General features: G+C 40.0%; 1 protein-coding gene across 6 annotated transcripts; it reads right to left on the bottom strand.

The window, feature by feature from the left end:
- Window positions 1–14,464: 14,464 nt before the first annotated feature.
- GUCY1A1 (guanylate cyclase 1 soluble subunit alpha 1) lies at window positions 14,465–59,372 on the bottom strand. 6 transcript variants are annotated; one of them, XM_084625547.1, is made up of 10 exons: window positions 59,248–59,372; window positions 58,747–58,834; window positions 34,747–35,166; window positions 28,999–29,060; window positions 27,315–27,373; window positions 25,274–25,983; window positions 23,076–23,561; window positions 22,359–22,502; window positions 19,861–20,015; window positions 14,465–15,481 (listed from the first exon to the last, which is right to left on the bottom strand). In XM_084625547.1, exons 3-10 carry the CDS (start codon window positions 34,999–35,001, stop codon window positions 15,280–15,282), a joined length of 2,073 nt encoding a protein of 690 aa, XP_084481673.1. In that variant the 5' UTR covers window positions 35,002–35,166; window positions 58,747–58,834; window positions 59,248–59,372; the 3' UTR covers window positions 14,465–15,279. The 6 variants fall into 6 exon arrangements, with proteins under 6 accessions (XP_084481673.1, XP_084481672.1, XP_084481675.1 ...); XM_084625546.1 differs by having other exon boundaries at window positions 58,747–58,820; XM_084625549.1 differs by lacking the exon at window positions 58,747–58,834 and having other exon boundaries at window positions 23,076–23,182; window positions 23,270–23,561.
- Between the last annotated feature and the right edge of the window lie 667 nt (window positions 59,373–60,039).

The following is a 60,039-nucleotide window of genomic DNA, read 5'->3' as shown; positions in this document are numbered from 1 at the left end:
GCCCTTCTACTGATTGGCTTCTTGAGCTCATGAATGGTAAATATTTAACAAGTGTAGTTTCTCTTGCTTGGGTCCTCCCCACAGAATACATTATTAATGCCAGCATACGTGTGCATGAGAGAAATAGAGAGATATGAGAAACAGAATGCATAAGGGCCTGACCGGATTTAAAGAGCTTAAGGACATGTGTTTGGGATGGCTGCATTACTCAGGAGTAGGGCTACAGTTTTGCCACAGAGGTGGGGGAACAGAAATCGTGAATTTGAATAAGGTCAGTGAAGTCTTGGAAAGGGCTGTAAAAACACATTTGATTAGGCCCCCAAAGGAGGTGGTGTTGCAGCCTGGCACATGGGGCGCAGCTGCACCAAGTGGCAGACACCTTGAGCAGGGAGCTGTTTTTCTCCCCACACTTCTGCTGTGAAATTTACTAAAATTTTCCATGGCAGGAGTGATAATGCCATGTATGAGTTAATGCCCATACATCTTTTATGCCAGCTCACACAGTGATGTACTCTGTGTGTGCCACATGTTATAGGAAAAAAGTATATTGTTAACATAAACACCAAGAAACAGAACCCTCATCCTAAATGTTTCCTAATGTTCTTCACCGGGCATCATCTGTCACATAGTTCTGATTGTATCAGAAAGATCTTTTAACCACTTATGTTTCTAGATAGGAGACAGTTGGACTGACCTGGCCTGACTGGCTGAGTCAGAAGAATAGCACTGCATTTGTGTTTAGTGTCCTAACAGCTGACACATTATAATAAGAAAAGATACCAAGTGAGACAAATGTGCACATTAGTTTGAATGCCTTTTGTAACGATCAAGAGGTAATTTTGGCAAAGTTGACTTAAATTTAGCCAAAAATGTAAATTTTGTAAAACTGATGTCTTCAAAAAACTGATGTCTTCAAAAACGATAGACCAATAGAAATGTTTCTGCAATTGTTTTAAATTCCAGTGAAAACCCTTAAAAAACTCTTCAGTGTTTGAAAACCAAATATTGCAGCACTAAGAACCTGAAGGAGAAACTGATTATAAATACAAAGTAATAAGCTTCCACTGATTTTCCTATTTCAAGCCAAGTGAAATGCAAAAGATAAACAGCATCAGTGAATAAATAGCAGGTTGCATTTTTAAAATTCTTTCTCTTTTAATAGTCACATGATTCAACAATACATGATTTAATAAGTTGACAGTTTTCCTTTAATTGGCACATGGAAAGAAAAAGTTAAGGAATAGCAGTAACGTTGGAGTTTTGGATACCTGATGGAGGACAACATGCAGGCAGAGTTGATGGTGATGACTGATTGTAGAGCCTAGAAGCCCAGACATGGACTAGAACCCCATTGTGGTTGGCACTGTACAAATAAAGAACAAAAAAGCACTTGGAAATGCAGAATAATGCAGCACTTGGAAAAGTCAGAATATTTCAAACTAGGTTAAAAGGCTCACTTAGATTTAAACACCTCTTATATCTTTAACCTTTATTGTAATGTACAAAATTAAACAGCAGCATGAAACAAAAAAGTACAGAAAGGTCTATTCAAACTAGAAGAGACATTAATGCAATGCCAGAATCTATCTGACAAAGAAGATAATTTAAAGACCTGTGAAGTTTTGGGACAATAGCCAGACCAGATTCCAAAATGAGACTTCTTATAAATGTAATTTATACAAATATAAAATAATGTATGCTTTGAAAAGACTTTTTAAACCATCTGTCTAAAGGAAGTTAAAAAAATAGAAATGGGACAGTGAAAAACAGGATGCTCCTTAATCAAGGAATGCTTTTTCAGCAAAAGGAATAATTGCTGTTTTGTTATACTACTTACCCACAAGCCCTGGAGGCTTTTATGATTACAGTCAAATTAAGGTTAAATAGACTCTCCTCTTGGCAGAAGGATACCAGTTGGGAGAGGATCCAAACAACCAGTCATGGGAGCAAGATTGCTAACCGAGTAAAATCTCTGATGGTTGATATGGAAGAGAAGGGAAAAAAATCAAGTATGAAATTTACAAACCCATTCCTTCCTCATTTCAACCATCACTAGGCTAATAAAAGAACTCTGGGGACAAATCATAAGGTAATGTAATTCTTTGTAGTTCTGTTAACTTCAAGTGCCCTACATCAGCTAAAGATCTGGCCCTTTCTGCTCGAAACAGAGAATCTGGGGAGTTTACTTCTGTTTTTTTTTTTAAATAATGCATTATAAATACATCTAAGATATAGCAGGCTTATTGTAGGTGTTATACCATACCAGTATTATACTGTATACATGCTGACCCACTCCAACAGCCCTCAGGTTGAACTTCTTGGGTGAAATCCTGGCCCATTGAAGTCTATAGGAGTTTTGCCATTAACTTCAGTGGAGCCAAGATTTCACCCCTTGTCTTTTTCTATGTAAGTACTATGGTCAAAGTTCAGAAGTCAGTAAAATTAAATAAGGGTAAAACACAATGACATTTATACCCAGAGACATATGTGTGCTTTAAGTTTTGGAATCAAATGTATAGTATAATGAATAATACAGATGACTGGTTTATTGGTCTGAAGATTAAAGAAAGAGCAAAACAGCATGGGATCTTTGCTTGTTAGAACACCAAACTTGGTGCAGTACTCAAAATTTGTGCTTGAAATACAAAATATTTAAATTATCAAGGCAATGTTAATTCTATTTGCTGGATCCAGTGCATCAAAAGCAAAATAAGATGCTAACAAAATGTTATTGCTCAAGACAGGTTTACATTTCTGAGAGAAATTCACAAATTGTAAAGCATTACTTTTTAGTTGCCATTTTTCTTTGGACATTAGAAAAACAGATCTGATACTAGACTACTCTATTCCATTATTGTGACTGGTGAAGTAGCTCTGTTGTGACAAATTATAGGTTATTATCTCTGCTGTCACTGGAACACTGTGTGTTATCATACGACTGAAATATTTTTAGTGATTTTTAAAAAGTTTAAGTATTTTATAATATGCTATTTTTATTTGAAAATAATATTGTCTTAAACACAAAGGGGCATTGCTTCCTTAAGTGGCAACAGCTCCACTTATGTCAATGAAGTTTTGCCACTCCCAGTAGTGAACTTAGCTCACAGGGTCAGTTTTTCAAAAGCAATCTTTAAAACTGGAGTCTTAATTTTCTGGATCAAACACATTTTGCACGATTTTTTTTTAACCTCTAAATTGCTGCATACACAGAAACAGACACGGGAGAGCAAATCACATTTCTACACCCAAATCAGGGTGTTGGTCCTTACATACTAGATTTAGGTGAGTATATAAAGGACTCAGTCCTACAGACATATATATTAGTAACTTTATTCATGAGAGGATGCCTTCTGAAGTCACCTATGTTTATTATGTATGCAGGTGTTTGCAGGATTAGACCCACAGGGAGCTGTTGTAATATATAGGCAAAGTGTATATAAAAAAAGCGAAAACCAGGAAAATTATTGAGGCCTCTTTGAAAATTTGGCCTACTGGAATATGAGGATGGGCATATAGGATCAGAACAGTGGTCTGTCTAGCCCAGTATCTTGTCTCTGTCAGTCCCCAGGAGCAGGTGCCTCAGAAAAAGTGCAAGATACCCTGTAGTAGGTAGTTATGGAATGATCTGCCCCCAGGGGAAGCGTCTTCTGAAACCCAGGGAATTTGAAGTTGGTTTATGGACAAAAACATGAGGGTTTATCTGTTTTCTAAAATAAATGTTTATTCTTCTTTAGATGTTCACATTAACCATACAAATGTCTAATTTCCAGACATACTGTATATAACTTGTAAAATGCACATGACTAGAAACAGACAAAAATCCATGGTCAAATAAATCATCTTCTTTATATCACTTTTTCATGCCAGTCAGGCAATGGATAATGCACATGGCTAATAAAGAAATAAAATATACCTGTGGGCAATGTAAAGGAGGCACAAAATGTTTATATACTGGAAAAGCAACAAAAATGGGGTAGAACTATTCACTTCACATCACATCTGGAGGAGCTCAAACTCCTGGCTAAGAGTTACTGGAAGTGGGAAGTGCCTCCGAATTATTGTCATCCCATTCCCCTAGACCTTTGGTTTTACCAGATTTCCAGGCTAAAAACTCGGTTGAGTTTTTAAGGACCAGCCATACAGCATGGGAATGCAGAGGGAGCATAGCGGCTGCCACTACACCTCAGAAACGGTACAGCGTGTGCTCTTTCCCACGCATTGCATACCCCTTTGGGAGTAGTCCTTGAACTTATGGAGTGTAAGAAATAATGGATGGCCTCTGTGCAGTGGTGTGAGGGGATGTGAATGGAAGACACTAGCTGGTCCATAACATTTACACGTATTTCAATGTGTTTTTGTTGCTACAAAAGCATTATAAAATGCAGCAAATTTTAATAAGCTACATGTTTATTCTGGACTTTGCTCTTGCTCTTAAAAACTTCAATAAAAATTCAGCCTTATATGGTACTGTTGGAGTTAGTTTGTTGAGGGTTGTGTTACTTTACCAACAGCAAACCTGCTTTGGCTGTTTCCAAATCACAGTGGGCTGAGCCTTGACATTTGGATTGTCCTAACATATTTCTAAGGGCCTGCAAATATACATTAATTTTGTTAAGATTGGCTCAGAAAGGTTCAGCATTTGTACTGCAGCAAGATGTCATTTAAATTCTGGTTTTTATACTGTTATTGACAAGCTGCAGTGAAAGATGAATTTGATGATAAAGAAAAGTTCCAGATCCCATGCTTCCTTGTACTGGAATAACCCAGTTATGCAAAAGATGGGAAACTGTGAGCTTTCTTTTAAATCTTCCCTCAATGGGGAGTGTCGCAGATCCTCAAATGTATTTAGGTGCCTAGCTCCCATTGAAATGCATGAGTTGTGTACTTAAATACCTTTGAGGATCTGTCTAGTGTTATTTTGACAGGCCAAAGAAGAGCAGTGATAACTCAGAGCCCAATCCACAGCCCACTGAAGTCAATGGAAAGACTCCTATTGACTTCTGTGGGCTTTGGATCAGGCTCTCAGTGGGCACTAACTTAGGAACACAAGAATGGCCATACTGGGTCAGACCAATGGTCTATCTAGCCCAGAATCCTGTCTTCTGACAATGGCCACTGCCAGATACTTCAGAAGGAATGGACAGACTAGGGCAATTATTGAGTGATCCATCCCCTGTTGTCCAGTTCCAGTGTCTGGCAATTGGAGGCTTAGCAATCTTGGCTAATAGCCACTGATGGACCATGAACTTGCACTGCATTCCCTTGCAGCTTTGGTTGGGCAGAGAGAATCTGGTAGCAAGTGGCTAATCCCCTGTATTTAACCTGCCACCGCCTCCCCGCAGAGGCTGAATTTTATTGAGGATATTCCCCAGGGCTAAGGGGCATTTTCTATCCCATGCTTCATGTGGAGAGGGAGCATTTTGACCTAAGTGTTTGTAAAATAACTTAAGTTTGAATAAAGTTGGAATACTTAAGTTTGAATAAAGCTACTGAACAAATGTTTGTTTGCTTGTGTAGTAACACTGACTGGGAAACTTGTAACCTCACAACAATCAGAAAACAACTAAACAATTCCAGTAGAAGTTCTAAAGACAGCAGCACAATGAAGATAGTATTGAAACGATGAAGTCATTTCCACTTAGAATACGTAATTGCTGGCTTAATTAGAAGAGCTGCTTTACTGTCAGCATCAAAAACTTCTAAGGCACATGGGACTCACAGGTTTAAAAGGTTGTTTATGTTGGTTTAGATTGCTTCTTAGTTTATTATTTCTTTGACTGGATGTCTAGCCTCATGTTCCCCCATAACTGCATATGTAACATTCAGATCAGGAATTTGTGCTCAGAAGAATACACATTTTAAACTGTTGTGTCTGCAAATTGCAGGAGTTTCAGAACAACTGATATTTTATCGCCCATATATTCAGCTTCAACATTCCTGCACTGCTGAGTAACTACAAATAGTGGGTTATATTCTCCCCTCTGCTCTGGTTTCTAACATTCCATTAGTTTGCAGGGTTTTTTGTTTGTTTTTGTTTTGTTTTTTGACTGCCACTGCCCATTGAGTGGAGGTTTTCAGAGAACTGTCCACAATGACTCCAAGATCTCTTTCTTGAGCAGTAACAACTCATTGAGACCCCATCATTGTGTATGTATAGTTGGGATTTTCTCCCCGGTTGTGCATTACTTTCCACTTATCAACATTGAATTTCATCTGCAGTTAGCGTTGCATTTACCTATCTTGAGTATTTTTGTATTGTCTGCAAATTTAGTCACCTCACTGTTCACCCCTTTTCCCAGATCATTTATGAATACATTGAACAGTACTGGGCCCAGTGCAGATCCTTGGGGGTATCTCACTATTTCCCTCTCTCCACTGCGAAAACTGACCATTTATTCTTACCAATGAATTCTACTACCACACGTCCATCTTTTGGAAGGACCTCAGACTGAGATAGGCAGTGCTGCCCAAGGTGCCAGTGATAGCAAGAGCTCCATCCCAACTAGGTGTCTACAGCAGCTGAGCAAATTTCTTTGCTGCCCTATCAGCAAGTCATTTATCCTCAGGCAGAGGCAGCACAATAATATGAGGCAGGGATGAGCAGACAAGGTAGGGCTGAGAACAAGGACTCTAAACTTGGCTATGACACCAACACTCTTCATGGCCTCATCAAGTCACTTAAACTTTCTGCCTTCATTATTCCTAGCTATAAAAATAATACTTACCTTATTCAGAAGGGAGCTGTGACAGTTAATGTCTGTAAAAGAGCTAAATGTGTGAAAATTCACTAGAGGGCGCACCTAATGCCCAAGTAGCTGGGGTCTAGGGTTAGCCAGTCATTTGCACAATTACGCCTTATTAAAACTAAGGCCAACTCTACATACTTTCAAGCAGCTTGACTACATGGCTGAGAGGGTGCGTCCTGAGAAAACAGGGCTTGAGAGTAGCATGCTTGCATACTATGACTGGCAAATCACCACAGGAGTTACTGCTACTCCCAGCACTCCCCTTCCACAGCTTTTACACAACAATGAGTGGGCATGAAAAAAGACAGCACAACATGGTAAATAGCCGTTCAATGGGGTGGAGGGAGGGTAGGAGAAGTACAGGCAGGTCAAGATTCAAGAGTAATGTGCCCTTTCCTTCTTATGGATCTCTGCTTTCTGTGGGAAATGCTGCCCTTGCAAGCTGTGTCTTGGTCCTGAATCAGAGCCTCAGTGCTGCTGCTGCCATTTGAGAGAATGCACTGGAAAGGGATGTGAGAAACGACTGCAGTTCTACAGAGGTATGAATGCCCCTTCTGTGTGATTTATGAAGGAGGAAGCAGATCTGGCTCAGGGGTTGAACTATCTCTGTATTTCATTGTTTTCTCAGTTTCTGCATGTTTTTTGTTCACTTTGTTTTTACACAATAGTTTGGGAAAGAAAGAAAGAAAGAAAGAAAGAAAGAAAGAAAGAAAGAAAGAAAGAAAGAAAGAAAGAAAAACTAATTGTACTTTCTTTGGCACCAGTGGTGAGAAAAATTCCTCCAACTATCTCACTGAGATCATGTCAGGTCTTGATGGAAACATAGTTATTAATGGAATTATTTTGACTCACCTTTTCCATGACATATTTCAAATGACATTGTTAGATTCCTAGGGTCTGATTCTCATTTACACTAAGTTCCCTTTATACTGCTCTGGCAGAGCAAAAGGGCCTTTCAGTGAGCATAAATGTGAATTACACCTGATCAGTATAAAGGGGTCTTAGTTTAAATGGGAATCAATCCCATAAAATCTTCTGGATCTAATAAAAAGTTAATTCATCTATCTAATGCAAAAGGTTCTTGACAACATTGTAATCTATTATGTATTTATATTGCTGTCATCACATGGTATCTGAGCATGCCATTGTATCTGAGTGTATACAATGGCACAGAAGTCATCAGCCTGGAAACAATTGCATTTCATTTATTTGCTTGCAAAAAATGTTATGGTAGTTAAGCTGTATCTTGCTTTTGTAAATGCAAAGAAGGTGCTTATTGGCATTCTCATTTTTTCCCTGTCAGATCTAATTTAACTAGAGAGATTAGTTTTAAAATATACAATTTTGCATTTGTACTTAGGTGCTAATTCAACAAAGAATTTAAGTACTTAGTTTGAGTGGGACTTCAGCACATGCTTAAGTCCTTGAATCAGGAAAGTATATAAGCACATAAATTTATGCATGTGTTGCAATCCAGTTGACTTCAGTGAGATTCACACATACTGCTTAAAGTGAAGCATAAGCTTAAGCATTTTTCCTGAATAGGGACACTCCTCTGAACTGGGGCATTAGTGGGTACAGGAAAGTGTTGGCATTTTGAGATGAAAGGTCATTGAGGTCAGTGGTTTACACCACTGCTGACGAACTGGTTCAACATGTTTAAAATTAATGATGAAATAGTCAGAAGTAAAAAAAAAAGAAGTTATTTTCATTTAATTTAATATACTATCTTTGGTTTAAGGCAAAATTATACCCACTTGCCATAATACCCTTGGGAAGGGGTGAGAGCAGTCAGGAAACTCCATGCTGTACATCCTATGGCGTTACAGACTTGTACTAAATCTGGCCTTGAGAATGGCCATCCTCCAAACACAGCATTTCCTTTCTTCCATGACCAAAAAGGAACTCACTCCCTGTAAAGGTATTTGTAGTTGCTACTGACTCCTGTCCTTTCCACACTGTGGAAAAGAACTCAGATTTGGAAAAAATAGTTTCTTAAGAAACAAGCAACTTTATGTTTTACCATTCAGACCATCCTAGGAATGGACAGATTCCGACTGACTTCAATATTCATTGGATCACTGCCTATTGTGGGCCTCCCAAAGAATCAGAACTATTGTTCCTCAAGACTTAGAGATATCCTCACAGGACTCTTAAGTCTTTGCTGGATATTACTTTTGATCAAGAGGATAAAATCTGTATATAAAAACAATACTGTTGTGACCTTCATTGTTCAAAGTTCTTGGGTTCCTGCAGCACTGCTATTTTTCCTCTCTTATCTTTCTTGTTTTGTAACAGAGCGATTTCTAAAGCTCTTGAAATGGAATTGTCTCACCTTGGCCATGAGCAATCCTGTTCAAGATGGTGTTTATGGAAAATCTGTATTAATATATACTTTTTTCAAACTTTGTTCTTAATTTCTGCATTTTGCAAGTACTTTTTTCAAGGCTCTGTAGGTGCTAGCTCTGTCCAGCTGTCCTCAACCATTGGCTCTCATCACAAAACTAAAGGATGGAAAGGAATATGCTTTAAAAGTTCATACACACAGTTATGGTCAGAAGAGTGACTATGTAAAAATGGCACTTTACACAAACATATCTGCTTCCTGTATGTACTCAGAAGGAAAGGATGTTCCAGTGGTTTGTGTACTAGCCTATGCCTTGGATGATCTGGGCTTGAGTCCCTCATCGGCCACAGATTTCCTCTGTGAGCTTGGGCTAGTCCCTGTACCTCATTTCCCCATCTGTAAAATGGGGATAATAATATTTGTGTACCTCACAGAGTGTTTTGTGAATAAATATATTAAAGACCATGTGGTGTTCATACTAGGATCTTTTGGAATTCAGCTCTATATAAATTAATAGAGAAAGGACTAGTTATCCTGGGAGATCCAGCTTACCCTCTACTTCCTTGACAATGAAGCCATTCACGTCCGCTTGGACAGAAGGAAAGAACCATTTAACTACCTCCTCACTAGTTGCAGAATGACAGTAGAGTGTGTATTTTGCCTTTTGAAAGGGAGATGATGTTGTTTGTGGAATAGGTTGGAAGCAGAAAAAAAAATCCCAAAGATTATAGCAGCATGTTGTATTTTGCACAACATTTGTGAGACTAAGAGAGAAAACCTTAATGACAGGTGGCAGCCTGAGGTACAGAAACTCACTCAGTGGTTTGAGCTGCCAGCGATGTGTTTAATATGAAATGCAAACAGCCAGGGCAGTATTGTCAGGTATTCCTATTGCTCTTATTTTGAATCTCAGGCCTGAAACTGGTGGCTGTACATCCAGCTGTTAACCCTGGAGGGGGGTAGAAGTTGTTTGTGTAGTTCAGTGTCTGTTGGCAACGAAGTGCAACATTGCAGCGATCCCTATTGTACCTTGTCTCTTCGCCTACCTATGTTTGTAAAACCTTCTGAATTCATGCAAATTTAATTTTTTTCTGAGTAAAATGAACTGTCACCTCGTTATGAATGCAATTTTAAAGGTTTTTATTATTAAATATTATGTAACAAACAGAAATAAACCATCAACTGACATGAAAATGAAAAAACAGCTTTTAATTAAGAAACAAAACAATCTTATTATCTAACTGCGAAGAACCTATTTATTACACCAGCAGTGAAACAAAACAGTAAAGTGTAACAGTACAGTACAAGGCACAACGCAAGATGCAGGAGGACTTAAAATTACAGGCAAGTATACCTCTTCTGGTTCATGGCCTTCTGGCATGGAGTGCAGAGACTTGAATTTACCAAGGGTGAGAGAGGGTTCAAAAGAGCTGGGATCCTAGGTGCCACTGTTCTTGCTGCCCTGATTAGCGTGGGGAATGGCCTCTAGGAGCAGTGCTGCGGGGGTACAGGGAGGAGGAGATGCTGTTATTTCCAGCAACCTGTATTGTCCAAGGGCTGCATAACATGGCTACGTGCTGGTTTGCAGTACTGCATTGCCTGCCTCCCCTAACAGCAACATGTGCTACAACAGGGCACTTCGGCTTTATATGGCCTCCAGGAGTCGCCTCTGCACCTCCCTTTTTCCGTGCTGTCTCTGGCCATGGCAATATTTTCCCTAGCAACTGCTATGCTGTCCTTTGCCATTGCAACGATCTCCATGGAAAGCTCCTTATCAGATTCCCTTTCTCAATCGTCAGATACTGACTCCACCTCTCTACATTTTTCTATTTGTTCTTTCTGTAGTGATGGCTGCAAACGTTTCATCAAAGTTTTCCATTTTCTCCCCCTCAGGTTTGCTGGCTGTACAGCCATTGATAAGGGCCTGGGATGGGGTGTACAAACTCCACACTGGAGAGGAAGGGTTAAGAGCCACTCTGAGCCCAGACAACTCTGCCCTGCCACACCTGCAATGCATGCACAGGCTGGAAGATGAGCTTTAAAAGGGAGCAAAGTAGCTCACTTGCAGGCAGCCAGCAGAGGTTAGCAGACTTGCACTGTGGGAGGCTCAGCTGCCAGACCCACTGACTATGGATGGCCTATGGACTATGGATGGCCTACCTGACCTGCTGAGGGACTCAATTGCCTACCTTTGGGCCCTGTATTGGAAGCTGGGGGAGAGGGTGCATCTGGGTTCACCTACCAAACCCATCATGGGGCTGGAGGCAAAAAGACTATCTCTAATACTAGAAACTTGGGACTAGGAAGAGCCCATGTCTCAAGAGTCCCGACTCTGGGACTTTCGCTGGGTGAAGCCTGAAGCCCCTTGCTGGGCAGCAGAACTAGCATTTGTTGGACTTTTCACATACCCCAGAAGGGTTGGACACAACTTATGGCCCAGGCAGAGTGCCGAGTCACAGAAAGGGAGAGACTGCAGCATGGCCAGAGCAGCTGTCAACAGGAGGCACAAAGACAGAAGATGTCCTGTCACACCCTTGCTTAGCCACGAGGCAGCATCTGTGGGGAGCAGGCCCCCTTCATGGGGCCCTGTCTTTTGAGGGTCTGGCCAGTGCTGTGGGGGTAATAAAAATGCCAGATGATTATTGTTCATGTTCTAGGGAGGCTGTGATAGCATTTTTTTTTAATACTAGGTGACTAAGAGGCAGAGAATGGCCCTATTCAAAAGGCAAAAGATCAGGGAGATACACAGTGAAGTTATTCACCAAGATGCTCCCCCCAGAAGTATTACCAGAGTGGAAGGGAGTCCCAAGCTATGCCGGTGGGAATGGTTGTGTAGATATTTCTCAATCTCTGAACAAAACCTGAGCAACTTCTCAGCTTGAGATTTTTGCTTTATCTCCCCTGCAGACAAGTTGAAAGTATAAAGAAAAATAGATAGGTTTCTGCAATGACTGAATGCTTCAGGAACTGTTACCCATCAGCAAAAATGAGTGTTACAGGGCATTTACTGGGTAGCCATTCTTTGTGGCTTTATGGGCATGAAATGCCCATGTCCACCTCATGAAAAGTGAGACCATGAACCAAATTTCTCTTCCTGTAATCACTGTCTGAATAAACTTTTACGTTTCACATGAAATAATGTTTTCCTTACTCGAATCTGGTGCAGACGGGCATGGTGGCTGCATCATGCTGCCTGCCCTGCTTCTGGAAGTGGCTAACAGGGTTTGGGAGTGGGGGCAGCATTCTCCAGGCAGGACAGCTGAGGGAAAGAGAAAGGAAAATAGGGGACATAGTATATGTACCTTCTGAAAACAGTCAGCAGCCAGGGCATTAACATGAAACACAGGCTGACTTCCCCCAGAGCAGCTGCCATTTTGGAAAGATGTATGAGGTAGGGGTGGCAGGCAGTGAATGGACGGTGTGGGCAGAGGGAGGGAAGTGGGACCTTGGATTCGGAAAAGGTTCTAGCTCACATCTGCCTACAATGGCTGTGGCCAGGGCGCACCCAGAACAGAAGATAGAATGGCAGGATAGCATAATAATAAATAGAAATGTAAATAGTAAATTTATTTTAAAACAATAATACAAAATTTATATGCTGAAGCTCCCTCTATGGGATCAGCCCCCTCAGCCCCAATCTGGGTTACTACCTGGTAATCAGGGTTGGTTGCTACAGAGCAGGAACTGAGCTCGATTCTACCTGGCCATTGTCAGGGTCCTGAGTCCTGCACAGATCCTGGCTTTCTGGGGAGATCTTTTCACTGGCCTCCTCAGATTCATCCCTCAATGAGTCTTGCTGGTCATCCTAGTGGTGGTAGGGGGAGGGGAGAAAGGCAGCCAGCAGACTCCACAAGCTGCCTAGGTTGGGTGGGCTTGTAGTTATATAAAATCCTGTCCAGCTCCTCAAAAATGGACAAGTTACATGTCCCCCACTGGAGTTTCTCAGTTCTCCGTCATTTCAGTGGAGGTGCTCCAGAGCGGTCTGCTCTTTATCCAGCACTGTTCCGCATTCTGGTCATGGTCCCTCATGGACATCTGCCTAGCAATGGCTACAGAACGGTCTTTATTCCAGTGGCTGCCACAAGAGCTCCCTGCACTGACACCTCCCCAGATGGCGATGAGACAGGATATTGGTGAAGCTGCTCAAGGCATGTTGTAGGTCTTCGGTAGTAAACTGGAATCCAGGGGAGAATGGACAAAATCTGACTGTGTGCCAGTTCATAAATGAGGGAGGGGACATCTGGTCAACTTGACCCCAGAGCAGGGGAGGGCACAAAGGTAAACAGACAGGTCAGTAATGGTCACCCCCAAAGGAGTGTGGGATAGCCATTACAGACTGTGAAAGTATTTTGCCACAGCATTGTGTGCACATGAACAATAGGCTGGACTAGCTTGCTTCGCAGCAAAATTAGTTCACTTTGAATGAGCACTCCAGAGTTTGCAATAAATGTAGAGTCAGTGCGCTAAAAATGAATTGCGTCATGTGTATGCAAGTGTTTTCAAAGCAGATTAACTCGAAAAACTGTGGATTAACCTTCTCCTCCCCCCGACATGTGGACACGTCCTTGGTGTCACTTTTAAAACCAGCAGGACTATACAGCTGCAGAATCTTAATGGTGTCACTTAGCATACACACATGATCCCAGAAATACCCACACACAACTCTTTTCCAAAAATCAGAAGGGGAGTTGGAAAGTAAAGAAGTCACTTTATGAGATCTGCCAACATCCTGGATAGCTCAGCAGTGATTAACCGTGTTGTTTTCTGGGGCAGGATTTCTAGTACCTGGGCAGACTCGAAGCCCACTGATATTTTCTGTTGGATCAGCCCTAGAGGACAACTGAAATGCTTTTTAAATCAGTAAGTAAATACACAAGAACGTTTACGAGTTCAGATATCAGTGTCTCTCTTGCAAGGAACTGATGTTATCACAAATACCCTAAGTCAGTGCAAGGTATGCCAGTCCCAATCTACTATAGGGGCCAAGTTGTGTGTCTCAGGAGAGTGACTGTGCAAAGTTATTAACTTGCAGTAGAAATAGAATCCTGAAGTCAAGTCTCAATAGCTAAAGAAACCTCTGTTTACTTTTAAAACATATGTATTAGTAATATGAAGGCTGCAGATGTGTACTCGTATATTTCAAAGCATTTGTCTTCACCTTTAGGTCTCAGTGACAAATTTTAAAGTGAGTGAACTGTACATATTTCAGAGTCCATTTCACCTCTACATTATTTCTAGCTGAAGTATAAGATCATATGTTCAAAGCAATATGTTTGTATCCTACACACGATACAGTCCGCTTGGAATTTCCTTTCTATGTAAACACTCTACATTATGTACTATTACTTCCCTCAAAAGAATTAAAAATTAATTGACAACAAAAAGAAAACATTTATTGCTATGATACATAGTATCAGAGGGAAATAATTTTTAAAATAGGGTTTAAAAACTCCAAAAACTAAAATCTTATTTGATTACAGAGGCTTTAGTGTATGATTATACAATATTTGAATAGTCTATAAATATTTATTTTATGCACAAAGAAATCAAAGTTCAGGGAACAGTAAGCATCCATATTCCACTGTATATACTGGCATTAGTTACAAGTAGCAACCTGATCCATCAAGGTGCTGAGTGCCTTCAATTACTGTTGACTTCAGCTCCCTCTAGGAGATGGGCAGCACCACATAGGACTGTAAAGATGCAATGGAAGATGCAAAGATGCAATGGAAGGAGTTATTTCAGTAATGGGTGTTTCCTTTTTCATATGGAGCAACTAAGAAAACTGCATTTTAATAGTCATTGGTATGCACCAGCGAACCAAACTGCATCTGACTGCATCATTTGTACACAACATTTTTTGATACACCGTACGTACAACATGTTTGGAATTTTCAGGACAGGTAGAGTTGAAATGGTCGTTATGTAGCACAGATTACCACGGGGGGAAAAAGTACTCTTAAACAGTGTTTTAAATAATGAAGTTGAAATATTATTTTAGTGACTATATATCTTCTGGAAAGTAAAAATAAAAAGTAGTATCTGACATACTTCCTGAAATTTTAATACTGGCTTTCAGGTATTAACAATCTAAAGTGCTTTCATGTTTCATACTTTTTTAAACTCTCAATTTATACAAAATTAAAATATTTATAAAATTCTTTTGTAAATGTGTGAATGTACAATTTAGTCTACCCCCGTTGCCTTGCCCAAGAAATTTGCATTACCATCTTCAAATGCTCTCTTTTGAAACCAAGGCTTTGAATTTGTTCCTTGAAGATAAGCGTCCAGAAAGTAACAAATACCAGGAATATCACTGGGAAAGTTTGGAGGAAGTTCTTCTCTTGAGCGAGGTGTGAACACAAAATCTGGATATTCTTTTAGCAGCCTATGAGACAATTAAAATGACTTGATTAAATATGAAATCAAACACTAACTGCTACTGCTAGTGACAACATTCTTCTTTTTACATATCTTGTAAATTGGAGCAGAATTTGTTCCAGTATCTATATGTTATTTTAAAATATTGTCTTGCTTATTTAGCATAACCTTTGCTCATTGATTGACATGCGGGTACATGAGATACTCAAACAGGAACATAGTCTCTCCTTTTTTGTCCATACAAGGCATGTTTGTATTTCTCCTTGTTCTGAATGTACATGATAGATTTGTTGTTAACATTTCAAGAGACTATTTAGCATTAAATAATAAATCAAATTATTATATAAACCTGGCACCAGAAGTCATCTTTCAACCAATGAGATGCTGAAGGATTTCTCAAGTAAAATATTTAGACCTAATATTAAATATAACCTTTATGCTATTTTACACAAACTTCCACTAAAGCCAGTCATCTCCTCTGGCATCTGAATTACAAACAAAAAGTTTACTTCTACATTTTAGAGATAATTATTGACACAACATATGTGAAGTTTTAATACACCTTTGTGTGTAAACTATTAAAAGGCTGCAAGAATACATGTAATCAACAACTTACGATAGTGCTGAAATGATAGGGAAAGGAATTCTCCATCTAAGCCAAATCCCTGCCATCACAACAAGCCTGACTGAAGGTCTTACTGAAGGTCAACAGATTTGGGCTCCTTTGCACCAAGGAAGATAGCAAATTCCATAATTAAGTGTCCTGCATTGAGAATGTCCTTCCCAATGAAGTTGGAGAGACTAGGTGGGTGAATCATAGAATCATAGAACATCAGGGTTGGAAGGGACCTCAGGAGGTCATCTAGTCCAACCCCCTGCTCAAAGCAGGACCAACACCAACTAAATCATCCCAGCCAGGGCTTTGTCAAGCATGACCTTAAAAACTTCTAAGGAAGGAGATTCCACCACCTCCCTAGGTAACGCATTCCAGTGTTTCACCACCCCCTCAGTGAAAAAGTTTTTCTTAATATCCAGCCTAAATCTCCCCCACTGCAACTTGAGACCATTACTCCTTGTTCTGTCATCTGCTACCACTGAGAACAGTCTAGAGCCATCCTCTTTGGAACTCCCTTTCAGGTAGTTGAAAGCAGCTATCAAATCCCCCCTCATTCTTCTCTTCCGCAAACTAAACATCCCCAGTTCCCTCAGCTTCTCCTCATAAGTCATGTGTTCCAGTCCCCTAATCATTTTTGTTGCCCTTCGCTGGACTCTTTCCAATTTTTCCACATCCTTCTTGAAGTGTGGGGCCCAAAACTGGACACAGTACTCCAGATGAGGCCTCACCAGTGTCCAACAGAGGGGAACAATCACGTCCCTCCATCTGCTGGCAATGCCCCTACTTATACATTCCAAAATGCCATTGGACTTCTTGGCAACAAAGGCACACTGTTGACTCATATCCAGCTTCTTGTCCACTGTAACCCCTAGGTCCTTTTCTGCAGAACTGCTGCCGAGCCATTCGGTCCCTAGTCTGTAGCAGTGCATTGGATTCTTCTGTCCTAAGTGCAGGACTCTGCACTTCTCCTTGTTGAACCTCATCAGGATTCTTTTGGCCCAATCCTCCAATTTGTCTAGGTCCCTCTGTATCCTATCCCTATCCTCCAGCATATCTACCTCTCCTCCCCGTTTAGTGTCATCTGCAAACTTGCTGAGGGTGCAATCCACACCATCCTCCAGATCATTTATGAAGATATTGAACAAAACCAGCCTCAGGACCGACCCTTGGGGCACTCCACTTGATACCGGCTGCCAACTAGACATGGAGCCATTGATCACTACCCGTTGAGCCCGACAATCTAGCCAGCTTTCTATCCACCTTATAGTGCATTCATCCAGCCCATACTTCTTTAACTTGCTGGCAAGAATACTGTGGGAGACCGTGTCAAAAGCTTTGCTAAAGTCAAGGAACAACATGTCCACTGCTTTCCCTTTATCCACAGAGCCAGTTATCTCGTCATAGAAGGCAATTAGATTAGTCAAGCATGACTTGCCCTTGGTGAATCCATGCTGACTGTTCCTGATCACTTTCCTCTCCTCTAAGTGCTTCAGAATTGATTCCTTGAGGACCTGCTCCATGATTTTTCCAGGGACTGAGGTGAGGCTGACTGGCCTGTATTTCCCAGGATCTCCTTCTTCCCTTTTTTAAAGATGGGCACTACATTAGCCTTTTTCCAGTCGTCCGGGACCTCACCCGATCGCCATGAGTTTTCAAAGATAATGGCCAATGGCTCTGCAATCACATTCGCCAACTCCTTTAGCACTCTCGGATGCAACGCATCTGGCCCCATGGACTTGTGCACGTCCAGCTTTTCTAAATAATCCTGAACCACTTCTTTCTCCACAGAGGGCTGGTCACCTCCTCCCCATGCTGTGCTGCCTAGTGCAGCAGTCTGGGAGCTGGCCTTGTTTGTGAAGACAGAGGCAAAAAAAGCATTGAGTACATTAGCTTTTTCCACATCCTCTGTCACTAGGTTGCCTCCCTCATTCAGTAAGGGGCCCACACTTTCCTTGACTTTCTTCTTGTTGCTAACATACCTGAAGAAACCCTTCTTGTTACTCTTAACATCTCTTGTTAGCTGCAACTCCAGGTGTGATTTGGCCTTCCTGATTTCACTCCTGCATGCCCGAGCAATATTTTTATACTCATCCCTGGTCATTTGTCCAATCTTCCACTTCTTGTAAGCTTCTTTTTTGTGTTTAAGATCAGCAAGGATTTCACTTCTGAAGTTGGTCCAATAAAAGATATTACCTCACCCACTTTGGCTCTCTAGTATCCTGGGACCAACACAGATACAACAACACTGCATACTTCCCAATGAAGTATACATCAAGGAACTATCAGCTCAAACTTTCCAGCTGATCTCAACTGCCAGGTAAAACAGGACAAGAGAGATGGACTTGGATACTTAGGGTCCAACTCATACGGACTCTATAGATCAAAACTGGCACCTTGAATTGAACCCAGAAATGAAGTGGAAGCCAGCACAGTCTGTGAAACACAAGTAAAATATGGTCTATGTGCAAAACACTACTAAGAAAGCAAGAAGACATAATCTGCACTAGTTGAAGTTTCCAGGTGTTCTTCAGGTGTAACCGTAAGTAAAGTATATTGCACTAATCCAATCTAGAAGTGACACAGACATGAATAATGGTGTTGAGGACTACATCTGATATGTGACTACATCCTCACAACTTCTTTGCCATGTGCATATAGAAAAAAAAGCATTCTTGGCCACCAAGGTTATCTTGACACTCTGAAGAAGCTAGGGATCTAATAGACCTCCACTGTGAGCTACAGGAACAAAAGGCAGGGTACCTCCTTAATAGAAGGAACAAATATCACTTCCCTGTTGTCACTGGTTTCTTCCCCCACCCAACGTCATCACCTCAGACTTTATCTGAATTCATTTTTCAACCAGCCCATTATTATTCAAGCCGTGATCTTGGCCAGATGCTGGAAAAGCCAACAGATTATATCGATCTGGGGATGTGAAATAAAGACTTAGAGCTGTGTATCATCAGCAAATTCAAACAAACCGCATTATTTCCCCTAGTGGCCTCAAATATACATTCAACAGGAGGCGTGACAGAACAGGATCCTTCTGTATCTCACAAGGGAGAGCTCTCTATCTGACTGATTGAATAATCTCCTAACCCTGTATTCTGGGTCCTCCCTGTGAGAAAACAGCAGAGCAACTTAACTGCAACTCTGTGTCTCTCCAGTAGTGTCCACAGAACTGTCAACAATGCCTTGGGGTCAATGGCATCAACGAAATTTTTATAAATCAGATGTCACTAGAGTTGCTTTGCTACAATCTACTCAGTTATCTTTCTTAAACAAGGAATATTCAAGATCTGGTGATAGTAGCCATGCTTGTCAATGTCTAGAGATGTTTTCTTAAGAGCCTACCAACTGTTCAGTTAGGCTGTTATTTTCGAAGGTGCCTAAGTGAGTTAGCTCCCATTGAAAATCACTTAGCTCAATGAAGACCAGATACCAGGAGATGAAGAAAAAGTAAAAGATACAAAGCTTCAAGGTTAGTAGCAAAATGTATTTAAGTTATCAAGACTTTTTATTGTTCTAAATAGGGCGGGGAGAAAATACATATTAGCTACTCAGCCTCACTCCACACTTTGCTTGTGGCTGTCCAGCTCTTGAGTAAAAATAATCAAGGTACAATCATGAGCAGTAAGGTCAATGGATAAAATAGGAAAGCAAACAATATTTTGAAAAGAAAATGAGGGAAACAATTGTGAAAGTACTAAAGAAACAGTCACTAGTTTTAGATTATTTTTTTGGTAACTATATGCTGTAAATTACTGTACCTGTAAGTTGTTGGACTGACATTTATTTTCCTAGGTATACTGCAAGACTCAAACTTGTTGGCAAGAGTTACATTGTTTCCAAAGAGACAATAACGTGGCATTTTAACCCCAACAACTCCAGCAAAGACGGATCCAGAATGGAGGCCAATACGCATCTTTAAATAAAATACATAAAACAATATTTGTTAGCTAAAATAGTTTAATCTATTGAAATCAGTTCATTTTATTGGTTCATCCTTAATTAGAATGATCATGAGGTGGGGGTCATCTCCTTTAGATGCACGTATTCCGTTTTCATTAGACGGAAGTAAACCTGCTCAGGGAGAGACTAAACTGCTTAATTTTACTGCCATAAATATTAAACAGACATTCATTTGCTTATATAACTGTGATCAAGTTGGTCTCTACAGCCCTAAATTGATCTAGAAATGACATCAGGAGACACAATAACTCTCAGTTTACCTTCCTGGGTATTTAGAGGGAAGGGGAATTATACAGTGGAAAGATGGGCTGGTGACATGATTAAATAAATGTAAGAAGCATTGGGTTTTGTCTTAAGGTCAGAGTTTGAGCTCTAAAGAAGGAAAATGATGACACATGTACACCACAGTTCCAGTGGTAGAAGTGGGCATACCTAGAGTAAAGCCTGGTTCTAAGACATGGGAATTGAGTAATTGATCAAACAAGCCGGCTATCGAATGCATAGGTCGGTTGGAGTGTGCAGGAGTCTCTTCTTCTGTAATTAGTATTAGGGTTTGCATATTTTGCTTATTTGATATTGTTTTTTGTGTTCCTTCTGTTTTATTTGTTCTCCCTTTAAAGGACCTCTTAGATGAACGATTCTCTCGCACTTAGAGCGGGTCTCTCCAGAACAGTGGTTTGGCAGAGTGGTGGAACACTGTGGAGGAGCTTGCACTGCTACTACCTGTGCTAGACCATTCTTTTGCATCTCTACAACTCTCAATTCTACACCTTTAACAAGAGCTGAACTGACGTTCTGTACAGTTTTAAATAGAAAAGCAGAGCTCTCTGCAACAAAAACAACATCCACCACACAACAGAGCCCACGGATGTCTGACACTAATGGACACTAATATAGCAGGCTAGCTTAAAATAAGAAATGTGCACTCAGGCATCTTTTTTAGAAAATGTATTTAAAAAATGGAATAATAAAGCTGAGACACAGTGCACAAAACAGCCAATAATTCTATTAAGAGATCAGAAATGGAGGAAGCTTCACTTTCATTTATAAAAAGCTTCCATTTGATGCTTGTAACTTCTTATGCAATACACATTATTTTCTGCAACTCTTAAATGAATTTTATAAGTTTAATAGTATCTGTCTTTCAAAACTATGACGTCAGCATTTGTGATGGAAATTGTGAAGTTCTTCATTAAATATTGTTAAAATGTTTCCAGCATCTTTCTAATTACATTTTATTTTTTTAATCTGTTGTGACTTATAATAAATAATGGGACATGTTTATAACAGTAGGGTGGCGTTCTTGCTGATAAAATGTGGAGTACATAGCCATCTCAAAATAACTTTTCTTGGACTTCTATCTGAGCCACAAGAATTATTTTAACCCATAAAAGAGGAACTGGATTTAAAAACAAATGAATAAAGATGCAAGGAAATGTACTAAATAATAATAATAATAATGTCTGGGGTCCCAGAGGCCTATAGACTTAATAAAAACAGGATCCAATCCAAATCTCACTGAATTCAATAGAAAGACTTCTCTTGACATATGTATTTTGGATTAGTGCCATATTTAGTACTTCCTGGTGAAACTGATAAAATGTTTAGTTGACCATTCTTTTAATGCAAACATGCACAGGAGTAAATTTGTTCATACTAGTCCCATTTTTTTTAATGAGATGTAAACCCATGCCTAAAATTAAGCACATGCTTTGTTAAATTGGAGCCTTACTTTGTTGTAACCCCACCATAGCTGACTGAAGTTTTGCCCAAGTTAATGTTAATGGTTTAACACAAAACTGGGATGGAAAAAACTGTCATGTTTTAGACACTCTTGCAATAAGGATTATTGTTGTCCTTTTGGTGATTCATATTCACCCACTGCCTCAAAATAGTCCCTTCCAAATGTAATTTTCTCACTGATTTCATTTGAGAGAGACAGGTTTAGTCTCCTAAATAAAGTACCATAGCAGAATATTGCACATCCATGGCAACTTTATTGCTGCTGAAACACTGAACAACAGTACACTAATGTTCTGCAAATGATTTCAGAGAATTTCAGCCCTCCTAATGGATTTTTACATTTTTGGTTTAATCTTTCCTTCCTTATAGAACCCTAATCCCTAAGAGAATTAAAACTCTGGTCCTCTTGTCAGATCATTCCCACACTCTCCCTGTTTGTTCCAAGTTATTAAATGTTATGTAGGTGACATTTCATTGATGACAAAATAATAAACATTTCCACCCCAGCAAAAAAAATCTATACATGAATATGTTTCTAATATATTTGCCTGACCTTGATAGGCTCTCCATGGGGAGACATCACCTCATCTGACAGCTCCATCATCTTCAGTGCCATCAATGCTATTTGAACAGCGTGTGTCTCGCTTTCTTTGTGTAAACCTCCAGCCACGCAATAAGCATCTCCAATGGTCTCCACCTAAACATATACATTTGTCTCTTACTGTCTATGCAGTCTGAGATGAAGAAGACATATGGCATAGTTTTAAATGCTCTCAATAGGCCACACCCTGCAGTTCTTACTAAGACAAAACTGCCACTGGATTCAATTGGAGTTTTATCTGAGGAAAGAAACTGAGTCCTAAAAGATAATTGGATCAAGTCCTGCAAAGAGCAGTTGCAAAGACTGCCTTGCACTGGTGCTGGCAATTGCTTTATTATGCTAAAATACTTACCCCCTGCTGTGGGACTCTGGCACCTACTTTGATCAAATGCTTACCCCCGATTCACCTGAGAGTGTACCTGAGAGCAGAACTTTAACCTAAGGCCCCTAACTTTCAGCAAATTTCCCACATGTTTGCACAATCAGCTGACTTTGTAGACAATCTCTGTTTCATTTTGTGACCTGTCAAACTATTATAGTTAAGGTCTGTGTCAAAATAATTTTTCAAATCCTATTATTCTCTATACCAGCTTAGTCTCCCTTTCCTTCCTTCCCCCCCCTCCTACTCTGACCCCCAAGATTGCCATAGAAATGCAATAAATTCTCTACCTTGTAGACATCTAGCTCTCCGCACTGGTAATCAAAGCGAGTATAGAGCTCATTAAGCATGGTGATAACCTGCATAGGTGAGCACTGGGCACAGATGGCAGTGAATCCTACAATGTCAGAGAAAAGCATTGTGACATTATTAAATTTCTTGGCTTGCACAACTTGTCCCTGCCACAGCTGCTGAGCAACCTCACCAGGAAAAATTGAGCACAAAAGATCTACTGTCTTCTTCTTCTCCTCTTCCAGAGCTTGGTGGGCCTTCTCAAGAGTAGCTTTAAGCTTTCCTAATCTCTTCTTTAGTCCATCTTGAGCTCTGGCTTGTTCTCCTATCAAAACAACATCCCTCAGTGCATTATGAATTGGAATATCAGAAAGGTATAATCCACGTCCTGTAAAATCTTCTAATCTGTCCACACAGGGAGATCCCAAGAACAAGATGGCACCGGATTCAAAAATATAGATCATTTGGCCTTTAAGATCCATTACCTGAGACAGTAAAAGAAAGAAGAGTCGTCCACAGCTATGGCAATAATTCAGGAAGGGGAAGAATTAGGGCAGACAGGCTGTATCACACAAAGAACGGTTTGGTCCTATGGCCTTGTATTTTTTAAAAATGATTAAAGGGAAACATATGGTGCTGAAGTTCCCTTAAAGCCATCCAGTGGACCCAGGCAATTATCAGAACTACTGTTGGACTCCTAGGTGCCAGGGTAAAGCAGTACTTACTGATAAAATGCCTATGTCTGATATGGCATCAGTAAGTGTCAGTGTATACTGGGGAGAAACCAATAGCCAAGAGCATAATTTTGTGCATTTTTGGTGTGCATTTGTTGATCAGAAATCTATAGATCTGAGTTAACAACTACATTATCTGTTTCATGCACCAACTTGTTTATGTTTGTCTGTGTGTCTGAAGGAAGGGGGGGAGGGAATCCGCTTCTATTTCAGCAGAAGAACTTTACAAACTAGCACAATTTAAAAATAAATAGGCATAAGTAACATGAGCATCATGTTTTAATTCTCTACAAAAGAAAGCAAAACGTTTTGCATTAACTATTTTCTATTGTTCTCTTTCACACCTAATCATATAGTATATGAAGGTAATGCATAGCTTTCATTATCATTGCTTTTATGGGCAAATTTTCAAAGAGCAGATACCCTATGTTGTTTGCAAATGGACATTTGCATGTGTATGTACCTGCAAAGGCAAATGTATCTTTTGCAGGCACAAACAAATACACATATTTCTGGAATCTGTCATCTCTTGGAGTCTTTAAGATACAGTCTATTACTGTATTTGAGCTACCAGTAAAAGAAACAAACATTAGATAAACTCACTAAAGCAGCATTGTCATTTCCCCCCACTTTAAGGTAAAAGTTGATTAAAACCTTTAATACATAGAGTTCTTCAGATGGTGGGGCTGAATGGCTCAGTTACTCATTAATGGGGGTTTGGAGCCCATCTCATATAAGTCATAAGTTCGAACTGAGCACAGGCCAATGATGATCAAAAGCCGCTGTCTGAGCTACTGTGTCTCAGCCTGTTTGCCAGTGACGCAGTGTCCACAGCACTAAATAAATAAATATATCACTAATTGGTATACATGAGGACACTGTCAGCAAAGGTATCAAAGGCTGAATGAATCTGGAGAGTGAACTATCCTCTCACCCTCTCCAGATCAGGGATAAGGCAGACTAACAGGGCAGTGTGGTAAAGCTTTCAATGCCACTTTCTCTGCCTCTGTTCTGCAGCTGCTCTGTCCCTTAGCGAATGTAACTGTCTCCAAAGGGACAGTGCTTCCTTGGCTTTACTTTTCATCTCAATAACCACCTGTTACATTTTCTTAACATAAACAAATATAGGGCCAAATCTTGCGGTCCTTATTCAGATTAAATTCCTAGGGAAGTAAAAGAGTTTTGATTGAGTAAAAGCTTCAGGATTTGGCCTACATTTTGTTACACAACATTCTGCATCTGACTAGAGATGACAGTATAGTCTCCTGTTTCCTGGAGATACTCAAGTTTAGAAAATATTATTATAATCATTATTTGTTGTATTAGCTATGGGAGGCAGAAAATCTAGGATTACAGACTGTGCCTTCTTTATAGTGGCTATTGATTTATAACTCTGCCTCCAATAAAGAAAAGAAAAGCAAATAAATGCTTCACAGAAATAATACTTATGCATCAGTTCTTACCCTTGATGACTTCTTAACAGCATTGTCCCATCTCTTCACTCGTACAGTAAACTGCATATTGAGCATTGTCATGATCCCACTAAATGTGCAGTTTATTCTAGGGGTAAGAATTTCAAAGTACTCCTCAAAGTTAGGATTTGCTAGAAATTCTCTCCTGTTCAAAAGTCTCCTTATCCCATTGCCAACTTGCAGAACAGCCATATCCTTGTCAAACATGAAATGAAATGGGAAAGTCTTACAGAAGAGAGAGGCGGAAATCACAAGAGAGGACTGTGGTTTACATGGAGATAAGGAAGGTCTTGTGCTTTTGACTAGTACAGAGTACAACAAATATGGCTGGTTAATAAACTCCGTGCAGTCATTACGAAAGCAGGGGGGCATAAGCATAACTTCCACTTCGGTTTCATACAAAATATGAGCTGCTGCCTTAATAATGCCAGGCAGAATGAGACTAGTTATTTTCTTAGGAAAGAAACAGTACACATTTAAGAAGTCTTGATCTTTTTCCAGGCATAATATGGAGGCTTCCTCAAGTTTGCTCTTTTCGTCTGCTTCTTGGCAATGGCCACTCTGCTTCAGAAAGGTATTGAAACTGTTCAAGAAGTCCTTAAGGGTTCCTCCAACAGCTCCTAAGATGTGTTCATCCTCTTCATAACATATTTTGAATAGCTCTTCACCAAGAGATTCCTTTACAGTTTCAACTGGAACACCTACAAATGTAGACCCACATTTCAGTCAATCACTTTGAGTTTCAATCCTTTTTCCCCACCCAGCACGAACTCATACCCTTCTAGCACTACACTTCCCCATCCCAGCACAGCCGTCAAAAGAGACTCTGGGTTAGAATTAACTTAGTTAAGTCATAATATCCAGTGACTGGGAAACACAGAGTCTGGGTAGAGCTTGCACCTTAACCTCTTGTTTTCTCCTTATATAATCTCCCTTACCAAATACAAGTTTTGTCTCAGCTAAACATCTTCTGCCCAGTAGTGCTGAACTGGGCTCCTCAAAACTTTGCCAGTGTCATTCCTAACCAGTTAGTAGGTCTTGCTATTGAAGGACACAAGACTCCACCTTCCCTCCAGAGATGCAGAAAGAGCCACTCTTGGCTTCAGGAATTAAAACATATTTTGGCACAGCACTTACCTCTAGGTCAATAAGCTAGTCCTATATACAGCACAGCTAAAAACAAGACAGGGACTGTTCTGGTTAGAAAAGAGATGACTAAAGGGGATATGATAGAGGTCTATAAAATCATGAATGGTGTGGAGAAAGTGAATATGGGAATGTTATTTACCCCTTAACATAACACAAGAACCAGGGGTCCCCGATGAAATTAATAGGCTGGCAAATATACAGAAGTACTTCTTCACACAACCCATAGCCAACCTGTGGAACTCATTGCCAAAGAATGTTGTGAAGGCCAAAAGTATAACTGGGTAAAAAAAAGAATTAGATAAGTTCATGGTGGATTGGTCCACCAATGGCTATTAGTCAAGATTACCAGAGAAGCAACCCAATGCTCTCTGAGTGTCCCTATATACCTGTGACGGCTAGAAGCTGGGACTGGTGACAGGGGATATAGATCACTTGATTAAATTACCCTGTTCTGTTCACTCCCTCTGAAGCATCTGGCACTGGCCTCTGTCGAAAGACAGGATACTGGGCTAGATGGACCATTAGTCTGACCCAGTATAGCCATTCTTATGAATTTCATGTTTTAGATCAAACTTGATCTGTTCTCCCCAGACTGCAGTAGGCTGCTAGTTATTTAGAGGGTAGTACAGGTTCAAACAAATCTGGATTTCAATTTCAATTGAAAATGTTTGACCAGCAATATCTGTAATCCACTGGTGAGTATGTGTAACATGTCCCACTCTATATGAGTCTGTTACAGCCCTACATAAAGCACTTTGGCTCTTTATCTCAAGTTGTGCAATTCATGCTTTTAGTTCTTTTAGCATTTAGTCCCCAGTTCAATCCCAGGTGTGTACAACCAAGATTAGCGATTACTTAATATTATTTAATGGTGTCATATTACCTGCTGCATTTGCATGATCAGTGATTATTTTTTCAAAATCTTCTCTCTCCTCGTATTTCCTGAAAAGACCATAAAAATGTAAATTTAAAAAAAAATCTGCAAAATCAACAATAAAACTTAATGAAGATCACAGTGCAATGAAAAAAATACTAGGAAAGTAACATAAAATATTTTCCCCATGCATGCTGTGTAAAGATTGGCTCTGTTGATCAATATGCAAATTTTCATTTCATCACAAATGGGCCTTGGTACAATATTGCATTGCCCTGTAAACTTGTGATACATTCATGTTTTAAGTGGTCTGATCTTGAATTAAATGGTAAGAAATATAGGTCAAATGCTATGGACCTTAATTGACTGAAATTCTCATTGACTTCAGCATTTGTACCTATGGTGACATTTTCTACTTACCTGTACTTGTATTCTGTACTCTATAATATAATCAGGCATTTATTGAAATTATGCATTTCTCTGAATTAATTTACATTAAAAATGCATGTCAGAAAATATTTCTATTTTACTGATAAATATCAGGGGTAACTCCATTGATTTCAAAATTAGTTAGTTCAGTGGAGTTGCTCCAGATTTGCACAAGACAAGAATTAGACCTACTGAATTCTTTTGAGGTAATCAGCATTCACTGACAAACTTTGAGCTAAACTAAGGATTATCCTTACCTTAATTTAACCAATACATTTTGAACACATTGTACATATACTGTTCCCTACATTCTGAATCTGAAATACCTGGAAATATATATATCACCATAGTACTGGAAATGTCTACATTCTTCATTATCATCCGGATTTTCAATAGCTTATTTTTTTTCTCTTTCAGACTAACATTCTAAAAGGAATATAAAATTAAAGATCAAGAAAAAAATAATCCCCATTGATGAACCATTCAGGAAGCAGCAATTAACATATACTATCCAATTGGTTAATTTTGGATTAGTCAGTGTTTGTAAAGTACTTTTAAAATGTAAAATATTATTTATATGCTACATAGGAATTGTATATTGTTGTAGTTAGTAGCAACATTTTCCCCTAATTCAGTATTGTTTTCTCCTGCAGATATAAACAATAAACACTTAAGCCAACATTTTCAAAAATATCCACTAATTCAAGAGGCCTTGCTTTTTGAATAGCCAACTTGAGACACCGTGAGGGGCCTTATCTTTTAGAGATGCTGAGCACAGTTAGCTCCCATTGACTTTGACTGAGGGTATGTCTACACTGCAGTTAAACACCTGCAGATGACTCGTGTCAGCTGACTTGGGCTAGGGGATGTTTAATTGCAGCATAGGCATTTAGGTTCACGCTAGAGCCCAGATTCTGGTACCCTCTTGCTCTAGCCATAACCCAAACAAACATCTACACTGCATATATCTGTTGCAGCCTCTGCTAGCTGGGCTCCTATAAACACTCCTGCCTACCCTACCCAAGGGGTGGTCCCTGCACCAATGTTGTTGAATTATCCCTTTAGTTATTTAAGTCAGACAACACCTCTGTAAGTATTTTTAAATAAACTGTTGCACAGAGAAATTAAATGACATGAACAAGACCACACATCAAATCAGTGGTGGAACTGAAAATAGATCTCAGGAATCCTGATTCACCTTCACTAACTACTCCTTTCCACTCTCCTTTACCAAGTGTCATTTACACGAACACATTAAACATACCTGCTTTCTTTTATTTTGTTCTTTGCTAATGTTCTCTGAAGTGCAAGATGTAACCTTTCAAACTGGAAATGAAAAGTGATAAGTTAATTAAAATGTCAGTTGCTTAAAATTGTAGCTGAGGCCTGTCCTGACATGAGCAATTAACACTTAGCAGGAGGTTTCATTTCTTGGAAGACAGAATGGGAAGTAAGCATAGAATGTCTGAGTCAGCTAAGAGAAGAGGGAGAACACTCAGAGAATCATTCACAGGAATGTAGGTAAGGAATAGGTAGCGCATGTACAATTCAGGGACAGAGCATGCTACACTGGGAATTTTTCCTGCAGAGTAATCAAGCCAATTCAAAAACGTGTGATGTAAGGTATATTAATTTGAGTGAGATGTGTAAATGTATGTAAAGGGAGAGAGTTTCTGTATAACTTTGGAGCTGTGATTTACCCTGCATTCACCCCACCACCGCACCCCCGGGTTTGAGTTGGATCAACTCAGCATAGTGTTGCTGTATGCCAAATAAAGGAACCTCAGTGACAAACTCTGGAGTTGAACTGAGTTTTCTGAATCCCAGAGAACTGGATGAAGTGTTCTGGATAAGCCGAGTAGAAAAGGTCTCAGAGGAATCCCAACCAAAAAATGTAATAAAAAGAATTATATTATTATAAAAAGGCTTTATTTGCTTTTTAAGAATTAATATTCCCTTTCAAAGAGTGAAAGTCATTAGAAAAGCATAAAATATCAATTTTTAGAGATTAGTTTATTTTGGTATCTTCAGTTCCAGTAACACTGTAATCAAGTTATCTGTGTCAATGTGCCACTATGGTGGTGTATTCTAAATACTGTGATGTGGCTTTACTTCCATGTTGCTAGATGCTGATAACGAAAACACTGTTTCTAAAATGTAGCTTTTGACATAATCAGCTCTACTTTCTATTGCCATAAATTAAAAATGAAAAAGACTAAACACCATAGCTCAAAACTGCCCTACGAAATGTGGCTGTAAGGATAAGAAAAATAATCATAGAATCATAGAAGATAAGGGTTGGAAAAGACCTCAGGAGATCACCTAGTCCAATCCCCTGCTCAAAGCAGGACCAACCCCAACTAAATCATCCCAGCCAGGGCTTTGTCAAGCTGGGCCTTAAAAATCTCGAAGGATGGAGATTCCACCACCTCCCTAGGTAACCCATTCCAGTGTTTTACCACCCTCCTAGTGAAATAGTTTTTCCTAATTTCCAACCTAGATCCCCCTCACTGCAACTTGAGACCATTGCTCCTTGTTCTGTCATCTGCCATCATTGAGAACAGCCTAGCTCCATCATCTTTGGAACCCCCCTTCAGGTAGTTGAAGGCTGCTATCAAACCCCCCCCCCCACTCTTCTCCTCTGCAGACTAAATAAGCCCAGTTCCCTCAGCCTCTCCTCATAAGTCATGTGCCTCAGCCTCCTAATCATTTTCATTGCCCTCTGCTGGACTCTCTCCAATTTGTCCACATCCTTTCTATAGTGGGGGGCCCAAAATTGAACACCATACTCCAGATGTGGCCTCACCAGTGTTGAATAGAGGGGAATAATCACTTCCCTCGATCTGCTGGCAATGTTCCTACTAATGCCATGTTTTCATATTGCAGTTAACTTTTTCCTAAAAAACTAATTATATTTCTTGTACATCCCACATTGAAGGACAACAGATAGTGCTTCTCTTAAGCAATAACGTTTCTATGGGCTTTAAGTGCTGCAATTTTTTTCCTGGCAATTTTAGGAAGTCACGTTAAAGGGGTCAAGATGAAAAGTCATAAAATATAGTTTCCAAAATAACCACCAACCAGTGCCTCAAATAACCTCTACAACCATTTTTGTGATGATAAAATACCTGAGAAAAGAGAACAGTTTTGAATATAGGAATTCCCATAACCCCAGCGTGACTCTGCCCATTCTAAAAAAGGCATCCTAAGGGTGAAATTCTGGTTATTTAAAGAGCCAGGTAAAAAGACTTGGTGAGAATGGCCAACTAGGGTGTCTGAAGGATATAATCCAACCCCGCTCCAGCCCACACTTGCACATCCACTCTGCAGTTCCTACTCCAGCCTCCGGTCTGGAACACAGGCCACAGCTCTCTGCACACACCTAATATATGGCTCCAGACCAGTGAATCTGCCCTGTGACTGGATCTATTGACCATGCCCCAGCACCACTCAAAACCCACACCTCCATGGTCCAGCACAGAAAACCACCAGGGAGCATGCTATCCTCTCATTTCAGGGTCCCTGTGTGCAGATTCTCTTTGGTCTGGCCTGTCCATATCCAGTGGAAATGTATCAGTTCCACTGTAATTTCCACTTTGTATGCTTCCAGAAGACAGGCCAGGACGGAAGGATACTCTGCTGGAAAAACAAATATCATAAGAAAGGCAAATAGTTTGGTTTTCAAATAAACCCAAAGAAACCTCATTTAAACAAGATGTAATTCACATGAGCATATCAACAGGAACAGATTGTGGAGGGCAATCCAACTCTTCACTCAACTCCAAGTACTGTACTCTATCATTAAAAAAAAAAAAAAATCCAAACAAGCAAGGAAACAAAAAACCCACATGCATTCTCTTTTATCTTGAGCCTAAAGAAAAGTTATTTTGGGCCATACTGTGCTCTTGATTCCTACGCATAAGTCTCATCGACGTCAATGGAAGTGACACGCTTTGATCAGGGACACAATCTGGCATTTTGTTTTGAAGTTTTCATATTGAAAAAAGGGTGACATAAGTCACTGTTAGGCAGGGAAGCACAAGGTAATCTAGTAAGAAATAAGCTTTTAAACAAACTTAAATCCATCTAGAAAGGAGGATGATTGGGAAAACAGGCCCTGATCCTGCAGCTGATAGGATGAAAACAGACTGCTGTGCCTGCACAGAGCTCCACTGATTTCAACTACTGTTGACTCCTGTTGTAGTAACCTTGGGCCAGGTCCTCTGCTAGTGCACATGGTCACAGCATTAGTGGAGCTGCGCCCTTTTCACCCAACGAGGATCTGGACTATGGTCTTTCTATATAGAAGAGCTGTGTACACTTACACCATTCTCCAAAAACCAAAAAATCTATTTTGTTAGAGAGAGAGAGCGAGAGAGAGAGCGAGAGAGAGAGAATTAGCAGCAGCAAATTAAAAATAAAATTAGCCAAGCAAAATATGCTTCAGTCACAGACAATGTGTTAACAAATGACTGTGGTGGGACCACTGCGAGAAGGCACTGTGGCCAATACATTTGCCTGCAGAATTTAATTTCCTCTGAATTTATTTTAAGTGATAGATGTCTTTCATGTTACTGCACCAGGCAGAAAGTAAAAGAAGAGAGTCTATTAAAAATTGATAGGCTGAGTATAAGAACTGGAAGAGCTGTGAAAACAGACATGCAAATAGAATGAACAACATTCCATCGCTTGCTGCAATGTGTGCTGAATGTCACCAGCCAAGCTAACATAGACACTCAGAACATTAACAATTGAAAATTTATTTCCCCCTATTAAGACTTCATGAGAACCAACTTAACCACTGATCACCAATTCCCCATCCACTAGAAGGTCCCAGCATGCACTATACACATGACATCACACCTGTCATGGAACTCAGCCTAAGCCAGACAATTGGACTATGTTTACACTGCAGCTGGGAGTGTGTCTCCCAGCCTGAGTAGACAGACATGCGCTAGCTCTCCTCGAGCTAGCATGCTAAAAATAGCAGTGTGGATGCTGTGGCATGGGTGGTGGCTCAGGATAGCCACTTGAGTCCACGCCCATCCAACCCCCTGGGTCCAATCTTGGGTGACTAGCCCAAGCTGCCACCTATGCTGCAACACCCACGCAAGCTAGCACAAGTCTGTCTATATGGACTGGCAGTCTCCCTCTCATCTGCAGTGCACATATTGCCTTGCAGGTCAAGCAGATGCTTTCTAAAATCTGTTTGGTGCAGGTTCACATAGCTCCTTTCATTGAGTCAAACCCTCAGGACTTAATCCAGTTCTCACTACTATTGAAATCAATGGAGTTTGCCTGTGCATGGACCTCACTATTTGGGCAATGTTTAATTATTTATTTTTAGTATTTAAAACAACTGCTATCAATACTTTTTGAAACCGATATTGTGGCACCTGACTGCTCAGCTAGTTTGAGCAGGGCATGTATATCCTCTATTTCTTTTTGCACTAGGCCTTAAGTTGCACCTGAGAAAATATGTCTTTACTATTTCTGCATGTCACTATTATTTGTATTATTAATTTAGCACAAAAAGAAAAGGAGTACTTGTGGCACCTTAGAGACTAACCTATTTATTTGAGCATAAGCTTTCGTGAGCTACAGCTCACTTCATCGGATGCATAAAGTGGAAAATACAGTGAGGAGATTTATATACACACAGACCATGAAAAAATTGGTGTTTATCATACACATTGTAAGGAGAGTGATCACTTAAGTTGAGCTATTACCAGCAGGAGAGTGGGGTGGGGGGAGAGAAAACCTTTTGAAGTGATAATCAAGGTGGGCCATTTCCAGCACATTTCCAGGAGTTAACAAGAACGCCTGAGGAACAGTGGGGGTAGGGGGGAGGAGGAGGAATAAACAAGATTATCACTTCAAAAGGTTTTCTCTCCCCCCACCCCATTCTCCTGCTGGTAATAGCTCATCTTAAGTGATCACTCTCCTTACAATGTGTATGATAAACACCCATTTTTTCATGGTCTGTGTGTATATAAATCTCCTCACTGTATTTTCCACTTTATGCATCCGACGAAGTGAGCTGTAGCTCACGAAAGCTTATGCTCAAATAAATTGGTTAGTCTCTAAGGTGCCACAAGTACTCCTTTTCTTTTTGCGAATACAGACTAACACGGCTGCTACTCTGAAACCTGTCATTAATTTAGCACAGACATTCGGGGGGAGGGATAGCTCAGTGGTTTGAGCACTGGCCTGCTAAACCTAGGGTTGTGAGCTCAATCCTTGAGTGGGCCATTTAGGGATCTGGGGCAAAAATTGGGGATTGGTCCTGCTTCAAGCAGGGGGTTGGACTAGATGACCCCCTGAGGTCCCTTCCAACCCTAACCCTCTATGATTCTATGTTCAGTGCAATACAGTAAGAAATGCTTCAAGTAGTTTGGAAGCTAGCTGCTGTAACCCTTAATGAGGCGAGTAGGCCCACTGGTTTCAATACTGCACGTAGGCATCCTGTTGACTTCAGAAGGACTACTTATATGAATAAGCATTACAGGTTTGGGCCCTAAATCAAACACAGACAATACAGTTTAAACAAGCAATATGCCAGAAGGGCCTTCAGTATGGAAATAGCTATTTTGCATTTTTATTAAAAGGATTTATTTACCTATCTGTAGTGGATTATGTGTAATGATTTGCAGAAGAAACATATTTTTAAGGAGTGATTTAAATGAAGTGATGGAGGATGATTAATGTAAAAGGCGAAGGGAGGCCTTTGAAGAGTACCGGGCAGCATGGAAGAAGGGATGAAGCGAAAGAGGCACAATGATTCAAAATGGATTTTGGCACAATTACATCCAGCAGCAGTGGGAGAATGAAGAAATGAGAGCAGAGATGTAGGCAAGGACAGAGCTAGGCAAGGCCCTGAAGGAAGAACAAGGAGCTTGAACTTGATTCAAAGACTTACATATACTTTAATGCTTATTTAAAATGCATTCTTTGAACGTTTATCCGTAATGCTCTAATAAAATACTATTATCAGTACCCTGTAATCATTTACCTCAGGAAAGAGCAGTTTGCAGATGCTTTCAGCTAACGTGTGCAGATACACCCGGCTTCTACTGGTTTTCCTTTGTGGAAGGTTCCTGTGAGTGTCTTTTTCACTGACTTCTTTGCAGATTGGCAAAGCTGCTCTAGAACTATTTGGCACTTCTCCACATTCCTCCTCATGTTCATCAGATATATGACTTTGGGTCAGTAAGGAGAAAGGACATTCCCCGGTGATCTTCAGGTCTTTCAGTTTGGTACAGAACATACTGTACAAAGTCTCTCTGTCTATTGAGATTAAGAGTGCTTTGCTTTGTGTTTAATTCTCTTCTGCTGACTAACAGTAGAAGCCAGAACAGTAGATGAACGCAATTGCTGTGGAAGATTATTTGTCGTTATAAATCACTGCAGGAACAGATGTAGCTTTATAACCCTACAAAACAAGAGGAAAGAAAAAAAGAGAATCAAAACATGAAAGACTGATAGTGTACACTAATTTAGTTTGCCTTATGGCTATGGGAATGTCAAGTTATGGTAAGGTCAGTCTTACCATAACCCAGAGGCTCTCACCCAAGAAAGAACTTAAGTACATGCCTAACTTTAAGCCCATGAATAATTTCATTGACTTCAACTACTGATGTACTTTATGTGCATGTTGGATTGGGGCCCTGGTAGCTATACAGAAATATATTTTATCTGAACTGTAACTGTGATCATGTTGAAGGAATAGGTCTCTGTTGAAAAACAAACAAAGACACACTGACAACAGTCAGAAAACATGTTTCATTCCTGTTCAAAAAAACTACCTGAAGTGGAACAATGGGATTTGTTTTTACTAACATGGGAATTTAAGCCTCAGTGCTCTTACTACTCACAGCATCACATTCATATGCGGTGCAAGTATGACAGAGTTGGATGTACTTCTGGAATGTAAGACCTGGATGCCAAGATCCAGCCCCTCAGCTCAGGGCTGTTGTCCTGGCCATGCAGGTAGAAAGGCAAGCTGCAGTGGATGTGGTTTAATTAGGCTGCAACTGTTTTCACTTAACACATCTGGGAATATGCAGCAATACATTGTACGTTGCTGGTCATCTTTCTTTCCTTAATCATTTGAGAGGGCTGCCACCAGCTCTCCCCATTTCCAGTCTGGTCCAAGCCTCTTGCTGCGACCCCACAGTCCTCCCCTCATATGAGGATTAAAGGGGGATAGGAAAAGGGTGGATTTGTCTCCCATGGAACCAGATTTTAGAAGCCCCAACCCTCCTTTTCCCAGCTTCCTTAAAACTACTTCCAACTCCTGTTTATCACTCAATTATATCCCCTTTGTAACAAGTATATGCCGTACCTGTTACCTCCTAAATTGCAATATCTTGACTTAACCTCCAGACTGGGGGCAGGGTCAGACAATTATGGAATGGGATAGACAAAATTCAAAAAGTTCAAGCTTTATAAACCATTAAAACACAAATTTTCAACATCACATGTCGAAATATAGAAAGTAAATATCCAGAAATCAACAAATCATGCCAGTTTTAACTATTCATTTTAGTCCATTTATAATAAGTCTCATTCAAAAGTCTAAATCACAGGATTTTGACTCTAAAAAGTTCTCAAGCAGCATTCATCTTTCTTTGCCTATCTGTAAACTCTGATTATCATCTATGGAAATATTTTTTCAACCAATTCTATATGTATGGAGAAATCAACATTTACCGACATTTATCCAAAAAAATCTAATCCTTCCAAGCTTGATAATAATGTATGTGCTACGTTGTCAAAAAATGTTTTTTAGGTCTTTGATTATCCTTAAGCACATGCTTCAGTGCTTTGCTGATTCGGGGCCTTACTTTTTAAGAATAATGTTGAATCAGTTTAATATCAATACTGAAGCACTTTATATAAACACTGTATGAAATACACTAGGGTTTAAGAAAATTTTCTTTTTGAAAAGATCTTTTGGAAAACAATGTAGCATTGAAAAACAGTGACCCTTGGAAAGTGGCTCCTGATGAATGAAATTCTTCATTTATACACACTGCCTCTGATCAGAAATGAACTGTATGAAAATTTCAAATTCTCAGCTTTTGAAGATTGAAGGGTTGTGTTAATCCCAGTAGCATTTGAACCTATGGCTCCAGTAAGTCTATTCCAAACATGAGGTTGATCTTCTTTCAACTGAAGTCTATATCAAACCCTCATAGATTTTCAAGTGAGAAGAATTAGAGCCTTAATTACTCCAATAATATTAATAAAAATATTATTACTGTACTAATATTTAAATTTCAAAACAGTTTAAGAAAAGGCTGAAGCTTACTCCTAACAAAGGTATTCCTAAGAACTGATTTGTTATTTCTATCGCTAAGTACATTATCTTTTTTACAAAAAGAAACTGGATGGCCCTTTGGTACACTATATCCCCATTTAAAACCACAATGCACTGAATTAGCCTAACAAAGTAGGGCCAAACCATGAACCTCTACATTGCCTTACACAGAATCAAACCTTTAATGAAAACAAAGTAGGAAACATAGTTCTACAATGTCTTGGCAGACTCATGTACAGTAACATGCCAGCATCCATACACCACCACCTTATAAAAATCACAGAGAGAAATTATAGGAGGACATCATCACATGCATCTTTTACACTCCCAAAACACAAACAAAACAAACCCCTGAATTCTGACTTCTGCTGGAGAAAATATGGGCAAGTGAGATATCAGGCACTCCTGAAACTGTTAGAAGACAAATTCTAGTCATATGAACACGAAAAGTTACATTATGTATTTGGCACTCAGTTTGGTAGAAGTAAGAAAATGAAGTTTGTTATGTTATGGAAGACACTTCCCTAATTCAAACAATATAGAGATATAGGTATTTAATATACTGACAGTAGCAAGACAATGCATTATCATGCTACTGTTTACTGGGGAAATATCGTCAGTTATAATGGGCCTTAAAAAAGTATGAGAAATATGGGACATGGAGTACATCACAGCCTGAATCAGACAGTCCCAATACTTGTTTGAAGAATGATGGTTGCTCACAATACTTGAACACACCCACTGACAACAAATAATAATTTAAAGAGATATGAGGAAACCTGGAAAGTTTCTAGCCCTGTCCTTCCTGCCCAAATCTTGCTCTTACAGAGTGCATCCCAGGACAACATCTAGTGTTAATTCATGTTCTCCCTCTATCTCATATTAACTGTCATTATATTTACCTTTGGAAGCAAGTTTAAAATAAAAAAACTCACAGCTCCCAGGATCAAACAACAAACAGTAAATGTGTTGATCATTTGACTCTGTCCAAAATTATACCATGCTATGCAGAGGAAAACACTGATGAAATTATACAGGATATTTACTGCACTGCTCAAAATCTTTTGTTTTTAATACTTTTCAGTATACTTCCATCTATACTTGCCTGTATACCAGGTGACGTGCCTTCCTCTATGCTCACTTGTATTATTTACCTGTGAATTCTTTACTCTAGTAATAAATGTCCATGAAAAATAAATGTTAAGTACAGTGCAATGGATCAACCATACCTTTCAAAAACAGGTTAATATTAAAATTTCCATGAAGAGCAGATGCATGACTACTTGTTAACTAGCATTTAACAAGCACTATTTAATAATCTTATTTCATGCAAATAGGACAAAAATCATAAGCAAACTAGTCTGTAAACCAAAAGATTGATTTTATAATTATGTGGAGTACAGACATATAGTGAAATATGGGGATTTATGGCATCTCTTATCCTCAGTGATTTGAAATTAAGTGAGAGTACTTTGTCTAGTCCCAAGCATCTTAATCAAGTTTCTGTTAAAATACACACAGAGAAGATCCCCCAAACCCACAACAAAAAACATGTTCATCTTTTAAGAACTTTAAAGTATTTGTTTAGTCTCATTTAATCTCATTAAATCTCATATGTATAAAAAAATTAATTGTATTTCTTCATCTGCTTCATCTGCTTTGTTGGTAAGTTACCTTATGAAGCAGATGCAGACTTCACATATCAGGGAAACATTCATTTGTTTTGGGTTGGTGACTGCTTTCAAGCACACAGCAGCTCAACAATTGGAGGATATATTCACATCTGCATACAGTATTCTCAGTGTCAGTAAGAGTGGTTTCAGGTGGACAAGTGCCAGTTGCTGTGTTAGGTACTGCAGATCTTGGAGAAGAGTGTGACCCATGTGATCCCAAACGTGCCCATCTCCTCAATGAGATATTTGTTAAACCTTTTTGTGTCTTTTCAGTATGAGATTAACTCTCCCATTGAGGTGTTCAATGACACCACACCTTGCCTCCTGCCAATAATCTGGTCCTAATTTTAGCAGAGCAAACACATCAGCCAACCTGCCTTGAGGCAATTGCATTAGTACCTAGAAATCATGAAAAACAATATAAAAATTTAAAAATAGGCCGATAAAATACACTTCATAAACATCAGATCCTCATCTGGTATTAACCAGGGTAGCTCACTGATCCCAAAGGAGCTACACCGGTTTACACCAGCTAAGAATCTGGCCCAGAAACTTCTTCATACTCACACTATAGAATGGATATCCAATTTAACACTGGCAACACTACATAACCCTATTTTTATATGTCTATAACATACAAAAGAAAACAATATTAAAAGATTGCACAATTTAGCACTCAAAAGCTAGGAAATGCCACAATCAAGTTTGCTTGTGCAGAACTTGGAGAGAGTTGAGAATCTATCCTTGAGTGTCCTCATTCCTTGCACAGAACTCTCATTAGCATCAAGAAGAGTTTGGCATACAGGCATTTTATGGGTACATATAACATAATCATGATTCCAAGATGAAGGGCAGAATACAGCCTTTAAAAAGCATAACATCTATTCTATATCATGTGTAGTACACAGAGGTTTAGATTCTGGCCAGCGTCCACACTGGCACCATACTCCACAAGGACTGGGACTGTATTATTAAATGTAAAGAAAAGTGATGAATCCGCTAAGCAGAAAAATGCTATCTGCCTCCTGGCTGCCCTGTGACCCTCCAGGATGGACACATAGATGCAGGCCCCCTGTCTTGACCAATATGGGGAGGGACAGAAACTCTATAAAAGACTCTGACCCAAGAACTTGCTGCATGATGAGCCAATAGCAAAATAAAGATGCTGACTACAGGGAAGAAGTTGCTGAGGAACCACATGGCAAGCAGGGAACAGGCTGCAGCAGAAGCTGGACAACCAAATGCAGAGCAGACTGTGATGGGCAGACTCTGCTACCAGATTCAGGGTTCTGCAGAACCTGCAGGGAAACAGCAGAGACTAGGTATGGGACCTGCAGCCAGATGACTGAGCAGGGAGGGGCCTGGTGGCTAGCTCAGGCTCTTAAATATACAAGCTCCAGAAAAAGTCTATTGCACACAAAGTGCCTTCAACACTGGAGATTAGTCTGAGAAGTGGTCAGTGTTTTGTGACCAGGAGTTGGATACATAAGAAGGGCTCACTGACCTTGTACAGGACAATTACATTCAGCCAGGGAGTATGTTGTGGGAGGGGAGAGGAGGTGTATAGCGTAGCTGCCACTGTTGTTGAAGCATTCCCTTATAAGAAGCTGTGCAGAAAATGCTGCCACAGTAGCTGTGAACAATGTAAAGGGGCCCCCCGATGAGACACACCATGGACTGATTTTATCCAGGAAACCTGCAAGTTTGCTACCTGCTGTTAGTAGGGCACTGGACTGGAGACGCATCCCAGGCACTAAGGCCGAGCCTCCCAAACCTTTTATTGCTCTGCAAGGTATTTGTATCCTTGCAAGTCCTAGTAAAATATCCCTTGGCATTTCTTACCTAATAAAATATCCCTTCATTTTAGCCACATGTCTGAGTACTTACTGAGATCCACCAGGGCTGGTGACTATAGGACCTAACAACTGAAGCACTTTCAAGGCTTGCCTCCAAGGCATGGTACATCTGTTGCTACTGAATACCTTAAGAGGTTGGTGTGCCACAGTACTAAGCAGTCATAATAATTACTGAAATATTTCAGTGATTACAAACTAATATTTCAAAACATCAATAGTGAAATTTAACATTCATGGGATTACCATTACTTTAAAAGTCTTAATGACTTCCTGCAATAATGAAACCATATTATGAAATCCAAATTAAATACTGAACATCATCCCAGTTACTCCCCTGCTTGATATCTCACTCTGAGCCGCAAGAAAGACCTTCTCTCAGTCTAGTGTGATAGCTCCTCCTAATTTTTAATATTTTATTCTTTTTAAAAATCTGTTACGTCAGAGAAAACGGGACCAATAATTCTGCTACTGCAAAATTAGCCAGCTGTCCAGCCAAGAGATAGACCATAAGGGGAAGAAAAAACATTGGAGGTGGAGGGAGGGTTTGGGGATAGGGAGTTTCCTAAATCAGATTCTTCCACCACAACTCATGCTGAGTAGCACCTTAGTCCTCAGTGGTTCCATTGCAATCAATGTGAAGTGAGGGCTCCATAAAATACATGAGTAGACTTTAAAAATCACAGATGTGTACATTTTAAAGATAAAATGAAGGGCTTTGTACCTAACATGTGACTTATGTTTCTGCTGCATGAATAGTTGATTAACTATTAATATAAGAGAACAAAGATGCATATCATGATTTATCAGTCTTCTCAGAGATGGACCCAACCCAAATCCAGGTTTCAAAACACCACTGAACTTTGGGAAATTGTATTTTCATACTTCTAAGTGAAATACATAGACTTATATGTAATATTTTCCTCTTATTCTCTGGATTTGCAATCTGTCAAAATGCAATAAAGCTTTTAACTGAATAATTGTAATGAATAATAATGGGGAGTCAAAGAAATAAATCTACGAATAGTCCCGTGACAGAATCTTTTCTTGATCCTATAGTGCAAAATCCTGTCCTCAGGTACAACTTCCATGGTAACCAATGGGAGTTATATGCATATGACTGAGAACAGAATTTTTTCCACAGTTCAAACAATGTAAATTGGAATCAACAAATGAGAAAGAGATTGCAGGTCCAAAAACATGAAGTTATTGTGATGAAAACTGTGACAGTCAAGTGTTCTGTTGGTTGGCTCCCTCTTCTCTAATTGCATACTTACAGCCTGGCCCCACAAACTTATACACACCCAAGTTACTTTACTCACCTGAGTAGTCCCATGACTGCTCTCAGGAATAAAGTTAGTTGTGTACATGTCTACAAAATCACTTGACTTGCAGTGATACAGTAAATACTTTATTATAATAAAATCTGAACATTAATAGCCTTTATCTGACAGTGGCTATAACTATAATTTTTGTTTGATATTCATGATCTAACAGATTTGTTGTTTCTTTTTTATAACAGTGGATGAATTTAAAAACAAGCCATTAAGAGATTCCAAAATCCTACAGCCCTTGAAACAAACCCCCCCCCTCTTTTTCATAATCAGTAAAGTTAAACATGTATGTTTGCCATATTAAGCCACAAGCTTGCACAAGTACAATTGCCATTGTTTTATCTAAGGCACTGGGACACTACGTGGTGGTATAAAACATTGATTGTATTAAGATACTAAATGGCTAAATATTTCCTGGTACATATTGTTGTGTTCACTGTTTTAAATTGTAATGAACAGAAAGTTTAAAAAGCAATTGTGTACCAAAAGTTTCCCTGAAATCTCTGGATCCCACATATTTGTTCGAAAACTAAGCCCTTTCGAGGCAAGCAGTGTTTTATAAACAAATTCTAACCGCAGGTTTTTCTGACTCAATGTTTGCCACCTGTAGCACTACTGTGTCTTTCACACAGAATAATCACTAATAACTATGAGTAAACACGAAAGGCAGTTAAATGCCCAAGCCAACTCCCATGGAAGTCAACAACAGTTTTCAGAATCCAACAGTAGTTGGATCAGATCCTAGTAGTTTTGCCACAGTTGTCACGGAAATAGATTCAGAGATTTGCATGTTTTCTTCTATTTGAAAGAAAACACATCCATGACTTTTGACATTCTGGCACTTTTGCAGGTGAATGTGTTAGACATGATAGTAGCAACTGAAACAACTCCTCTGAGATCCTTGAGAGCTAGTAAGAGGTAGGCTGCATGGGAGGCTATGTAAGAGTAGGAACTTTCCTAATTAGAGAAGATGGTTTGTCATATGGGCGAGAAGGTCATAGGTCCATGATTTCTCTGGTTTGGGGGGAAAAGGGGTATTTGAGGCTATATACAGTAGAACCTCAGAGTTACAAACACCTCATTGTAAGCAGACAATGTTTCTCACAGAGCTTAATAATTAAATGTATGTCTACAATATGTGAAAAGACCAGGGTGGTTTTTATTCTTTCACCAAATTTATGGGGAAAACAGAAAGTGAAACATTTTTGTGCAGATGAGGCAGGATTAAATTTATCACAGAAACATAGGGCTTAAAGGGATCTTGAGAGGTATCTAGACCATCTCCGGCAGGTATTTGTCAAATCATGTTTTTAGAAACCTCCAGTGATGGGGATTCCACAACCTCCGTTGGAAGCCTGTTCCATTGCTTAGCTATCCTTATACCTAAAAAGATTTTTTTCTATTATCTAACCTAAATCTCCCTTGCTGCAGATTAAGTACACTACTTCTTGTCCTACCTTCAGTGGACATAGAGAACAATTGATTACAGTCCTTTTTGTAACAGCCTTTAACATATTTGAAAACTGTTATCAGATCCCTCCTCCCCAACCCTCCCAGTCTTCTTACCTCAAGACTAAACATGCCTGGTTTTGTTTGTTTGTTGTTTGTTTTAAATCTTTCCTCAGCCACCAGATTTTCTATACCTTTTATTTTTATTGCTCTCCTCTGTCCCTCTCTTCAGTTAGTCCACATCTTTTGTAAAGTGTGGTGCCCAGACCTGGACACGGTACTCCAGCTGAGTTCTGACCAGTTCCAAGTAGAGGACAATTACCTCCAGTGTTTTATACGGCACACCTGTTAATACCTCCCAGAATGACATTAGCTTTTTTTGCATCTCCATCACATTGTTGACTTGTATTCAATTTGTGATCCATTGTCACCCCCAGATCTTTTTCAGCCAGTTATTCCCCATTTTGTAATTGTGCATTTGATTTTCCCTTTCTACATGTAGTACTTTGCACTTGTCTTTATGGAACTTCATCTTGTTTCCAGACCAATTCTCCAATTTGTCAAGGACGCTTTGAATTCTAATCCTATCCTCCAAAGGGCTGGCAACCCCGCCTCCCCCCACGCCCCCTGCACCTTGGTGTCAGCTGCACAAAAGCATACTCTCCATTTCACTATCCAAGAAGTTAATGAAAATATTTTATAGTACTAGACTCAAAACAGACACCCTATGGGACCCCAGTTGATATGTTCCCCCAACCCCCCCAAGTTTGACTGCCAACTATTGATAACTACTCTTTGACTATGGTTTTTCCACCAGTTGTGCATCAACCTTATAGTCATTTCATCTAGACCATATCTCCCTAATTTGCTTACGAGAATATCATGTGTGACAGTCAAAAACCTTACTAAAATCAAAATTTGTCACTTCTACTGCTTCCCCCATCCACAAGGCCAGTAGCACTGCCAAAGAAAGAAATTAGGTTGGTTTGGCATGATTTGTTCTTGACTAATTCACATTGGCAATCACTTATACCCCTGTTATCATCTAGGTGCTAAAAATTGATTGTTTAATAATTTGTTCTGATGTCTTTCCAGGTATCAATATATAATTCCTCGGGTCTTCTTTGTTCCCCTTTTTACAGATAGGTATTATGTTTGCCCTTCTCCAGTCCTTGAGATCTCACCAGCTTATTATCTTGCACACATAACGTTAAGAGAAAGCAGCACAATGGATTGACTGCAGTAAATGAACAAACACTTTTGTTGTCAGCCTTTCTATTAAGGTGTATGCAAAACAGGCTTTACTGAACCTCTGCAACAAATTGGAAAGTAAATAAATCAGAAGGCAAATCTTGGTATTTCTTAGGATATTTAATCTCTGCTATGCCGGCCATTGTTTTCAGTGGGACTTCTGCAGTTATCTCAGCTGCTTTTCTGTGAGATCCTTCCATTCAAAATATTCTGCTTTCTCATCACTGTGGAAAGGAAGAGCTACTGTCAAATGGCATAGTATGCTTCTGGAAAGACTTCTGCACAGGAAAAGTCAGCATATGCAAATGACAGCAACAGGGAGAGGACATGTAAAATGATCTCCATGCTAATTGGCATGTTCTGCCCTTGTTCTGTATTTGCAACTCTCCTTGACATCAGTAGGAGTTTTGTGCAAAGACTGAAGTGAGAATCTGAAAATAACAATAGTAATTCTTATGTGACAACTATATTTAAAAAGTATGTGCAACAGCCTGCAGTAGAAACACAGGTTATCTAGGTCTAAAAATCTGAGATGTTACATCAGAAATAGCTAATCACACTTAATAACACTTTCACTGAAAACCAGATCCCCGAAAAGTCAGTCAAAGAGGACATATATATTACTTTGAACTTTCAGAATTCACTGTCATATTTTCCAAAGTATAGCCAAAAGATTAATTAAGAGACAAAGTGGGTGAGGTAATATATTTTATTGAACCATCTTCTGTTGGTGAAAGAGACAAGCTTTTGAGCTCCACAGAACTCTTCAACATTGCAAATATTGCTACAAACATTGCCCCAAATATTATCAAATGCTGATTAACATGATTGATCTATGCTGCTGTCCTAATTATAACAACTAACACATTTAAAAATATTTAGCATATTGCAAACTACACCTAACACCACTTCAAGTAAGTGTAAAAATTTCAGCATTTCACAGAACTACTGAATTTGCATACTGTATCCCACAGAACAATAGACCATCCAGCCTTTTAAAATCTAGTTACTACATTCAGTTCTGGGCATCTTAAGGTCTTTGTTCAGGACAGCACATAGACAGGATTTAGGTATGTAATTAAGCACTGTCCTGAGCAGGGATGGTTTCCTGAATTGGACAAATATTAGCACTCCCTAGAGTTTGCCTGCAAGTGGAACAAAACTGATAAAGGAATTTGGTGGGATTGAAATATGAGGGAAGACCAAAGGACAAGAAACTGTAGAATCATGGATTTAGATGTACAAAAATACTGGACCCCTAAATCTGGACACAAAGTATGGACTTAAATAGGAAGGCAACTGAAATCAAAATAGTTCATCCGGGTTCTATTTCTAGCACTATCACGAACTTCTTGTGTGACCTTGGCCCTCTAATTTTTGCTGTATGTTTCTACATGTGTAAAATGGGGACAATATTTCCAATAACTCAGGGGGGTGATGTTGACACACTAGTGTTTACATGGTGCTTTGAACCTTCAAAAGGAAGGAACAATATTTATTATAAATTATTAAAATAATTGGGTGGTCTTGTAGCTCAAATAAATGGGGTTAAGGTACAGAGCCTGCTGGGCCTCCACTCCGGAAATGCTTCTGCTTGGCAGGCCCATCACACATAGTTGGCATTTTGATATCAGTGTGTTGTGGTGGACCTCACCTTAAGTGTAAGACAATCAGTCAGTAGCTGAAGCCAAAGCAGCACTCCAGACCAAGAGCACTTGGCACTAGGAGCAAGTTGCAAGAGGAAATCTACTAGAACTGCATAGTCCTGCACAGTCCTAGGCCTTGATGCAACACTGTGAGTAGTTCTACTGAGTACAATGGGACTATTCACATTGTGTAATCCACATACAGATCAGAGCCCTAGTCATTTCTCTGCTGTAGTTAAACTTTTTCCCAGGTGTAAATTATTATTGCTTGACAATAGTTCCTGCTGCTTATCTCACAGGGGAGAAAAAATGGGGGGAAACAAGGGGGAAAATAAAGGAGAACAAGGAGAAAATTAAAACAGCCAGAAAAGGATACAATGGGAAACAGGTGGGAAAGGACAGAAAAAAGCAGAGAAGAACGATCACAAAATGGCAAAAAGAGGGAGAAAAAGATATGGGAACGGAGAGGGGGAAAACATATGGAACAGAGAAAAATAAAATCAAAAGGGCATAGACAATGTGGGGGTACTCTTGTTATTTCACATTTTTCTCTGCTGAGAATTCTGTGAAACACCAAAGCTTAAACAGCTCCAAACAGCTGTGAAACACCAAACAGCTCTCCTACCTCTGAAATGTTTTGTTTGCTTCTGTTAACTAATCTAGTTCAGGATACAAGTAAGCTTAAAGGTGAAGTGAACTGCATCAAGGCCTTCGAGTTTCTTCTTCTTCCTTCAATTGATGGTTGTTTCACTAACCAACACCATGGAGCTGGGAGCTGCAGTCTCACAGACTACCTTCCAGAGATATTAGTGAGGTCATTTGCTGCAGCAGGGAAAACACCAAACCCAGAACTCTGGTCTTGGCAGGTAAGTTAAGAAGGAAATTAATTCCTACTATTTTGTTTTAAACTGCATTGATTTGCAATTTAAATGTAAGGCTATATACTGTTACTGATTCGAGATTGTATAGCTTTGCATTTCATTTTTAACATATTTCATTCCACTTTTATGAAATGTCCACAGAGAATCTCATTCCTTTCTTCATCTCTCCTTTTCCTCCTCTACATTTCCTTTTTTCACTAGCACTGGGATGACACTTCTTCCTGCATCTGAAATCCTGAGAAGGAAACACTGTATATGGGATTTCCTTAAAGATTCCAACCTCCGTTGCGGAGAGTTCATGTGAAACTTGCAAACTCCTGTACTGCAGTCAAGAGTCAAGAATGCACATTCTGTAATATTCTGTGTTTCACACCCCAACTCTGCCAGATACGAGGGGAGCCAGATTCTATCACTGTTACTCATATTGTGTAGTATCTTACTCTGTGAGTTGTCCTATTGATTCAGAAGTATCTGAATTACTTTTTATTAATATTGTGCATAGTTCTGTGTGTTTATGTACAATGGATTATTTGCTATAAGGTGAGATAAAAAGAGGTTGTTAATGGAATCAAGTAGGAAAGGCAAAACAATGACAAAAATAAAGTAATATCATAGAGAATACCAAGGCTCCTTAAGCAAACAATGGAGGGTGCCTGGCTCCCTCCAATCTGGCAAAGCCTCCTCTTCTCAGACCAAACCTAAGATCAAAGGGGATACTAAAAGCTTACAAGGTACTAGCCTGCAGAAATGGAGGGAGAAGTTGTCTGCCACTGCAGGCTGACACAGACTGAGGTGAGCTGGCTATTACTTGATCCATAAGTGAACAGGGAGGAGCACCAAGGCTAAATCCCATCTACCTAGGAGAGTTTTGGGGAGAATGCCAGGTGTAGGTAAAACAGCATGCATATAGGTCTCTTTGTTGTTTTAAATCAATTTCCCTGAGCAATATGTACATTTTAGAAGTAAATCACACTTTGCTATTAAGAAACTGCTTCTGTGTCTCTGCATATTATTACTTTCCACAGTCTCCCAAAGGAAAATTTTTCAGGTGCCAAATCCACTGGGCCCACTAGGTATCACTGTTGGCAAGAACAGGGGTGTAACCCAGAGATCCCCTCGGAGAGCAGCTGGATTACGGGATCCCATCCCAAAGAAAAGTGAAGCGCACGGGGGACTGGAAGAAGGTCTAAGAAGGGACAGCCTACCTAGGGACTTTGACAAGAGTATTATGACATGACATAGAATTGGCAGGCTCCTTTTTTTGTCTGACCCAACAGCTAATGAAATAATAGATGTACTGAACAGAGATAAAAAAATAATTTTAAGCTTTATCAGACTTATAGCCATTCGACACTATTTCCCACTCACCGTTTTAAAAATAAAGCAATTTCTGTGCTTACTCATTATTTTCTTAAGATATAAATTGGGTAAGTCATCTGTTGCCGAGGCACTTATTATTTCATTACATTTAGAGACAGAATGAATTTCCAGAAGTCTCATTACACTGGAGACTTGGGTAATAAGATAATGACTGTTTGAAGACTCTGATATTAAGAGACTAGATGGCTCTGGGAATCATAATGAGGTATGTAAACTTTCTACCTATTTATCTAGCTTTTTTACCATGCTCATCATAGGTTACCAGTTAGATTCCAGCCAAATGATCAAAAGCTGATTTTAATTTGATGGCTCTTTGGTGGTCTTGTAACAGGAAGACCGGTTCTAAGAATCTATGCGTAGGTTCAGAGCTCCTCTACTGGTTCACACTGGCACTCCTACAATTAGCTCCAAGCCACGATATAAAGCAATGTGAGTGTCTATCTACCTGAGGAGAACAACCCTAAAAACAGCCCAAGAACAACCCGACCCAGCTGCAGGAAAGCATTTAGACAACCGCTTAATCCATTCCTATTCAGGACAGCACTTACACATATGCTTAAAGTTAAGCATGTAATTGAGTATTGTCCCAAATAGGAATGTTTTATTGAATCAGTTTTTCTGGTAGGAAGTTTACATTAGAAACCCCATAAAGGATGGTTAAACCTTATTGTGTGTGTTATGTAAGGAGCCATCTTACATATGAAATGACAATATGAAAAATCCAAAATTCAGACTACACACAGACTTGCTAGCAGGGATTCTATAAAATCTCTTAGAGACAGCCTATGGGTGGAGAAGACATAGCAGCTCTGCTACTTGGTGTGCAGGAATGCTGCATGAGTGCTAGTTCCCAGAGGACAGAAGCGCAGGGGGAAAGCATGCTAAGAAGCAGCTCTTACATCTCTTTTGTGAAGGGCGGCACACACTCCATTCCAGCGCTGACCCTAGAATTCCAATGGATACCACAGTGGAGCAGGATGAGGGCCCAACACCACCTCTTTTGGAGTATCTAATGCTGCTGGCAGTATTCTGAATCTTGTGGTATTTATGCTCTAGGATTTGTGACTGTCTCCTATGTAGGTACATAATACAGGGAGGAAAGAAGTCTTCAGCATCCTCTCCAGCTTTGTTCACTCATACAGGTGGAGCCAGAATCAGAACCCTGCTATTTCTTTGTTTTGAGCCCAGATCAGACTGGAATTTTTGTAATGTATTTAAAATATTTGCACCACGAAATTTCCATCGCGACAAAATATCTAATCCCCAAGGGTGTCTTAGGGCGACAGAGAAATGAAGGAGTGGTGTATAACCACAGCATTACAATACTATCTTTATAACACATTAATATTAAAAATCTTTGCACAGAGTTTTCAACTCTGTTTATAACAGAGGATTAAATCCTCCGTTGCTAGTAGTACATCAAACTGACAACAGGAGTGAATTCCAAAGTAATGCAGCTCTGTAACTAAAAGCCAAACCTAAGTTTAGCATTGAGGCTCAGAAAGCAGTTGTTAATATTTGACTTAAGATTATGAATGTTTTCCACTAGTTGTACAGTAACTGTTAAAATAAAATAGTAGTGATATGTTATATAAACATTTGCATAAGAACTTCGCCTATCACATTCTTCTTCTAACATCAGATAGACCAGCCATCCACAGTACATAAATTACAGCAATAGCAATAAAATTCTGAATACACCATTTTAAAATGGCATTGATTTTTTAAAGATAAGTCTCATGTCCAAGAGTATTAAAATAGGCATATATCTCAATGTTCTTGTTCAGTTAAGAATTTTCAGCCTCATCCTGCTATACTGGAAGAGCCACACAGTGACTGCTCTGAGCAGTGGTAAATCCTATACATTGGTAAAAGTATTGACTTTAAGCATCATCTTTCAAACAGAGAGAGCAATGTTTTCAGATTTGGCGTTGGACAGGTTTAAGTGCTGGGGAGCTACACTTCTCATGTATATGATGCAAACTGTACCAGTCTACAGCCCTGTATACTATAATAAGCAAATGGTAAAGAGATGCGTCCTATATCAGTATACACATAGCTTTTTCCCTTTGTTTTATCTTTTGGAAGATTGTGCAGTTTTATCTTTTAATCTGGCATTTGGTAGATATTTTTCTCCAATTACTAAAGATAAAATCGACTTCAATGCCTATATCTCCTCTCATCTAGACTATTAATGCAGCTGTTTCTTTCACTTCCCCAAAAGCCAGTTCCCAGTATGTGCAGAATACTTCTACCTGCTTCCTCACATGTACAAACAGTCACATCATACTTCAGAATCAAACATGTGTGGCACTTCAGAATCAATTAAAATTGCCTGCATTGCTATTAAAACTCTCCGTGGACTTCCTCCAGCCTCCTACATAGAGCTTGCTCCTGCTTACTGTTCTTCTCACGGCCTCATCTCATCTAGCTCCACTGTACTTCGTCCCTAACCAAAATCTGGCCACAACTGGAAAAAGAGGAATCTTCTCTAGTTGCTGCCACCTAGAATCTTTAAAGCCAATCTGAAAAGACATCTTTTATTGCTTCCCTTTACCTTTTAATTCCTCCCTTATCTATTATCTAAAATTATAATGGTATTACTTAACACTGTAAAGTGTTCTCAGAAAAGGTTTGTGGAAAATCATGTTCTGCTGTACTGTACAGACCAATGCTAAAGCAACACAGACATATTTTTCTAATGCCGTTCTGTGCTCTCCTAACGGAATAAGATCTACTATGTTAATCTGCTCTAGTCAGTGGAATGCCTGTGGCTTAGAAAGAGATGATTTAATTACTTTTCTCTTAATTTTGGCTAGGCTTACATGCAATCAATGTGTTTTGCATTCAGTAAACAAATGCAAACTCTTTTATAGCTTTTGCTTAAACGGAAACGGATAAACATAATCTGTGTTATGACATCACAGATTCCAGAAGTTTCACTGTAATCTCTGGAATCTGTGACATGCCAGCATGTCACTGAAACAAAGAGCCAGGAGGATTTCTATGAGAGGAAAAAGCAAATTGTAAATAATTACCAGTAGTTATTTTTGTGCTGATCATCTGCCATATTCTGGTTGGTGGAGACTTCCATTCATAAACGTGCATTTAATTCAATTTTAATTTCAGCTTTACATATAGAACCAACTGGAGAGGGGAAATAACTAGAGGACTGATTCCAAACCTTTTCCTCACATTGACTAGTTTTTACTCTCACCTAACTTCCTGGACTACGTGTATGAGTTGCTCTACATGATAATAAACAGTGCAAATGAAGCCCTAAGGGCCAGACTCTGCAGCATTTAATCAAGTCTTTGGAACTGGCTCACACCTGCCATGATGGCATACATACCCTGCTTTCTGGGTCATTGTGTATTCAGCTAATGCACTCTCCCAGAGTTCCTCCACTATTGGATTGACCAACTTTCAGTCGAGTGTGCCAATACACACAGCTATGAGTAGAGTGATGCATAGATGACACAGACCCAGGGGGAGCACCAGGCACCACTGTGCCTTACAGATACCCTTCTATGGCACAGTTCTTCAGGGTGTCGATCCCTTTTTGCAGCTGGAGAGGGAGAAAGTTGCTGCATCTCCTAAAAAGATACAGTATAGTCACCCCATGCACTCAGACAAGGCACAATGCCTGAGGGGTGGAGCGAAGTCCCTTACACAGGACATGGCCTCCGTGAAATAATACATAAAGTCACTACCTTCTCTTCATTTATATCCATCCTCAAGGCTCACCTCTATTGTGACATCTACAAGAAATCAGCCCACTAACATTGACTAGAATGAAGGACAGTCAGAGACTGCTGATCTTATTTATTAATTTAAAAAATCCTTCAAATGAACCACAACTATCAAGTTATTCATATCACTTGACTACATAACTGGTTGAATGTAATTGTGCTATCCTTACTCTCCCTACCCGCACTTGCATCTTGTTTTCAGTTAGATTGTAAACTCCTCCTGGCAGGTATTGAATCTTCACAGGGTATATATATTTGTAGAGCATCCAGCACTAGGGAGTGTCAATGCGGATTGGGACCTTTGGGTGCTACTGCACTACAAATAAACAATAGTAGTAACAGGGCCCTAAAAGGAAAATGTAACAAACTAAACTGAGGAGTTAAATAAAAAAACCTGGCTCCTACTCAAGAATAAAAATTATAAATGTCTCTATACAAAGGCAAGAAGTTTAAAAACAAAAACAGGTGAGCTAGAATGCCCTGCAGTGGAGCAAGTCATCGAGATAACAGGCATTACGGAGACCTGGGGAAAATGACAAAAGCCATTGGGATACTGTAATACCTCGCTATAAACTACATAAGACAGACAGACTAAGTTAAAGAGACTGAGGAGTAGCTGTATTTAAAGAATTTCATAGAATCCAGAGAGATAAAACTTGTGAGTGGAGAAGACCACACAGTTGAACCTATATGGACAAAACCCCAAGCTGTAAGAATGTAAATACACTAGTAAGTACACTATACTACTGGCCTTCAGATCAAGTAAAAGCAACTGAGTATCATCAAAGAGGCAACAAAATCTAACAAAAAGATAATAATGATAAAAACCCCACATATAAACTGATCTAATGGCACAACAAGACAAGGTTCAGAGAAACAATTTAATGACACTTTAAGTGATTGCTTCTTGAAACAACTAGATCTAGAGCACACACAATAGGAGATGCTAAAATTTTGACTAAGTCTTAAGTAACACACAGAAGTGTTCAAGAAGTGACAGTAGCTGAGTCACTAAGTAATAGGGATCACAATATAATTAGGTTCAACATCCAATGGTCAGGTAAGGTACCAAAGAGTAACAGTCTTGCTAAATTTTAGAAAGGGAGATTTCTAGTAAAATGAGATCAGTCAAAAAGGCCTTGTGACAGAATGGGAGTAGCCCAGAGCTGAGTGATCATTCTGTGCACTTTGTAAGCATTCCACATAGGACAAATTGTGAGATAATTGATGAGTATTGAGTAATTAACCAGTTAATAAGGAGATTCAGCTCATCAGCTGGGGGCTGTTAAATAAGAGACTGGAAGGGAAACAGAGGGGGTTGGGAGGGAGAGCAGGCAAAGAAGCCCATGATCTCAGAGAAGTAAGATCTCTTTACCCCTCTCCCCATACCTAGAGAGTAGGTAGAAGCTTGCGGAAAGTCTTATGCTGTGGGGACACAAAACTGTACAAAGACTTTGTAAATAAAGCACACTGTGATGAACTTACTCAGGAGTGTATGAGGACTGCTTGCAAAGTAAGAGGCAGAGTGTGGGGCATCATACCCTGTGACAGGCCCTAAAGCTAAAAATAAAAGAAGTAACAAATGTTTAGAGGTGGCATGGATGCTACTTTAAATAAAATAAAGGTCATAACATAATATTAAAGAAAAAATGATAAGAGCAACTGCCAGCAGGCTCAGTTGTTAAATAAAATCCCCTCCCCCCTCAAAATTCACACATTTTTTTACTGTGAAATTCATCTACAGGTAGAGGGCCTGTGCAAGACCCTAATCATTGTAAAGCCTAAAAGTCATCTTATGGAGCTGAAATGGTGCACAGAACCTTGTGTGGGCCCTCTGCCCTGAGCTGAAATTTACCCCTAGAGAATAGTACGGCTCTGACTTAGACTATCATGCAGTAAAGCATTTCACTTTGTTTTCCTTAAGAGAAAAAATCTCACTGCATCACACACTGCTGGATGTCAGATCAATCTACCATCTAGAAATTATTACCAGAAAATTCAAAACAAAACAAAAGCTCCTGCAAACTCCACATATGGAAGAATGAAGACGTACACAATGCACATTATCTGAAATAAATGAGGAGCCAAGAATGTCTAAAGAACACTAGCTGTGTATCTCAGAATGACATTAGCAGGAGCAACAACTTTGGATAACAGCACATTACTTAATCAGTAGTAATCAATAGCTGTGCAGCATGTATAAAAGGCTTCATTAGAGATGACAGAACAGTCTCTTCAATTGCTTCATACTAGCAGAGCAATAAACAAGAATTTAAATTAATACTACTAACTGCTGTCTTCAGTAAATTCTGGAGTCTTTACTAAAGGAAAACAACCAATGACTTCAGGGTTTAGGTCCTGGTACAGGAAAGCACTGATGCAAGTGCTTAAATCCATCGTACCTGTTTGATTTTAAGAAGGTGCTTAAGTTCCTATAGAATTTTAAAGTTAAGTGTGTGTTTAAGCTCTGTATTCAAAAGGATGCGTTCTTTCCTGAATCGAGGCTGTAGCTCTAAATATTATTTTAAAGTATCACATTTATCTAATAAGTATGATTCTGTACCATTGGTACAAATAGCCCATTTAAAACCTACTGGAGCTCTACATTTTAAAACCACTTCAGGTTATTGAATACCTGGTAGAAGGAATCTTCAAATGTTACATCAAATGGCTCGATTTTTTTGTCCTTTAAAATTTATTTGGTGCAAAACTTCAATATAATGCTAAACAGTTGAATAAATGTAATGTTGTCATAACTATGTAGACAAAATGGTTTGAAAAGTGATGATAGAACTGAATGTATGACTAGCAACAAAAAAGTGTTAGCATTTCATAACTCAGTTTTGAATTGCTAAGAAAATATGCAACATGGCACCTAAAGATTTCTAGATATATCTTACTTTAGTTTCCAATAAGCCTTTCCAGTAAACCATTTACAAATATTTTAAAAGCTTGTATTTTCCATTCCGAAGCTGTTTTAAAAAAATAAAAAGTTTGTGTGTATGCTGAATACACTTTCTGAATCTCTACAAAAGCTGCAAAATCCAGTCAAAATATATCTGCCTTACGAAGACAAATGCATATTTTTAACTACTTTCTTTGTACTGAATTTAGAATAGCATTCTATTTGTTTCCCAAGATTTCCAAAATTTCTGAGATACTTTATATTTTATAGAATAATTTCCAAAATTATAACATTTCACAGCCAGTTTTTAACAAAACAAACAAATATAATTTTTGTAACACAATGAAACATTTTATTGGTTTCTGGTTGGTTTGTTTTTACAGTTTTTAATCGCAATATTTCAAGTGCATAGCATATGTATGTACCTCTGTGATATTTTACATTCTTCTCCATTACATAACAAGGTTTCAATTGCCTTCCAATGTGTTCCGTCGATCTAGCATTGCCTACACCTGGAGTTAGGTTGGCCTCGCTACGTCTCTCAGGGGTGTGGACAGACAATAAACCAAACATTACTCACAGTAAGACAAATATCTATGGACTTTTTCCTTCTTGTATTTCCTCTTTACCAATGGACACAACCATTAATATTACCCTGTGATGTCCTTTATTCTTTTCGTCAGAAAACTTTTCATTATTTTAAACGTATATGCAGACATAGCTAAGTCAATGGTAGAAAAGATGGGAGCCACTTTATCAGCAAAGTCAAAAAGACAATAATCAGTGCATAACATCCTGACATCCTGTGATGGTATTTGCTTCATGCCAATCATTGCAGACTGACATAATGCCATGAGACAAACATCAAAAACATATTTCCTCTCTCCTTCCTCCTCATCTTCCCTGGCTGCCTGTAGATCAGAGGAATTTCAGTAATTTCATTGCTGTCCTTACATAGTGGATACTGATGGCTTCCATATAACCAGTCCAGTTGCTCAATACTCCACATGCTACCTCACATTTATTTAGTGGTTCATCTTATGCTCTTATGATTGGTAAAGAGACGCTGATCAGCGCTACAGAATCCACAGCCATATGTACAGCCCTGATGACCCACGGGCTGTCTCAAGTACTTCTATATAGTAAACTGAATTTCCCATTAAGTGTATTGATATCACATTTGAATGGCATAACCCAGCATATTCACCTAGTTATGCAGTTGATTTCAAGTAGAGAAGATTTCCATTATGGAAATCCATGTTTGTCTTGTACTGTCACAATTGCTGGAAAAATTAGAAGTATCATCTTTCGCTTAGTTTAATTTACATGTTCCTGCACCCCTATTTTCTGCAATTAGGGGGTGATCCCATATTCCTAACTCAAGGAAACCACCTAATGACTTCTATGGGAGTTTTGCCTGAGCAATGGTTGTTGGATTAGGCCATTTAGAAAAAAGAAAAGGAGTACTTGTGGCACCTTAGAGATTAACCAATTTATTTGAGCATAAGCTTTCGTGAGCTACAGCTCACTTCATCGGATGCACTCATGAAAGCTTATGCTCAAATAAATTGGCTAGTCTCTAAGGTGTCACAAGTACTCCTTTTCTTTTTGCGAATACGACTAACACGGCTGCTACTCTGAAATACTCTGAAATAGACCATTTAGAGTTACTAATACCCCACGTTGTTCACTGCCTAACGAATGTAATGAATAAGCAAACACCAGCATCTTTTGTTTTGTTATTGCTTTACATTTTCCAATGAAGAATTCTTCATTTAGATTATTCTATAATTGCAAAATGGAAAGTCTTTGTGAGCAAATATGCTGTTTTCCTCAAAAAATTACAGTATCTGTCAGAAGTCTTATTAATTTTGCCTAGACTAACACAAATGCAGTACAGTGTAACCCAGAGATCAACAAGCACATAATACAAGCCATCATACTGTGACAGAGACTAGCTATGTGCACCTTAATATTCATTTTTTATTAATGTTAAATCTCTAGATAAGACTTTTCCCGCTGTTAATTCAGCCACAGAACACAAGAAAGCCATCTCAGTGCATACTTGGCCAAACAGCCACCTCTGAAAATACAGCCATTTTAGGAGCAGCTTGACAGAGTACTTAAGATGCATAAAACTACTCCTTTATATTGGAGAGAAGCTTTTTCAAGTGTTTATACATTCATCTGATTTTTATAAGTTAACTACTAAGCCCCATGTTAGTCTTAAATTGGTGCCACTTAAGCAGAAAGAACTCCATCAACCCAACAAAGAAACCATAAGCATATAGCCATAGACAAAAACAACTTTTTAAAATTAAAAATAGTGAGGCTGGGGAAATTAACAGAAAAAAGCAAACTTTTAGTAAAAATTATTATAAAACAGTCCTTGGGTTCAATTTCTTCACAGAAAATATGCAATAAAAAGTATAAAACTGAAGAAATAGTGTAAAATTATATACAGTATAAAATAATTATGTTGACTAAATCCATGTTTGTACATTTTATTTTATATATAAATTCAGAAAACACACCCAGGAAAAGAATGAGATAGCTACCCAGTCAGATTTCACTAACTTGACATCTCCTATCAATTGGTGAGGTCTTTTACAAAGGCACAATGTACAAAGCTCCAGTAAGCACACATCCTATTTTAATATTCTAGTTTGGAGATTATTTCAAATATTAATCTGAAATATACATAAGCCATATATCATATGTGGACTCCTGTTGGATTTACTATACATTTCTCAGTATATAGTCATGGGCCTGCGTTAAGCAAAGAGAGTGTTACAAATCGTTATTTTGTCAGCTAACTTAGCTTCCCATGTCCCGTACATATTTCAAGCCATAGGGTTAGTACTTACACATTTCTTTGCAGAGTGATGAATCTTCAACCGTAATGCATGCGCGCAACATACATTTCGCCCTATGCACTAATAAATATCGTGTCCCTCACTGCACGTAGCCTAGCTCAGCAGCCGCGCTGTGTGAAAGGAGGGATCGGGCTGCGAGCGGGGATGCGCTGGAGCCCCTGGACTCTCACCCGGGAGCTCAGCCTGGGATCAGCGCTGGAGGCTCCTGGCGCGGTTGCAACATTCCCACGAGCAACTGAGCTCGGATCGGCCCATTCAGGAGGCTGCGGAGTCTGTGGAACCGACCTTGCTCCTTCCTTCCCACGAACCTGAGCGATGCTGACCAGGAAGCGCCAGCGAACCGGGAGCTGCCTCTCGCCCCGCGGCCCTGACCCGTGTCCCCCGGGCTGCTGCGGCTGCCTCCGCTCCCTCCCGCCCTGCTCAGGAGCGTGGGAACCAGCCGCGGCTGCCGCTGAGAGTGCCCGGGCGGGGGGATCCCGACGGGGGAAGGGAGCCACGATCCGCACGGGGAAAGATTCCTGCTGCCGCGGGGCCCCCGGGGGGACCCGATGAGGGGCAGGCCAGGGGCGGAGCGGGGCGAACAGCGGGGGCGGGGGCGGGGGGCGCATCTTGCCCCGAGGAGAGGCGGCTCCCGGACAGAGCGAGCGAGCGAGCCGGGGTCTCTCGCAGCGCGCCGGGGGCGGCACTTACTTGATGTCCTCCCAAACCTCCGGGCCGTAATTCCGGATCACCAGCAGCTCCAGGGCGTGATTGACGAATCCGTACTGCGGACACGGAGCTGGGGAGGGGGCGGGTCACGGTCACTTCTCGGGGTGCGAACAGCGAGGGGGAGGGGCAGGGGGTGAAACCCGGAGAGGGACACGGGGGAGAATCAGTCTGGAAGGGGGAGCGGGCTGAGCCCCTTCCCAGCGCCGCTCCCTACGGGGGTGGGGGGTAACACACAGACACCCCGGAGCCACCTGTTTCCCTTCCTCACCTGCTGCTGCACGGGAGCTGCTCAGCTCTGCAGGCGGGACTCTCCCCACCCCATCCCCGGGGCGGCACAAGAGGGCGAACCACCCCCCCCCACACACACACACACAACCCGCCCTGCTGATCCCCGCCCCGCTTCTGTTGCGCCACCGGAGTTTGAGTCCGGCCCCACAGGAGAGAGACTCGCGCATCTCGCTGCCCGAAATTGCCTTCGCTCACCATAGCGCGAGCGCTGCGCTGCCCCCTGCTTTGTCCCTGTGCCACGGCCCGGCCCGCTCAGAGGCTCTGGAGAAGGCGCTGCTCCGCTCCCAGAGCTTCTAGCTCCGGCAAACTCATGTTTGAAACGTGTATTTGGCCAGCGGACGGCAGCCGCTCCCCCTGTCCCCTCCCCAGCCACACACTCTGCGGCAGGTGGGGCCTCCCCCCCGGCCCAATCAGGGCTGTGCTGAGCAGGGCTGCCAGGGAGGGGGAGAGGGAACCAGAGACAAAGAGACAGGGAAGGAGGGAAGAGAGCTGGGAAATAGGCTCAGAGAGAAAGAAGAAGGTCTAGGAACAATTTCCCAAGGGTCCCCGTGGACTATTCATCTCTGGCAATTTTCAAATCAGGATGGGATGTTTTTTTCTTACAGAGATGCTTCAGGAATTATTTGGGGGGGATGTTCTATTGGTTGTGTTGTGCTGTGCTCATACAAGATGATCACAATGGTCCCTTCTGGCCTTGGCATCTGTGGGCCAGGCTAGGTCAGTGCTGATCAAAGGCCTTATAAATGTATTCAAATAATCTGGTTGAGCCCTAAAATCTGATTTCACTCTTGACATTCCATCCCCTGAGTCTTGTTACTAGTATTTACATTCATTTATTATAGTCAGAGCTGACAGGACCATCTGTAGTTAAGGTTGCCCAGCACTTTCCATTATAAGCCCCTGTTTTCAGTTGCTATTAACATCTAACTTTAAGTCTGAAATTTCCCGTACCAAGTGTGTGCCTCAGGCTGGACTTTTCTGGAAAGT

The sequence above is a fragment of the Lepidochelys olivacea genome, assembly GCF_965140295.1.
Source record: "Lepidochelys olivacea isolate rLepOli2 genome assembly, chromosome: 4".
In the NCBI taxonomy this organism is placed as follows: domain Eukaryota; kingdom Metazoa; phylum Chordata; order Testudines; family Cheloniidae; genus Lepidochelys; species Lepidochelys olivacea.
This window is presented reverse-complemented; position numbering and strand designations above follow the sequence as displayed.

What these genes read in the sequence shown, in the direction of transcription:
- GUCY1A1 (XM_084625547.1), bottom strand. Translation starts at nt 35,001, where the DNA reads ATGTTCTGTACCAAACTGAAAGACCTGAAGATCACCGGGGAATGTCCT. An exon ending in TGATCATGCAAATGCAGCAG is followed by an intron (nt 25,984 to 27,314) that starts GTAATATGACAC and finishes CTACATTTGTAG; the next exon opens with GTGTTCCAGTTGAAACTGTA. An exon ending in GAGAGCTAGATGTCTACAAG is followed by an intron (nt 22,503 to 23,075) that starts GTAGAGAATTTA and finishes GTATATGTTTAG; the next exon opens with GTGGAGACCATTGGAGATGC.